This window comes from Anser anser (genome assembly GCF_964211835.1).
Source record: "Anser anser genome assembly, chromosome: 1".
NCBI lineage: Eukaryota > Metazoa > Chordata > Aves > Anseriformes > Anatidae > Anser > Anser anser.
In genome coordinates, this window is record NC_139720.1 from 130,302,947 (window position 1) to 130,374,038 (window position 71,092).

General features: G+C 42.1%; 3 protein-coding genes across 6 annotated transcripts; all 3 read left to right on the forward strand.

Moving 5' to 3' along the window:
- Positions 1-1,503: 1,503 nt before the first annotated feature.
- Positions 1,504-10,474, forward strand: PIGA (phosphatidylinositol glycan anchor biosynthesis class A). Its single transcript, XM_083822692.1, has 5 exons — positions 1,504-2,383; positions 2,968-3,100; positions 4,232-4,364; positions 5,878-6,084; positions 7,720-10,474. Exons 1-5 carry the CDS (start codon positions 1,684-1,686, stop codon positions 7,981-7,983), a joined length of 1,437 nt encoding a protein of 478 aa, XP_083678818.1. The 5' UTR covers positions 1,504-1,683; the 3' UTR covers positions 7,984-10,474.
- A 735-nt stretch (positions 10,475-11,209) lies between these two features.
- Positions 11,210-31,830, forward strand: ASB11 (ankyrin repeat and SOCS box containing 11). Of its 3 annotated transcripts, XM_083822705.1 has the most exons (8): positions 11,210-12,532; positions 14,564-14,669; positions 17,868-17,947; positions 21,285-21,392; positions 23,824-23,974; positions 24,212-24,346; positions 25,289-25,480; positions 26,547-31,830. In XM_083822705.1, exons 1-8 carry the CDS (start codon positions 12,440-12,442, stop codon positions 26,669-26,671), a joined length of 990 nt encoding a protein of 329 aa, XP_083678831.1. In that variant the 5' UTR covers positions 11,210-12,439; the 3' UTR covers positions 26,672-31,830. The 3 variants fall into 3 exon arrangements, with proteins under 3 accessions (XP_083678831.1, XP_083678830.1, XP_083678832.1); XM_083822704.1 differs by having other exon boundaries at positions 11,210-14,669; XM_083822706.1 differs by lacking the exons at positions 11,210-12,532; positions 14,564-14,669 and adding an exon at positions 14,676-16,024.
- An 11,047-nt stretch (positions 31,831-42,877) lies between these two features.
- ASB9 (ankyrin repeat and SOCS box containing 9) lies at positions 42,878-61,267 on the forward strand. Of its 2 annotated transcripts, XM_083852205.1 has the most exons (9): positions 42,878-43,294; positions 43,388-43,563; positions 51,489-51,568; positions 52,338-52,445; positions 53,802-53,952; positions 54,514-54,648; positions 55,994-56,185; positions 58,451-58,615; positions 59,713-61,267. In XM_083852205.1, exons 2-8 carry the CDS (start codon positions 43,470-43,472, stop codon positions 58,573-58,575), a joined length of 885 nt encoding a protein of 294 aa, XP_083708331.1. In that variant the 5' UTR covers positions 42,878-43,294; positions 43,388-43,469; the 3' UTR covers positions 58,576-58,615; positions 59,713-61,267. The 2 variants fall into 2 exon arrangements, with proteins under 2 accessions (XP_083708331.1, XP_083708330.1); XM_083852204.1 differs by having other exon boundaries at positions 42,880-43,563.
- The last annotated feature ends 9,825 nt before the right edge of the window (positions 61,268-71,092 follow it).

A 71,092-nucleotide genomic window follows, 5' to 3' on the forward strand; every position in this document is an offset into this window, starting at 1 on the left:
GAAAAAAGGAAAAAAAAAAAAAAGTAATTTTCCAGATAGTTTAAAAAAAAAAAAAGTTTTTTCTTTAGACAGCTAGAGTTGCAGTGAGTACTACAGCTTGATTCTTTGGGGCAGCCTGACCCTGAAGCAGGTTACTACCATAATTTACCAGGGATCACCTCCCAGGGTGCCGCAGCTGAGTACCTCCAAGTACTTTTCTCCTTTTCCTGGCACTACTTTGTGTTTTCCTAGATTTAATTTAAGGCAACTGTTTTACATCCAGGCTCCAGGTTCTGCTGAGAACTAGGATCCCGATGGATCCCTGGTCCTCTGGCTCTCTTCTTTCACAGCATGGTATCACGAAATTCAGGTTCTCACCAGGCGTTCCACCCAGGAGGAGCACTTGATGACAGGGTCAGATGTACCAATACCCGTCTCACCTTTCTCAACGTGGCAGAACACGGCAATGGGCAACAATTTTCTTATTCAGCACAATAACATCTTTCAGCTCTTTCAGTCCCAGAATAAAGTGCCTGATTCCTTCCCCATTCTTTCTTGGGATCGGCACCTCCGATCTTTGTCCAGGCTTTAACCCAACCTGGAATCCAACCAGCACTGATGCCTTGGTCAGCTCATACCACCACTCATGCGTAGGATATTTGCACAGGAGTGATGATAGAACAGAATCCGACAAAACTCACATCAGAAATGTTGGCGAGGAGAAGCAGCTGCCAAACGTAATTGTAGGAGCATACAGGAAAGACATGAACAACCGAAGCTTGGTGTGATAACTTCAGTTCTTGGCAGCTAGCGGTGGACAAGCCAGTGCTGGAGGTGGGAACTGCCGATTTCAAAGCTCGTTGAGAAGACCAGAAAGGCACAGCCAAGCGATGCCAGCTCCCGGTGACAGAGCACATCTCACACTACTCTGCTGCTTTTCTCAAACTCCCGGGCTGTTTGTAAAAATGGTGGGTTTTATTTTCAGTTACAGAGAAACAAAACTTGCAAGAGGCTTGAGAATGGTTTGTAAGCTCCCACTGTGACTGACAAGACCCAAAAGAAAATCAGGAGAGTTATTATTATTTATTAACTTTACTACTATTATTTTTTATTTCACGAGACCCCACTGTGACTGAAAAAATAGTAAATCAGTTTTATTATTATTATTATTTATTGTCATATTTTTTATTTATTGTTATTATTTATTTTATAATAAATAATTTTACTTTATTATTTATTTTATAATAAATAAATTCCTGTTTCGTGTACAACCTCTCCCAACAACAACTAAGGCCACTGGCCGACGAGACGGAAAGAGGAGGGGAAACCCCGACAACTCCGCCCAACGGCCGCCGAGCGACCGTTGCGCCCGCCCCGCCTCCCTCCCTTTCTCCCTCCCGCCGCCCCGCGGCCGCTCCGATTGGCCGCTCCTTTTCCCGCGTGACCCGGCTCCGGGCGGCGATTGGCCGCGGCGGGCCGGAGGGGCGGGCCGGCCGCGCGGTTACCGTGGCGACAGCGGCCGTACCCGGAAACGTGGAGGGCGGCGGGGAGCGCCCGGGGAGCCCCGGTGGGCGGCCGGTGCGGGCGCGCGCGCACGCTCCCCCTCCCCTCCCTTGTTCAAGGGTGCCGCCCTCTTAAAGGGCCCGCGCCAGGCATGGCCGGGCCCGGCGGGCCCGATGGGGCGGCGGCGGTCGTCGGTCCGTGATGGCGCCTCGGCGCTCCCCGGGCAGCAGCGGGCCCGAAATGGCGGGCGGGGGGCGGGCGGCGGGGGGGGTCCCAGCGCAGAGCGTGTGCATGGTGTCGGACTTCTTCTACCCCAACATGGGGGGCGTGGAGAGCCACATCTACCAGCTGTCGCAGTGCCTGATCGAGCGGGGCCACAAGGTGCTGGTGGTCACCCACGCGTACGGCGGCCGGCGGGGCGTGCGGTACCTGACCAACGGGCTGAAGGTGTACTACCTGCCGCTCCGGGTGATGTACAACCAGTCGACGGCGACCACCCTCTTCCACAGCCTGCCCCTGCTCCGGTGCATCTTCGTGCGGGAGAGGGTGACCGTCGTCCACGCGCACAGCTCCTTCTCGGCCATGGCGCACGACGCGCTCTTCCACGCCAAGACCATGGGGCTGCGGACGGTGTTCACCGACCACTCGCTCTTCGGCTTCGCCGACGTCAGCTCGGTGCTCACCAACAAGCTGCTGACCGTGTCCCTCTGCGATACCAACCACATCATCTGCGTCTCCTACACCAGCAAGGAGAACACGGTGCTGCGAGCGGCCCTGGACCCGCGGATCGTCTCCGTCATCCCCAACGCTGTGGATCCCACCGACTTCACCCCAGACCCCTCCAGAAGGGATGACAGGACCATAACGATCGTCGTGGTCAGCAGGCTTGTTTACAGAAAAGGTAATGGGGGCTAAAACACAAGCCTGTCCTCGTTATCGCGTTCTATAGACTATGGTAAGAAAGGTCTTGGAGAGTTACCAGGAACATGGGATTTATGGCGTGGATTGAAGTGGGAGTTTCACTACTTCGTGAGCTGACAATGTTGGGCTTTTGTGTCTCTGCATGCAAGAAGAAGGAATCCACACTTTAATTTGCACGTGTTGGATTTAGAGGTCTGTTTTTCTTCCAGCATTGCAGGTGCTGGAGTTTATGAAGTGAAAGGTTTGGCTTAAATGGAAGGTATGGTCTAGGCCCTGATCTATGTATTCTATTAAAAATGATTCAACTGTTTTTTTTTTTAATCAAGCAACATCAATTTAAGTCATTGTTCATCATATTTGTCTCCTAATAGATCACATATTGTTGTGGTTTTTTGTTTGTTTGTTTTGTTTGCTTTCTTTTTTCTTTTTAAGAGTTTTGTGTTCAGCAGTACAACTGCGCAAGAGGCTTTTCCCATCCTGAGTAGCGCTAACACAGTAGGCTACATCATGATAACTTCTAACATCAAATACAATAACAGCTTGTCCTAAATTCTGTTCTCTTAGGTATAGATTTGCTTAGTGGTATAATTCCTGAGCTCTGTCAGAAGTATCCAGAGTTACATTTCTTAGTTGGAGGAGAAGGACCAAAACGAATTGTATTGGAAGAAGTCCGGGAAAGATACCAGCTACATGACAGGTTTGTTCTATGCATGTTTATGATCTTTCACTGAACTTTAATGGTGGGAAAGACAACAACAACAACCTTGCTTGCTGCCTTCCTTCTCCTCCCCAAAAAAACAAGCCCCAAAAACCTGAGGCTGGAGAAGATGAGAACTATTGAAGGAAGGCACAACAGATAGACCAAACACTGACTGAGCCCTTGCAGAGTTGGACTATGATCCTGCAAGTTGACCCTATATGAACTTTCATGTGAGTCAGAGAAAATCTGAATTAGACATCGATTTATTGTTTCTCTGAAATGGCAATGTTCAAATCACATCTCCTGGATTACCATATGGTATGAGGTGTTAGCTAGTTTGTGTCACTGCTGCTTTTAAGGATAACTGCTAATAATTTTGGAAGTTTCATTCTTGTTGACAACTCTCTACTTTGCTTCATTTAACTTTTTTATTTCAATGTGGTACTTTTCAGGGCAGGACTTATCCAGTACCTGCCCTTGTAGTGCTACAGAGGTGTTCCTTGGTGTTATTGTGTCACCAAAATGTTTCCATAATGCATATGCATCTGTATATTTCTTTGAGTTTTTGTCGTTCCTCGAAGATAGTTCTATACAGGAAGCAAAAGGTTCTTAATTTTCCATTTCCTGTTGCCTGTTCTGTACTTCAGTCAGTAATTCCTCCTTCTGCGCCTCCCTGTTATGAAATATCAGGGGTTTTTTTGTTTTGTTTAGTGTGCTTCCTTCATCCTCTTCTGGTTTCCCAGCATCTCTTCAAAAGAATAGGTCCTGATCACTGATATCTTAAACATTTTTTTGCCCTTGGACTTTGAGATTGATCACACCTCACACTGAAAATTCAGATAGTATCTAAGCAGAGAAAGAGTGATAAATCTTAATAATTAGCTGCATGAAGCTGTGTTCTCTTCCAGAAACAGCAAGCTCAGTAGCAGTGTTTTGAAGATGGTTACCACATTAAAACAATTGCTGGTCAAAATTTAGAGAAAACAGAACAAAGGTGTCTGTGCTGCTTCTCTCTATATAAATAAGCGTGTACTACTGGAACTCATTTTTTTTTTATATGTGCTTAACATTATATGGCGTTATTACAGTACAAATCTAGTGTTTATCTTATATTTTTCTTATATGCAGGGTGCGTCTCCTAGGAGCCTTGGAACACCAGGATGTAAGAAATGTTCTAGTCCAGGGGCACATTTTCCTCAACACTTCCCTCACCGAAGCCTTTTGTATGGCAATCGTGGAAGCAGCAAGCTGTGGCTTACAGGTAAAAAATAAAGAAGAGACGATCTTAACTACCTAGAATGCAGGTATCAATTTTAAACAAACTTCATGATTAAATAATATGTGCTTGTAACATTTTATTTCATTTCATCTGAAGCTCCGTCTTTACAAAGGTGAGCAAGTATTACCCACACTTACAGATAACCTGGAAGCTGAGACAGAATGGTTTATGGAAACTGCTTACGCTCCCAGGAGAAACTTGTACAGAGTTGGGAATACATGTAGATCTGTTAATTCTCAGATCTCTGAACAAACCAGACTGCCTCTCCAAAGTGCTATTTTGTATGTACTCCTCTGCAGAGTAAAGAGTGCTTGGTGTTCATGAATGCTTACTTTGATGCTGCTTAATGAGGAGTTGCATGGGTTACTTTGGTCAGTCAGACATATTGAATTACCAGACTAAACCATTGTTTGACACCTGTTTTCTTCTTGAACCAAGATCTGACATACATTTTATTTATTTTTAACTGAATGCAGGGATTCAAGGTAGGAGAAGAGGGTTAGAGAGAGAAAGAAGACACTACAGTAATCACGTTAAGAGCTCTTTCTGGCTAATATTCAGCTCAATTTACAAAGTGACAGCTAAAAGCAAAAAGAAATGAACAACCATAAAGAACTGAGATTCTCACATTTAAATCTAAAGAAACTTTTTTATTTTTGAAAGACAGTATTGATACTGTCTTTCAACAATGAAGTACTGATCTGATTGATATTGTTATCACTATCTAATTTATATGGTCAGCGATGGGAATAGGGGAGAGAATTTGGGGTGAAACCAGGACACTTACAAACAAGAAGTATAGAAAACGTGAGGGACTTTTTTCCACTCCAACATTTTTTCAGATTAGTTACTACGTATTTGTGGCATTTGTTCTCCAGTCATTTGTTTCCTTCTGTAGGGGTAGGAAAATTCTGTGGTTTTCCTACTGTTGCCTGCTGTTTAGGGATGATTAAAGAATACGAATCTTAGTAGTTTCTATTTTCCCTTTAAAAACAGTAATTACTGAACTTCTGAAGAAATTTTTGTAAACGTTCAGTATCCTACAAATCATAAACTGAAGGCGATGTCATAAAATTGTCCTCTCCAAGTATAGGTAACAGTTTTCGTGAGGAACTACGGAGAGAAGATCCAAAATGTAGTTACACGGATCTAGTTGTGTATTGTGACAAACACCTTTAGGAAAGATGTCTCATTAAACACACACTAGGCTAATCCTTCTGTCTTATGCTACCAAAGAATCACTCCGAACATCGCTAAAGGTAATCTGCTGTGCTAGGCCCTTTCTAGGGCTTAGACCTTCAGTTCACATATGTAGGTAAAACTCCCAAAGCTTGATACCAGTCTTTGCCTTCATGGCAACCAGTCACTGGATTTTTTTTTTCCCCTCTTCATCCTCAGTGCTGAATCTAAACAATCTAAGCAGTGTAATAGCAATATCATCTCTGGACTTTATTGCTATGCAACATATGTAGTGTTTATTCTGTTTCTTTCAAAGGTTGTGAGTACAAAGGTTGGCGGGATTCCTGAGGTGCTTCCAGAGAGTCTCATTATTTTATGTGAACCTTCTGTGAAATCATTGTGTGATGGTCTAGAAAAGGCAATCGCCCAGCTCAGATCGGGAACACTACCGTCTCCAGAGGCTGTTCATAATAAAGTAAAGACATTTTATACATGGAGGGAAGTAGCCGAGAGAACTGAAAAAGTATGTATAATCCCTTTTTTTTTTTTTTAATTCTCTTAAAGTACGTTTCTGAAAAGTGGTTTCTTTGAAACATTACTGTGTGTTCTTTTTGTAATTCTTCAGTTTAACTTCTGATTGTTTTCCATCAAACACATGGTTTAAAAAGGTTCACAAAATACTTCCCTTTTGCCAAATACTTCCCATTGTTTTTCCTCTATTTGTATTTTTTTCTATTACATAACTACTGGTAAGTATTCTGAAGAAAGCCTAGACCTTTAGTTACATTTCTAGTCATATTTTTTTCTCCCCAGAGTCTTCACAATAAGTAGCTCTTCTGGCATAGCTGGAAAACATGCTGTGTAAGATGTATGAAGAGATAGAGTTCATGACACAGTTTTGTCTGTGGCATGCTAATGAGTGGTTTAAAATGATGCGAGGTAGCGTAATGCCAGCAGACATAGCTGAATAAACATGAGCTATGGATGTAATGAAAATAAATTATCATGCTTTTGAAATCATATTTCAGAATTAGATTTGTGCTTTGGTGTGAAAACTCCGTCATTAGCAAAGAATATTAACTGCAATAATTTATTAACTCCTGTGGAGATATGTCTCTTTTGACTTTAGCCCCTATGTTTTAGGCAAGAGAGTAGTTGAAACAGATACATCTTAATAACGTTGTACTGTGACTCAGATACATATCTCTCTTACTAGTCTACTTGAAGAAGCGTCATATGCAACCAGTTTATCTGATTTTTTTCAAGTACTGTCAGTACAATTCATCTTATGATTTTTTTAAGCTTCAAACAATATTTCAGGTGCAAAGTTTTTATAGAAGTTAGCCTAGGTTTCCATTTCTTTTAGAGCCCTTCCCTAAGAAATGAAACCAAACTTGGTGAAGGGAAATATTAGCATAACTGGAAGAAGGATGCATAGAACTTAGGTTGTACAAAGGAGAGTTGTTTGTTGGCTCATTGCTGATGTATTTGTAGGATGAAGTCTGTAATGTTCTCAAGGACAAAACTCTTTTGAATGATTTAAGTCTTGAGTCATGTATAGTAGTTTTCTGTTCTATGAAACACTGGACCGGTGGTTGTAGTTAATATGTATATTGTCACTAATACCATGTATTTGCTTTCTGCATTCATTGAATTTTATCATACTAGTGTGTCTTTAAATAAAAATCAGAATCCTATTCTGATTTGCTAGACTGCTCAAATACAGATATTGGAAGATTGCCCACCCAGCTATGTATTCATCCATCTTCGTGTTGAAAATCTCGTAACTGCGTGTTCAGACTCAGTGCTTGACTGGTGTGTCTAAGAGATTAGAATCCATTCCATTAATTCAAAAAACTCTCTGTAAGATTAGATTAGAGGCAAATTATGCTGTCTTTCTATCTAGTGAAATACTCTCGAGGGCTGTCATAAAATAGAAGATTTCTTTTAATTTTTCTCCTTAACCATTGCATAAATTCTTTAAATTTCTGGAATACTCATAAATCATTTTAAACTTGCAAAGCTTTTTGTTGTAATATTTGTCACATCTAGTTGTTAGGAATAGATACTGTATTTTGCACACTGACAACAAAGCTTGATTTTTGAGGTAGAAGCAACATCACTCTTAAGATTTCACTCTCTCTTTTCTCCTTTTTAGGTATATGAGAGGGTTGCAGGTGAAAAGGTTTTACCAATGAATGAGCGACTTGACAGACTAATATCTCACTGTGGCCCAGTGACTGGGTATATTTTTGCTCTTTTTGCTGTTCTGAACTTCCTCTTCTTGGTGTTTCTGAGGTGGATGACTCCAGATTCCATTATTGATGTTGCAATAGATGCCACAGGTCCTAAAGGTGCATGGACTAAACAGTATTTTTCTGGGAAAAAAGGAAGAGTTAAAGAAGAACCTCCAATCTCCTAAAATGCTCCAATGGAGAGAAAAAATGCGTTGGTTCCTAAAGGTTTTAAAGCTTGCTGTTAGAGACAGTACTTTTCAAATTCTACGGTTTCTTTCTGAAGTTCTTTGAAAGAAACTTGGTTAAATGTGCTACCTCAATTTAGGATTATGTTTTAATTTAGTTTTGGATTCTTACAAGTATATGGACATCTCTTTTGCACTTAAAGCTTGGGGGGGGGGAACGTGGATTTTTACATGTGTCAAGAGCCTTTGAGACAAAAAGATTAGATTTTTCTCTATAACTTGAATAGTACAGACAGTGAGTGTAAACTTTTGTGATATTTGGAAAAGCAAAACACAAAAATTACATCAGTTTACAGTAGTCCCTGTCAATTCCTGATATTTACTGTGATTTTTGAGACCTATTTAAAAAAATTAAATATTGAACAAAACATACCTTTTTTTTCCTAAGATGAAAATGACACTTGAAGGTAGTCATACTAAGAAATTCCACAGTAATAATTAATTTACTGTAAATTCATTATTACCATGGAAATTTCAGAGACTTAGTTCCAGCAGTTGTGTCCCAGTGACAATGTTTTGCATGCACAGCAATATTATATTGAAGTTTGTCCCTAATGAAAATTAGGTCATTCTGTTGCCAAATCAAAACTCCATAAAGAACGTCTGATATTTTCATCACAAGTATCCTGTTAACTAACACATATGAAAGTGAGGTAAAGCTTATGTCTTTTTTTTTAAAGTACATAGGTGGCTTTTGTAAAAATACATAGGTGAAGGAATGATGTTACTTAGATTAAGATGATAATAATTAGCCTTCAGAATCAGCTCAGGCCTGAAAACACCTCCAGCAGACTATGCCAAAGTATGAAGTAACGTGTGTTTGTGTGTGTGTGTGTGTGTGTATCTCAATGAGGGAGAGAAAGAAATTTGTGAAGGGCTTAACAAGCCTCAACAAGCACCATCATATTTTCTCTGGTGGTTTTTTTTTCTCCCTTCTCCTTTTGTTCCCCTGCTTTTGACGTAAATGGCATTTCAGTCTGTCTCTGGGAGGGACAGTGTTTAGTGTGCATGATTTCACCTAGACCACACCAGAGACACTGTCAGACAGGTCCTGCAAGTTAAATCTGGGGAAGGCATCCCTTAAATGGAAGTAACCAACAGATAGGCTTTTCTTGAGGGGAAAAAAAAGTTCCTTGCATCTGGTAAGTATATCAGTAAGTAATTTATAGTTGGAACAACAGGCAGCAGAATGTACAAATGTGAGAGGAGGCAAATTTCTCTTGTTTACATCAGACAACCCTCAAACTACCCCCTGCCTAATGCCCTGGGTTAATTTCCCTTTCAAGCATCACTGAAGACTGAAAGTCTTATGATTCTGTGACCCTGAGTATTATGTATCGTTGGCCAATGTATTAATATTTAATCTGTGCAATATGAAAATACTGTTTTCAAACTCTTGAAGGGTAGTATTTGAATCACAGCTTCTGTCAATATCATCTTGTTTCTGTAGAGATACATTTAATTTATGACATTTGATAATTTCATTGAACATATTTTCATGAAACTTGGAAAGGTAATGCGAAATACATGCCATATACAAAGTATTTTCTTTTGACAGAATTTTTAGCCTTTGTTACACAAAGTACAATATGCATTGTCTTACAACTTGAATCATTCAAACTACATTAAAGATCGAGTTTAGCTAAAATGGTGCCCCACATTATTGATAAATGGGTGGAATAAAGGTAATATTTTACTTTTTTAAAAGTTACGTTTTTATAACAACATTCTAGTTTATAACAAATTTTTAAAAATGCTAATTACCATTCCAGGAAATGATGTATTATTTTTTTAATCTTATTTTGTTGTTTCTGGTTTATTTCTTCTTTTTTTTTTTCCCCACATCTGCAAACACAGATTTAACCATGACGATCTATTCAAAATGCTTCTGTTTTTTTTTTCTTTTGTGGAATATTGTGTACTTATGAATAACATAGTAAAACCTTGTTTTAGTCTTGTATAATTTATAGTTCATCGAAATGTTTATTTCCTTTTCAAAATAAAATGGGTGTTTTTCATTAATATGTGGGAACATACAATTAAAAAGTACAGAAGTATACTCCATACTGCTGCTTTCCATCACTGGTGGTTGGACTTATTCTGATAAAGGTGATGATTAAAAAAATGTTTTACACAAAGAGAAAAATTTAATCCCTAACTGGTTTAACTATGAATATACTGTTTCTCAAGTAATACAACTTACATTGTGCATAACTCTTGCAGGACTGATTCACTTGCCTACTTCATGCAGTAGAGTAAGGGATGATGTCACTGTCACTCAATCATTTACAGCTTTAAAAAGCAGCAGTGGGGAAAATGGAAAAGTTTTAAAAAAATAAAGTAATCACAATAATAAGAAACTGAGCAGAGATGATGAGTCTATTTTAGGAATACTTGTTGAGAAGTGAATAAAAATTTAATAAATCTAAAATGTTTTGGTAGTGCTTGTAGGAATGTTTGATGATTGGGAAATACTAAGAAAATGTTACCAAATAGATGATGATACTGAGTAACATCTTTCATAGAGCAAAGCCTCCTGTGTGGAGGAGGAGGGAACACCCAAATCCTGTCTATACAGAAGCTTCATTGCTGCCATTCATAGAAGGGACCGGGTAGTGCACTCAGAAGTGTTTTGAACAGATTTATTTTAGTGATGAAAATCTTGCATTGGTTGGTAATGAAATTGTATCCCACAAGTACAAGGAGAAATTGTGTTTCCAATGCGTTATACACGGACACTGTGAATTAAGGTGTAGACAGCATGTTGATAATGGAAAATTGTATGTAAAATCAGAACAAGTACCCAATGAACTATGAATGTAAGATTCACTTTATAAACTGTGTTTTAGATGATCTGGATAGATCTGTAAGAAGGTAACTGCACTGTAATGAACATATCTTTTGTGATCAACATTTTATGCATCTTTAAAAAACAAGCAAAAAAACACAACTTATTTTACCCCTTTTGATATTTACTTTGCTTTGCTAGTCCTTTTATTCATATCTACTTCAGCTTATAAAAAAATAAGTGTAAAATTGCATCTTTTTGATGCTCCAGCTAAATACAGACTTACTTTTATTACTTATTGTAAACAGATATAAGAACAATTGATCTCAAAAGAAAATGGTTTTACAAACATTTTTAAAAATAAAATACTTCTTTTAAATATTTTTAATATATTGCTTGATTTGCTATCATTAAACTGCTTTTGGCATATTTGCTGCGTATCTTTCACGACACTCAGTAATACACTGACTTGTGTAGGTTTCTAATTACTCTAGCACTGCCATAGTCACTTGGGTGAAAGGCATATATTTGTTGTTAAAGGAATACAACTAAAGGCAAGATGCAGTTATCCACCTGAATCTACCATTTTACTGGAATTATGGATTTTTCCTGTAAACTTAACAGGTAGGTTGGGTTTTCAGGTTCTGACTTGTTTCAACACTGGCATGACTCTGGAGATGATGTTTGTGTGGGATTCATTGAACTTTGCTGTGTATCAGCTGGTTGTCTAGTACGTGCTAGCTATTTAAGCTTGTTGTTTAACCAGAAGTGACGGATGGAATGCATCTAGAGGGTGAGTCATCCTGTGCTAGCATAGGTGTTGGAGACAGACAGAAGGAAATTAATTACCTGCTGGAATTCCTTGTTTTCCTGCCTAGAAAGTAGAAGGAGTTTAGATAACCAGAATTTGTGGTGCGATGGGCTATGGTTAGGTGAGATGAATCCTACACCTACCTGCTTGTTTGAGAGCAACCAGTGAGTCACTATGTACATGCCTTTGAAAAAGCAGGAGTGTTGTAACTGTGCTGATCTAAGGATGCAATCAGGCAAGGCTTGCATGGGAGGCAATATCATTTATTAGATCAAACTGATAGAAAAAATAGCTAGGCTCTCTAGAACATATTCTTGTTCAGATCTCTTCTGTTAAAGTGATAATCTTTTTTTTTATTTATTTTCAATTATCTCTAGTTGAAAATATTTGATAGTCAAGCTTTCAACTGAATACGTTAGAGATACACTGCAGTAATTCAAAGACTGCCAAGCATAAGAGTAGACTAACTCCTCTTTAATTCTTCATTGAGAGGAGGTTCCCTCTAATCTTTATTCTCTTGCCAAATTCTTCAGGTCACATCTGACATATTTCTTACTCTTGGCTAAAGTTAAGGTGGTCCATAATAAAAATGAAACTTGGACTGTCTTTTCTTTTGTGCTTATTCCTTACAGACTTGTAAAGTAAGGCTATATAAAAAATAACTTTCCAGTTCTTCAGAGGATCTAGCTAACCTACTATTCATTCACCATGTCATGAGAGTTCTATTGAAGGATTAACACGTATTCTGGATATTTTGATATGACGGTTTGGTAATTTCTTGTGGCTAAAAGCTATTCATGGAGTGGTTTAGGCAGGCTGCCGAAGTTCTCAATAAGACATATTTTTTCTACCATGTGCTGACTTGCTCAGTCCAGCCCTGTAGCCTATTGGTAAGTTGCACAATCCATCCAGTTCAAAACACAACTGTGCCAAAGCAGTGAGGGAGGTGATGTTCCTGTTTCTGCGTTGTGCTCTTCCATTGTGTTACACCTCCTTTGCCTATGTTCTGTTGCTCGCCCTCCTTTAGTTTTAGAAATGCCGTGTTTCTCAGCAATCACACCAGACCTTGCTATTGCTTACCTGACTGCCATCTTCACCAGAATTAATGCTTCCCACCATGCTTTTTAGCTGTCTTCTAAACAATGACTCTAAATTCAATGCAGTCATTTTCCTGGTGTTCTTATGCACTGTAAACAGGTTAAGAGATTACATGAGTTTTTCTCCGATGACTCCATCATTCAACTAAAATCTTTAGCAAGATTCCAACTTAGGATATTCTATGATTATCTAATATTTTTCTAGGGTTAACTGATAATTCTTTCCCTCCTTCTTTTGGGGGCCACCTCTGCTATCTTCTCCTTTTTGTTTCTCAGTTGAGCAAACTTAATTGTATTGGGAACTGTAAGGAACTTGGTTCCTTAGCTGACCTTGTCTTGCTGTGTAATCAGTATATTCAGCTCTCTTGTCATGTTGCAAGCACTATTAAAGTGACCAAAACTTGGTGATTTTCCTATCTTGGATCCATATGTATTATGGTTTCTACCAGTATATTATATTACCGTGGAAGGAAATGTTCACTTAATTTGTATGTATTAGTAAAAACGTGTTATTTTTGTTTAATTCAGAATTTTAGAAAAATGGTTTCACTTGAGAAAAAAAAAAAAAAAACTTGTAGGATTTTTTTTTTCTTTCCAGTCTGTCCACAGATTTTTCACAGAATTCTGGTGCACCTCAGAGGGCGGAGTGCTGTAGACAGCAAAGTACTAAGTCGGTTATTTTTTGCTACAAAACAATTTGGATCTTAAGTGTCCAGGGTAATAATTTGCTGTAAAATTTACTTTTGCATATTCACCAACTCCTTGGGATTTCCCACTCTTTCCTTTGACAGTTATGTAAGCCGAAGGGTAGGAGAACCTGGGTGCAAGGAGGAGATATGAAGAAAAAAAAAATCTCTCTCCTGCTGTACTTATGGAAAAATAGCGATGAAATGTTCAAATGGAAAGGAAATGGGGTGTTCTACAGACATTCACATAAGTACGAGCAGAAAAAAACTCTGTTCTCTGTGGAAGCCATGTGTTCTCAGCAAGAAAAAAGGGAAGTTAAAAAAAGGTGCATCTTTTTTAGTTTCAAATATTACACCTCGGATTCAGTGATGGATAATATAAAAATATTTCTGTGCTTTCAAAACAGTCAGATGCTGGTTGTAAGGGATATTAATGGACACCGTTCTTTATCCCTGAGTGACAGAAAATATCAGTATGTTATCATGTGTTTCTGATTACACACTTTCAATATATTTTTCCCCTCATAGAGTAACTTTGTCTTCTTGGCCCTTTGTTTGAAAATACACTGGTTTATTTCAGATTCTTTCATGATAATGCTTTTCTTTGATATGCTTGCCTTTGTTCTGTATCTGAGTACTAGCAAGGCCTGTTATCAAGATGGGAAAGGCAGAAAAGTATTCTTCTTGCAGTATCTCTGAACCATTTCTGCAACTTTGCATACATAGCTTTTGTAAATTCAACCGTGGTATCAAAGAATAAATGTAATGTGGATAGGCTTTCAGGTGGTACGGCGAACTTCTGTCTGAAAATGTCTTAGAAATCCATACTCAGGTGGGTTTGCAAAAGAATTTTTTGTTTGTATGCTATATGGCACGAGATTTTCAGATTATTTTATACTTGGTATTGTTATTTGGTATCAAATAGCCATACTGAATAAAAACAAATGTATTTTTGGTAACTGAGGAACAGCAAGTTCTGGAGGGTTTAAAATAGATGACATACGATACCAATAATAGCCCGGTGCAGCTTAGCAGACCTGAGAAACTATTCAAAGGACAAACCAAAATGGAGGGCAGTTCTATACTCCATGCTTTCACTAACATTTATTTTGCCATTTTTGCTTTGTTTTGCTTCAAGCTTTTAATTAAGATTTCCTTGGCTCTGCTGACCCATTTCTATATTGTTAAAGGCAACAGAAAAGAGGCTGCCAGGATAGCAGAAGAGATCTATGGAATAGTCCCAGGTAAAGTAAAAATACTGGCACTCTAACATTTAGATATCTATTTGCTACAAATTTGTTGCTTCGGATTTTAAATATTGAATTGCCATAAAATGAGGAGTCTGTTGCTAAATGCATAGGGTGAATGTTTTAAGCTGAAGTGCCTTCCAGTTCTGAGGTCTTTGCATTGTCAGTATGTGTTGGCATGCTTTAGGTGTGCAAAATATGAGACTCCAACAGTTACCCTGCTAGAATGAGGACGACATTTGCTCAAGGCACTACAGTCGATAAAAAGATTGTTCTAGGAAGCAAGGCATTCGTTAGTGGGGGTTACAGACAGATCTACTAGCTTTACTGTCAGAGACTATAGGGATGAAATTTAGCATGTTGATATTCTGAAAGGAGATACTAGGAGGATATAATTAATGACTTTATGAATCCAAGCCCCAAATCCCCGTTTTGTTAAATCAGACCATAAAAATGAATACAGCTAAAATTATTCTTAAAAAAATATATGGCACAAGAATAGATTTTATTTGCTAGGCTATCTCATAGGTCAATTCACTTTTTTGTGGGGTTAATTTTCTTCCAAGTAATTTTGAAATTATTCCATCGCATCACTGCCATAGTAATGTATAGACAGCCATTTGCATGTCCGGAACTCCAGTAATTAAAATGACAGAATATTTTAATTTTACTACTAATGAGAACATATTTTCCTACTTGAAGATTTGTATTAGCGTTGTGACATCACAGATCTTTACATGACTCAGTTGTTGGACACTTGCTTCATGATGAACTGTGCCACCACGAACAGGCACATGAAAATGAGTGGGTGTGAGATGGCCACCCGAAGCAAAGATATTAAGATCTGCCCATAAGAAATGTAGCAGAAAAGCATTCCTTACAGAGCATTTATATACAGGATTTTCTGTCTCAAGGTTATTGACTTATTTGCTATTCTCTGGAATATGATTCCAATTATTTATTGCTGTCACTTTTTCTGAAGTGCCTTCGTGCAGTTGTAGACTAAGGCGTGACAAACAGCAGTTTTTCCTTCATACAGGTTTTTATCGAAGTACCTTGAAGTTTAGCAGACTACAACATATTTTTATCCGCAAGTTGCCATTTGCAAAAAGCCATTAAGGATAATCTTTCAAAATATAAGATCATGTGATGCTGTTGCTGGGGCACTGGATTGGATTACAGGCAGAGTTTCACAGCCTCTTCTCTTTGCAGTGAAGTAGTGCAGAAGCAGGGCTTCTTAACTTATCTGTAGAAGTCTAGAAAAGACACGGTGTCTTCCGACATGTCACTCACTGCTGTGAAGGGAAGATGTGCCCCATATGGGAACTATATTTGCCACACATTTCAGGGAGGTAGGTTGCTGTGGCTAGCATGGAAGTATGCAGCAGCATGTATTTTCTTGGTGAGGCATGTGTGTGCATACACATGTATTTACAATGCATGTGAAATGCGTTTCCACATACTATACAATATGAATAGGAATTTAATTAAGGCACTGTAGCTCTATTATCGGAGTTACCTCTGAACCCTGCTGCTGGATACAACCCATAATTTTTGTCCCTTGCAGTGTTACCAGTCTTCTAACTTTCTGAACTGAGCTTGCCTGTTTCACTTGTCAGCATGAGGTTAGGTTTTTTGGATGTTTTCAGGCAAACCTCTCTCCATCCCTGCCTGGTTCCTGTTTTCAATATTTTACCCGGCAAATCCTACTTGGTCCTTAAGAAACTGGTTGCATAGCATGCTGACTGGTTCTTCCATGCCAGCTTCCTGCCCTAGGAGCCTAGGAACAGCTCCTTTCATAAACAGAGACAAAAATAAAAACACTATTTAAAATCATAACACCATGAGGTGAATTGCATCCCACCTCTAGAGTGGTGAAAGCACACTGCAAGAAGGCCAAGGGCTGCTGAAAACCTGGTAAAGCCAGAGAGTAATGCTGGCTTTAAGCCAGAGAGTGGAACAGATCCTTTAGGTCCATCTCGTCTTCTCCTGCAGCTGCGTGGCAGTCAGTGGCATACAGGCACGACAGCCCCTGCATATCTCTGGGCTCTGTCACTTCTGCCTTGGCCAGTGAATTTGCCATGTGCACCAGGGTGCCCTTTGTTGGTTGGGCTTCTTGGGCATGGCAGTGAATGCTTGAAATAAGGTCTCCTGTGGCCAAGGCTGAAATCATTGCTGAGTCCTTGGCCTGAAGTCCCCAGGGATGTTTCTGAGCTTCTCATTGAGATCTCTCTGCTTCAGGTTACACCTGAAATGGAGATGAATCACCTTTTCCTTTCTCTGGTGTGCCGCATAGCTGAAAATATTAAACAGGATATGGGTTTCAAGTACTATGCTTGTAGGGTTACTGTACACCAGGGCATGAATGCAAACATTGGTATTGCTTCCATCCTCTGGCACTATAAATGCACTCACTCCACTTGAGTTACATTTAATATGGGATAGCTGGCTATAAGTGTAGGTAGTAACTAGGCTAAGGGTTTTTTGTTTTGTGGCACTTGAATAGATTAAGAAAAAGAGCAAGCTAGCTTGCATGAAGGAGTCTGCACAATTCAACAACTCAAAATGATTAAGGAAGAGAAGTGAAACCTCAGGCAGGATTTATTTTTTTCATGTCTGTTCTGAAACCTTCTAGTGAGGAGGAGGATGAAATGTGATACCTGCTAGTCTGAGCTGGAGGAAGTTATTTATGAAATTGTTGGTTTGGGAAATAAAACTGCCAGGGTCATGCTAGAATTGGTTTGAGGGACAAGGTGTCTGAGCGTCTCCCTCCTATGAGACTCTTAGTAAAGTGAAGGGGAGCCAGAATATGGGTCATTTGTGACAAAAGCTCCCTAGAAGAGACAGAGGCTTGTATTTTTTTTTGTACAATATGAGAACTGCAGGGCTCTGAAGTCCCTGGGTGAGTCCCAGCAGCACTAAAGTCATAGTCTTTGCTGAAGGGTGTGTTTAGCTGTTTTTAAAAGTTCTGCCAACAAGCTTGTGTTTAGGTCCCTTAATGAGTGGCCTGCTTTACTCGTGAGTGCTGAGCCCTCAGCTGCTCCGCTGAAATCAATTTATCAACAGTTTCACTGCTGACACTGCATTGATTTTTCAAGCCTGGTCTGCATTTATATGCAGATGCATTTCCCTTGTCCTCCCAGGATCTCCTTTTGTTGCGTACCTGAATTAACTCTTATGATTTTGCTGTTTTAGGCAGCTGGGCAGACAGATCCCCTCTGCATGATGCTGCCTTCCAAGGACGCCTCCTGTCTTTGAAAACCTTGATTGCACAGGTAAAAGCCTACAGGTAAAGACAAGGTTGGGAAGCAGCGTGGTTTCTCTTGAATGGTATCTGCAAGTCAGTGAGCAGGTAGTAAACTGCAGCAGTGCCTAAGAAATACAGTCATATAAGTGATATATCCATGTGCACATCTTTAGGCATGTATTGGTTTGCTTAGACAAGATGCTGAGTACAAGCCCAGGACAAAGACTGCTACTGCTTGTAGCTTGCTGTATAATAAACAATGATCCTCGGGCTCTTCTTCAGTGATAAACAGTGCAGACTGGGCTTGAAGAGAATAGGAACAATATATATGTTATATATTTGGAGTTAAAAAAAAAAAAAAAGTTGTAAGAGTATGTCTTTATAAAACAGCAAGCATGGTGTTCCTAAAGAGAGAGCTGTCAGCCTGAAACCCTTTACTCCAACTGTAACCAAGAGTTTAGGCAAGAGGGGAGGAAAAGATATATATTAGAAATGAAAACAGGTATGAAAACGGACAGCTGTGAAGGGTGAGCTATCCTCCTTATCATCTTTCTTTAAACCCAGCTCCTCAATCTGGCACAAATGAGTAATCTCTTCCCCACAAATCATGGTCAATAATTTTCACCAGTGATGGCTGTATGGAGAACAAGGTGAGCCTGCATCTCAAATGGGCAATGTCCTCAAGGAGTGGAGCTGCTGTGGCAAAAGCCTCTTCTCCAGACATTTATCAAGGCACAGCTGCAGTCAAATGAGGTTGGTGCCTAACCAGCAGTTAGGGCACATCACTGAGGGCATTGCCCAAACGCCCCTTGAGCACTGACGGGCACGGGGCAGCACCCAGCTCCCCAGGAAGCCTGTTGCGGTGTGTGACCACCCTCACGGCAAAGAAACGTTTCCTGATGCCCAGCCTGAACTCCCCGGCGCAGCTCTGTGCCGTGCCCGTGCCCTGCCAGCGGGTCCCAGGAGCGGAGGCCGGCGCCTGCCCCTGCGCTTCCCCTCCTCGGGAGGCTGCGGAGAGCGGCGAGGTCGCCTCTGGGCCTCCTCTCCTCCAGGCTGGGCAGCCCAAGTGTCCCCAGCCTCCCCTCACAGCACATGCCTTCCAGCCCTGCCGCCAGCTGTGCTGGCCTCCTCTGGGCGCTTTCAGGGACCTCAGCAGCCTTTCTGTGCTGCGGAGCCCAGAACTGCACACAGTACTCGGGGTGAGGCCTCACCAACACTGAATACAGCAGGAGAATCGCCTCTTTTGACCGGCTGGCTGTGCTGTGTGTAATGCACCCCAAAATGGGGTTTGCCCTCTGTCTGGCAGGGCACACTGCTGGCTGGTGCTGAGCCTGCTGCCGACCAGCACCCCCAGGGCCCTTTCTGCGTAGCTGCTCCCCAGCCACCCGGCTCCCAGCCTGTGCCTGTGTCCGGCATTGCTCTGTCCCAGGGGCAGAATGTGGCATTTCCCTCTGTTAAAGAGGTCCCTTCTGGCCCCTTCTATCTCCATCTGCATTGACTTTACACCTTCTTATTAGTGGGAGGCGCCCAGTGTTGTAGTTAAACAGTGGATGCCCCAGTTGTTCACTGGTTGTGGTTACACATGGGAGAAGCACCTGGTGTGGATATACGCTATTTAGTTAATCTACCCTTTCTCCTTCTCCTGAGAACATTAATTTCAGGAGTGAATGATGAGGGTCCTTGCTGATGAAAATAGATTGAGGTAGCAATGTCTGTGGAGAGTGAAATGGAGCTGATTCAGAGCAGTTTGATAAATGTAAGGGCAAAGCTCTTCATGGAACAGTATAACCATTGCTCATCGCTTCCCAGGTGGTTATGCCATTAGCCTGAAATGAAATATGGAGCTATACTTTAGGGTATGGGACACTCAGAAGTCTCTGCCTTGGGACCAAGCTCTTAAAAAAATCCAGGACAGTTTTTGCTTCCCAGAGGATGCCCTGATATAAGGGGCTGTTTGTGCCTGTGTGGAAATGGGGCACTGGGGTTTTAAAGGAGCTCAAGGACTCACCAATGCCTGTTCCAGCACCCAAAGGAGTATCTTATTTTTCAGATACACTGGGAAGAATGTAAAATCATACGAACACGAGGCTTAATATCAGTGGTATTTGGGAAACAGCTGTTGTAAGATGTGTAATTTGATTGCCATTTACTAATCGAGGGGACTACTGTTTTGTCCAAGATATCAGTTCTTATTTTTTCATTTGCAATTAATGAATTTCATTTGTTAAATTTATATATGAATAATGAAAAAGAATAACTCTCTTCTTATCAGGCACCTCTAGAAGACATTATTCTCGAAGGAGCATACTGATCAGTAAATATGAAACATCTATACAATGTGAAAATTGAATAATCTCAACATTTTTTAAAGATTTTATCTGTTCCCTTGGAATCGTTGTAACGTGTAGGAACTTTGTGCCATTTTTTAGCCACAGCCAGCCTTTGCATTAATAACATTTTCACATTGCTGAAAAAGATTGGTTTTATATCATAGAATTTCTATCCTAAAGTAATTACAGTGGCTGTTTTTAATGCTCATTGCAGCAGGTTTGGTGACTTTCACAGTGTAACGTTGCTCGCTTGTATTTATCTCTACCGAAAGCATTGCTACTGGATACCAGGCGGTGCATTGCTGCCATCTTGTGAGCTGCCTCGCTTACAGCACGTTGAGCAGAAGGGGAACAGCGCTACATGATACAGGATGCCAAGTGTGAAATGAAGCTGCTCCCTGGCCTGTTCTCACACGTGGCTGTGAAATCTTACTTACGAGGAGATTAGGCTGTATTTTGGGGACAGCACATATGGCAATTTCTGTCTCCCTGGTGAATATATCTGCTGTCTGTTTTTGTGAGAATAGATGTAAGAACTGTCACTTAGGGAAATGCCTATAATGAGGCGTGTGTAATTCACAGTTCTTTTCTTCCAGCGTAAAACAACTTCTGGGTGGTCAGATAAGAGGAACAGATCTGTGGGTGAGATTTGTCTCACCTCCATTATGGGTCTACTTTACTATACCTGAATGAACCACACTGGGCACCCCATATAATCAGTGGATGCATTTTCAGGATACAATTCATTTGATCTACAGCTATTTCAGGATGAGATGAATCACATCATAAGAGTGTCTGCTTTCCCTACTGATGGAGCCGAGCCAAAGGGTCCAATCAAGCTGCTGGACCACCACCGTTAGCAGCTACCCTTTCTGGTGACAACCACGAACAGCAATAATGTGACCCGTGTGCATCCCTACCCCTGTGCCTCGCGGTGTGGTGCTCTCCATCCAGCATCCAACCACTGCTGGTGCCCTGGGGTTGCTGCTTGGCTGGGCAGGTCCTTCCCCTCACGCCCTGTGCTCTGCCTTGCAGGGTTTCAATGTGAACCTGGTGACGACAGATCGGGTCTCGGCTCTGCACGAAGCCTGCCTGGGTGGCCACGTGGCCTGTGCGAAGCTGCTGCTGGAGAACGGTGCTCAGGTGAGTCTTGGGGCTGCTGGAGGTCTGGGTGAAATGGCTTATCCCTTGGTTTTCTCTGTAACGATCATTGGAATTGCCTCCAGTCTTCCATGGCGTAGTTTGTGAGTCTCATATAAGTAAAAACAGACGTGCTTAAATCAATGTCACAATTTGTCTGCTAATAAAATACCATTTTGTCCAGCTGGAACTGAGGTAGAATACACGTTAAAAATGGAGATACAGGAATAGGATGAGATATATGAGAACATATTTCATTTGACTGAGTTACAAGCTTTTCAAGCACAATTTACATGGCAAGAAGCTGTGAAACACCAAAACAGGCAATCAAGCTATCCCTTGCAGAAGAAAATCCATTTAGCTTCCCATACTGTGCCATATTTCAGTCCTTTTGAAAAATGGGAGAAAAATAAAATTCTGCGCAGTTTTGGTATACAAACGATGTTATCTTTTTTATAATTTAGGGGATCACATCTGAACTACCTGTTGCTTACTTAAGAAAACAGCCTGTTCCTGATATAATATATATAGTCCCAGAGTTTTGTTTTGTTTTGTTTTTCCTTTCCCCTCCCTCTCTGTTCATAAATAAAACCAGCAAGCTGTTGTGTGACTTCCGGGAGAAAACGTTCTGTTTTTCTGCTCACCTTTATTGCTGTGCCTTTTTTTTTTTTTTTAATTAACAAAACCATTTACTCCACAACAGCTGTTTTATCTGTCTTTCCTCTTTTACCAGTTAAACCAAAGCCCAGAGGAGAGGGAAACCAAAGAAGTATTTTCTCTTCAGTTATCTCCTTGCTTACCCTTGCTATAAGCTTGCTTGAATCTCTGGCGCTGCCGTAAAATGATGCCAACGGACCTCCAGTGCCCCAGCAGCTCTAGCCAGACCTGCCCCATGAGAGTTTGGGGGGCGCAGTGTTGTAGCAAGAGATCTGTCTGAAATATGGATACCCCAAAATACATCCATTCCTTTCCTTCTGCTGTTTTTGAAGCTGTGTAGGATGGGGGATTACTTAGCTTGACAATGAGCAAGAGGGAAGGAAGATCGAGCAAGGGGATGGGATTTGCAGTGACAGTGCTGTTGAAACAGTCTTGGCCAGAGCCCTGCCATTTCACAAAGAGCAAGCTGCATTTTGGGGCTCCAGAATCTGAGCAGACAGACAGACATCCTCATGCTGCAGTGCCTGGCCTCTTCCCATGCTCTGGAGGAGGCACTGAAGGGTAGGGGCTGCCTTCTGTGCTGCTGCAGCTGCCCCAGGAGGAGCGTGACCTCCCGCCGGCTGCTGTGCTCTTGGGGTTTGCAGGAAATGGCCAGGGCTGAAGCACTGAAAGGGGCAAGGAGGGGTCTGTGACTGTGGGAAGCACACCTTGTAAGAAAAAGGGTTAACTTGTAAGGTGTCGTATACAATTCAGTAGGGCAAATGAGCAAGGACGAATAACATTTAGAAAGCTATCAACTGCCTATGGTCCACTGCTGAATTACCCAAATAACTCAATAGTTTTTTAAACATCTCTGCCTTTCTCCACTTTACAGGCAAAATATTTTGCAAACTGAGTATTTCTCCCCTGGTTCTTCCACCGTCTTGTGATGCTGCTCCTGTTCTTTGGCTGGTAGCAAACTTTGGCTTCTTTAGTGGCCCAGGACTTCTCCAGCTCTCTCTCTCCTATCTTTTTCCTCTTCTCACTGATTTGGAAACCACACAAACTGCCATGAGCTTGCATGATTCATTGTACTTTCTCACTTTGCCACAAAATTAAAGGCATGCAGATTTGCTGCGTAAATTGCCTCTGAGGGCCTGCCAGGCAGCCAAATCTGGCAGCTACAGTGCTGTGCACGGCACAGCCTGGGCACTGTGCTCTCCCGGTGGAGAATGACTGATGGTGGCTCTTGCCAGGTACCTATGTCAGAGGTCAAGGACAGAAATTCTTTCTGTCTTACACACAAACACACACACTCACATGAACACAAACCCGTCTGGACTCCTTTTCTGTTTGGGATTAAGACTATGTTTTTGTGAATGTGTTATCTGCTGGAAATGTGTTTTCAGGTGAAAGTATTAAACATGAACTATATTTTCATTTAAAAAGCAAAGTCATTTGAGTGTATAATGGATATGTGTTAATGCAAAATAGACAGTCATAACAACACTCAAGTTCTCAATGTAAAAAAGAAATAATCTGCGTTTTCTGAGCAACTCCCAGCAGGCAGTGTTGCTGCCTTACGACACTAGCTGTCTGTGAGAGAGGGCAGAGCTCAAAGTAGAATGTTATATGTGCTGTCCCATAATGAATGACTCTGAAAATTGCAAACAAAATCAATTCTGAGATTAAACATGGCAAGCATCTTGTTCTGGTGCATTTTCGTTGAGCATATGACGCACACCGCAAGGGCGTTCCTCCTATATTGGATTATTCTGAGCGTGTCCTGCTGTTTCAGGTCAACGCAGCCACTATTGATGGGATCACTCCTCTGTTTAATGCCTGCTGCAGTGGCAGCGTGGCTTGTGTCAACATGCTGCTTGAATTTGGAGCCAAGCCACAGCTCGGGAACCACCTTGCTTCACCCATTCACGAGGCAGTCAAGCGAGGTAATGTTCAGGGTGGGAGTGAAGCTAACAGCAACGCAATGAGGAATGCATCTCTTATTGACTTTAAAACATTCTCTCCTCCATCCCCTCCCCCCCCCAAAAAAAACAAAGAAAAAAATCTACAGCATGGATAAATATGCTTGGCTTATTCCCATCTCTTCTTCCTCACTGATTGTATCTGGTTGTATTCTGCTCTGCAGCGCTGAAATTAAGTGGTGGCTCTTTTTCACCACACAGGTCACCGAGAGTGTATGGAGGTCCTTCTGGCCCACAAGGTTGACATTGACCAAGAAGACTTGCAGCACGGGACCCCGCTCTACGTGGCTTGCACGTACCAGAGGACAGACTGTGTCAAGAAGCTGCTGGAGCTCGGTATGCTTGCAGATAGGGGCTGGGAGAGACCTGGGGTGGTGTGAGCCAACACAGCTTATCACCCTGGGTTGCCTCTCCAACACAAACATTACAGAGATTTCTGCAAGAGATATTTGGACAGCCTGAATTTGTGAGACGATTGAAATTTCACCTGTATTCATGAAGAACTTAGGATTTCCTTACTGGAAAACTATAGTTACAGAGACCTACCTGAGACCATCTGAATATGAAAGTAAAGCAGAGTTTGTTTTCTAGAATGATGTCAGGAAACATAGAAAGTATCGGCCAATATTGATGACCAAAATCAAGTCTTCTGATTATGAAAAAATTAACTGCCTTGCTAAGCATTGGCTTCATCTGCTTCTCAGCTGATGATGAAGATAGTAGTAAAGATGCTTGAAAGTATAATCCCTGTAGGGTCAGGCACAATTTAAGAGCTAGAGTACATTTTTGCTGTCAGTGTACATTTGCTGATTGACACCTGCTGGAAGCATGACCCTGCTGTGAATGGCAAAACCTAGGGCATGCATTTTGTTTACTGTACTCCCAAAATTATTCCAATCAGATGCCTGAAGAGTTTTTCCTCCCTTGCCTCTCCCTCACCCATCTCCCTGTAACTAAATTAATATAACCTATGTCAGATTGTGTGATATTAACAAATTTACACAGCGTGTGATAGCTTTTGATCATCTACTGGGTTGAAAGTCTAAGAATTTCAGTGCTTGCTCAGCCCTACCTGCTGCAGACTCAGTAGACATTTATAAAGCAGGTATTTGTTCAGATGAGTTTTGAACTGATGGTCGTGAGAGAAATTAGGAAGGGCTGGGTGCCACTGATGCCCTTCAATTGTTGAGGCTACTGGCGGAAGCCAACCTGTGTGATGCAGGGTCAGAAGGCTCCTGCCTCCTCCCAGTGCCAACCACACACTCTTGTTTTCCCAAGGAGCCAACGTGAATGCAGGGAAGCGATTAGACTCCCCTCTCCATGCGGCGGCAATGAAATCCAGTGTGGAGATAGTTGTCTTGCTGGCAGACTATGGTGCTAACCTGAAAGGCAGAAATGCAGATTTCAAATGTGCCCTGGACCTTGCTGTACCCAACAGCAAAATAGAGCAGGCACTCCTACTTCGGGAAGGTAAAGGATTCCTTTCTTCTTCTTCTTCTCCCTCTCTCTCTTTTTTATTTTAATAGAGCAGTATTTATTTCTTTTACCTAAGTACTTTTAATAACCGTTTAAAAAAGTAATCCCCTATGTAAGTTCTCTACTGATTTCAAGCTTGTAGCACAGGCCTACTATGCAGAAATAAGCAATATCTGTTTTGTTGCTACATCTGCTGCACAATATTAGTTTTAGTAAGTAAATTGGTCTTCTGTGCTTTTCTTTCCAATATATGGAAGGAAAGTTATTTTTATTTACTAATCAGGAGTCTAAGGACTGAGGATTGAAAATTGCTGGGAGAGTTTATTTACTGATATCAACACAGCTATTTTAGTAGCACCATCTTGTGTTCAGTCACGCACTCTGACTCAACATCCAGATTCCTGAAGAAAAAGGTGCAATGAATGAACGTTTGTGGGGCTGCAGTCCAAGCGCAAACCTGCAAGCAAGTGCAGGAAGGCTACAAGTAAGCTGCAGTGCCCCTTGTAGCTTACTTACAGCCTCCCTACAATATTTGTATTTATCTTCCCAGTCTACGGAAAACAACTTCTGAGCAGAAATGAATCTAGCTCCTCTTGCGCCATTTTCACCTGTGCCACATATAGCCAAAACTTGGTGCATCCAATAGTAATATTTCTGCGATATGGACATGCTGGATTAATTCCTCTCCAACCATTTTTCCAGCTTGTTCATGCCCACGTAGCTGGCCTGTGCTCCTCGGGCTCTGCCTTTCCAGACACAGCTAGACATAGACACAGTGCGGACACCTATATGGCATTTTCAGTATTTGCTCAAGAAAAAGTCCAGAAAAAAACTATGCATGCAGAAAAAGGTTTTTAGTGCTCAAAAGTTTAAAGTTGCTGAAACAGTTTAGACTTAATAAGTCAATAATAGTTTGATTATAGTAGATCTCTTTAACATCAACGAGTTGTTGTGTAGTGCTTGATCTGATTTTCAAATCTTGCTGCTGTTTGTTGCCTTTTGACTTATACTGGGGGTGGGGGAGCTTGTTCTTGCTTTTATTTTATTTTATTTTTTCCAGGTCCTGCCAGCCTTGCCCAGCTGTGCCGGTTGTGTATCAGAAAACGTCTGGGTCGGTCGTGCTTATATGCAGTCCCTAAGCTGCACCTGCCTGAGCCACTTGAGAACTTTCTTCTATACCGATAAGTTTGTGACTATATTTACACTGGAAAAGAAAGAGGAACAAATGGTTGTTTACTCCAAAATATTATATCAAAGGAAAAAAAAAAATCAAAGACATCATTTACTGTATACTCTGGGTACCAAATATTGCTGCTGAATGTGTAAGTCGAAGCCAATGGAAAACACCTTTTCACAGACACTGAATGGTGTCATGGATTCAGTTCCCCCACAGTTTGTTACCAAACCCACTTATTGCAGGCTGAGAAATAGTACATGAACAGCTCACTTGAAATGTGTTTGTAGATGCAGACATCCATCCAGCCACAGACACATGCAGAGATTTCCCCTGCATTTAGTGTTATCTAATGATTATGTCTTGTTTTGTTTTTTGTTTGTTTTTCCTGTAATATCTGTGCAGCTTCTTCCTCTTTTCTCACCAGTCTCACCGTCAAAATCAAGGTAGTGGCTGTTATTCTTCCACTAGTGTGGGAATGAAAACCTTCAGCACTTAATGTCAAATGTATTTATATACTTGGCATCTTTTGTCCTCTCTGACTTTGCTTCCTGTCACCTCTTTCCCGTGTCCTAGTGGAGTAGTAGTGACTTACAGCAGGCTCCATCTGTCCAGCTGCCTCATATCTCATCACCCTGGGCCCAGCTGTCCTCAGTGCTAACACATCTTTTCCTTCAAGGTGAGAGTGACATTACCAAGTCAAGTGCCGGGGCTTGGAGTAAGCCCACAAAAATATTTGTAAGTCTGAAGAAGAACACTTGTCTCTTCTAAAAAATCCTTCTAAACTATCTCACCTGAGATTAGGCTCTGTTTGTTATACAAATAATTTTTCTTAGCTTAAAATGAGGGCAGAACTGCAGGTAGTTTCATAGGCACAGTAGGCCAGCTTTCAACGTCTGTCCTTTGCAAAGTTTAAGGAAAAGCAAAGGAATGAGTTGCTTCTCTCCTTTTTGCTTTGAATGCTCTGACATTCCTCAAGATAAGTCCTCAGACCGCAGATCAATAGAGAAGCAGGGTCCCTAAGGATGGTTGTTCATCACTCAAATGTTCTCTTTGTTGGTTATTGTCCACCAGGAGAAGAAGTTGGCAAGCTTGTCTGCTCCTTCATCACTTACTCTGGAGTCTTTCATCACCTCCCTGGCAGAAGGGAATTTTAAACAGCGATTCTGACCACTGTGTTTAAATGGTTTAAATGTTGTCAGGGTTTGTAGCTTGGACACAGCAGAGCTAAAACCACAGACTTCTCTGAGGTGAGATACGTGGGACCCAGTGACTGGTGCAATGCCTGAGTGGTTCTGTAAAGGTTTGTTTATTTTTCATGTGGAGGTTGTTCTGAGGGCAGAAATGTTTCTGCACACCTGAGTTTTGGTGAAATGAAATGGGCAATGGCGTTTCACCAGCTTTAGTAAAATAGGACATAGAGGTTAAAGGAGAGTCTGCCTACAAATATCTCAGCTATGTGTTGAGCCAAGAGGCCTGTAATTTTTCAGGTTATGAGGCACAGTGGTTTTATTATGAGCTATGCATGCTAGTACCAGTTTTCACTGCCCATACATGAAGTCAGAGGAAATGAGCCTGCAGCAGATGGTATAGGAGACTGGCTTCCAGCAGGTGCTGAGCTGCTGTCCCAGCTCCAGCAGCATCAGCCTCTGGTCCGGTGCTAATCCCTTAATTTCACCGTGACAGTTTCCCTCTTGAGACGGAGGACTGACCTTTCCTGTAATTTCTCACGAATCATTCAGCACAAGTAAGACAAATTGTGCTCCCAGCAGTTCATGAGACTATACCTGCAGTGTTATAACTGAAAATGAATGTAGTCTTCAGCCTGTGAAAGTAGCCTGTGTTTGCACATATTAAATGCTATCTGACAGCAAGAACTATTGCCCATAAAGTCTTCTGTGACATGAATGACCTTGTATAGTACAGCATATCATGAGTCTCAGAGATTTGAACTCTAAATTCTCAAGAGTCTCTGAAAATCAAATGCTATCAGGAAAGAAATGTCTATATTAATTTAATGTCAGCAAATCTCTCTCAGTCTTATCTTTACTGCCAGCTCACCTACTCTGTTTATAAGGCGGCAGTCAGAATACCATCTGCTATCCAAATAGAGAGACAGAGCCTCAGCTGTGTGGGTTGTCAGACTTGTATTGCAATCAAGGAGCGAAGACAATTTATGGGATCTATTTCAGAATGTGTAATACCGAATTGATTTCCTACTGCGATCATCAATGAAAACAGTATTTCACTTGCATAGGATTTTAAATTGAAAAAATGTATCTTCATTAAGGAAATGCAAAGCCCATTCAGCCTCTCGGAGAGGTTTATGTTATGAAGTAGCAGAAGCTGCCCTATTTTATTGCTGATATTAGCTTTCCATCAAAAAATCACCTCACCTTTGCATCCTCCCAGAGACATCATTCTTCCTGAAATTCCATATATCAGAGATTCCGGGGGAACAGAACTTTAATAAATCAGGAGTGAAGTTTAGAAGTCTTGATGTTAAGCAGTTGCATTGGAAACTTTACCTAGACTTTCTTGTTCTTATCACAAGAGTGGTTCAGACTAAAAACTACACATTTAATTTTCATTGGCTATACTTTGTGTTGTAACAATGCACAGAAATATTATCATGGAAGCAGCTGGAGGTTGTATTATTTTTTTTTTCAAATACGCCATCTCATGTGAAGATAGGGAAACACTGGTTTAATTTACTAGGAGATTACTGAACCTTGTTGGTGATTTTTCCAAATGAGTTGGGAAAACATCTGTTAGGCGTAGATACAGCTTCTCTTTCCTAGGCAGAAGATGGCTGACTATCCTCACAAGGTCTCTTTTCTTTAAAATGGGTGACATCTTTCATGCCATTTTATGATCATTGACAGAAACCAGTTATTTTGGAGAAATACGTCTTTCCTGGGAATGTAGACTTTTTTTCTGTCTTACAATGTCCATTGCTATACCACATGCATATGACTTTACCCTCAACGACTGCCAGTACTATCTGCTTCAGTGAAGCATATCTCAACAGGAATTATTACACAATATCCTGGCTAGAGGAAAAGTTTTTTGCAAACCACAAGCATTTGGTCATTCTAAGTACGGACTCTGACTTGCAGCTTTGCAGCATGAGCTTGGGGTATGAATGCTCAGCAGCCGTAAAGTCCTCAGTCCCGAGTGCATTTTGCAGAAATGTCTTGAAAAGGTTACTTATGAGCAGTATTAACCCCAAGGATTTCCTTTTATTCTTCTCAGTCTGTTGGACCACTTTCCAGTTTTATTATCCATATCTTATGAGCGAGCAAGTGTGGACTCAGAAATGCTGATGACGTGCACCTCACAGATCTCAGACTGATCAGATGTTGCCTGAAAGCTGTCACTCATTACCTAGTATGCCTGTCATTGGTTGTGATCCAAAGCAAAACAGAGTTAACTGGGCTTTGTATCAGCCCTGTATTTTTCTTTACTCTAAAATAAGCCTTCATATCTATGTTCTTTCTAGGAAAAGATGCATTTCCATGACTCTAAATTTTTTTCCTCACTGTATCTTTTCTCATACTACCAAGCTCTTGTTCGTAAGCATATCTTTCTTCATCAGCTTCCTTCTGGATTCATGTCTTTCTCCTCTGCCTGTAAGAAATTTTTTTTTTAATTTCCTCCTTGAGCAACACGCCTCTTCAACAGCAGATATTTTAGCGAGGGTCAGCCTGTTTCCTTGTCAGATGTGTTACTTCTCTCACTCACCAAGCTGCTGTCTTTGGGTTCCCCACTCCACTCCATCCCTGCACACCTCAGCCCTCCCTTGCTCTGGGGATGGCACTGATGTTTGGAGAGATGTCACCCCCTTGGCACATTGCTCTTCAGCTGCCATGTCCGTGTGGGACTGCATTAGCCACCCTCTTCAAGCAGAGCTGGAGCACGTCATTTTGCCATGCTGAGTGCTGTCTGGACTAACTCCAGGCATGGCACCACTATTTGCTTGCATGCTGGCTGCATGTAACTGGTTTTCACCATGTCTGGTCACAGCAGGAGAAAATCTGCAGATGTTAGCAGTTTGCACTGGCTTGTGAAGGTGGTTGTGGGGATGCTCTTCTTGTTCCCCACCTTGTTGCTATTTCAGCACCTTGGCCCAAGACCTGGTTCCAGGCTGCCTGGTAGATTGAGAGCACTTTTTTTCCAGAATCATCTGCAAGCAGTCTGGCTAATGAGCCACCCACCTCCCAAGGGACATATGGCAGTGAAAATAAATAGACCAACACATTCTGAAATGGTTTAATAAACGCTATTTATCATGGTAGGCAGGAAAATAAATATTACATTCTAATTTGGTCCATAAAAGATCCACATTCTGGTCTCCTGACCAAGCTGTGGAGTTCAAGCAACTCCCAGAAAATCCTCTCTAGGTCTCAACTTTTCATAACAACTGTGCCAGTCCCTGATTTTCTGTCTATCCAACTGAATCTCCCATTCTCAAAGTGAAATTAAAAAGTGAGGAAAATGTTAAGCTGCTGCAATCGGTGGCCACCCCATAGGAGCTGAAACTCCCCACATATGCCTTGAGGTGCAGACACCCCCCTGCCTGGGCACGTGCAAGACTCAGAGGTTGTCTGTCCTTCCCTCCTCTTGTGACGGGACAAGCTTGTGCCCCTTTGGATGGTGGTACCAGGGGCTCATCTCCCCCCAACCTTGTCTTCCACCAGGGAACTGCAGCCTGGTCAACAGCCACCTCATGGTATGTAGTCTTCTGTTTGCCTCTGATGTTAGACGTTTGTGTTGTGCCAACAACGTCCAAATCTTTGTGAAGGCTGTCCAACACATTTCCATCCCAAATCTCACCTGTCTCCTCCAGAACAACTCTGCTGTTGGCACTTAACAACCCTCCAGTCCTCACTGGGTGAAAAACATCAGCGGAGTGTCCCAGCAGGGCGTTAGGGCAAGGCTGACTATTTGGCCCCATTCTAATGAAAATGAAACACATTTGCTGACCCTTGGCTGAAAGATTTGGCTGACCTGTATGCTGTACTGACAGTTTATGATGCCTTTGTATATTTTTTTCTGGAAATTAACTTTTTTTTTGCACAAGCCAATTGCTCCTCATTGTGATTTTTTTTTTTTAATTTTCTGCAAGAGATGTATACTATCTTAATGTCAAATACAGATTATTCCAAACAGACCTTCTGTCTAATTTGCTTTGTATTTCTTGAAAATCTCTTTATCCTTGAAATTCATACCATTTGCAGATACTCGTGATATGCATTGCAAACAAAGGGAAAACTACACCCGTTTTGGAATTGAAAACTGTTCAATAAAAGGTATCAGGAATTGTGGAAGAAAACATAATTTACATATTCAGCTGAGAATAACATCTGGAAGGTGGGAGAGATGCATTGGCAGAGAGTATTATTCTAGCATTTTGGTTAACAAGTCAGTCAAATCAACACATTAGACAGCAAGCCATTGCAACTAATATATTTATGTATATATATATATATATATATTTACCAACAGTGGATGAAGTCTCATGTGTGGGAGATTCCCTTTTCTTCTTATTTTTCAGTTGATTAGACTTATGTGTGCAGAACTTTCTATCATGGTAATTTGAGCAACACTATTGTATTGTAAATATCAAAACTCAGCACATAGTCAATGTAAAAATTTTTGTCATTACACACCTAGTTGGTGACATTGTCTTCTGCAAGTATGGGTTTCCAAAATCACAGACACATACTTGGCTCACTCTCATTCAAGCACAAAACTGAGGTCTGAGAAATACAATTAAGTTCCAGCTATGCTAAAAAAAAAAAAGGAAAGAAACCAGATATTTGGTATAGAAACATGGAATATCCCAAGTTGGAAGTGACCCACAAGGATCATCAAGTTCAGCTCCTGGATTTAATGTTTTTAGCTGTAAGATGTACCAGGCTCTATGGTGACTCGGAATAGGGGAAAAATGAGACTCCTAAGCCAGTCTTTGAGGGCAAGAGAGGGCACGAATAGGGTTTAAACACATGCTTTCCTGAAATACTCCAATGGACTAATATACAGGGCTCTCTAGTTTCATCTTTTCTCCCAGATGTAGGGATTCAGCGGAAAATATCTGAAGACACAAAGAGAGAAGAAGAAGTATTCCATCCTGTATTGCCTTTTCAGGCCTGGAGGCCGTGGCTATTTCATCTGAACTCCTCCGCAATGCAAGCTGCAGAACCTCACCCACCAATTGTGATAACCCAGACCGTACCCTGGGCTACGGTGCGCTTTACAAAACCTGTAGGCATAGCAAGCTTCCTTGCCTCACCAGCCTCCCAGGGAGCCGTGCCACTGCTGATGCCTCCCCAGGCCAGGGGAGGATGAGGATGGGAGGCTGCCTCCTCCTTCACGTGCATTTGCCCTTGCCCAGAGCTGGAGATGCTGACACAGCTGTGTGCGGCAGTGCTGGAGGTGCTGCATGGACAAAGCCAGATGAGTTCGTGTCTCAGATTCTGATAACCCAAACCTTTAGAAAAGAAGAGGACACATCATTAGGTGAATAATGACAGGAACTGCCATACCGAGTGTTGGTTTGGGGCATTTGGTAGGTGAATTTTGCTGCATCCTGACTTTATTCAGCTGTATGTTACCTGGGACTTGCTGGCAGTACATTTTTTGTAGTGGATGGTTCATTTTTCTGCCAGGTCTAGCTGCTGGTTATAAAGGTTAATGTGCTGTAACAACACAGAAATTAGACAGGTTGGGAAGAAAGGGAGATTTAGAGATTTCCAGAGAAAACTTGTTCTAACATTTGTTTTATGGTCTAGGAGTCTTTGTGAGTAAAATATGTTTGTTTGTTTGTTTTCTCCTAGTAAGAGAAGAATTAAAGGCTCCCCAGGCCTTATGACTTACTCATTTTGTGATGCCTATGTCACGCTCCACCAACTTCACAAGCATTAATCCCATCTTTTTTTTTTTCCTTTTTTTTTTTTTTTCCCTATGATGGTGAGGAATATTCATTTTGCTTTGTATTTGGAAAGTGGTAATGTATGAACTAAGTCCCAGAGAAAGTTAGTTTAGAGCTAGGATGCTGAACATTGTTGTTTGTTGCATTTTTCTTGCACCAGATGCTGACTAAACATTTGTTTTACCCCAGTCACAAGGAACAAATGGGTATAGGTGGCGACAATGGCCCGATTTACTTGAAGGAAGGTGTAGCAATGCCCATGACGGTGTTAGCTCTCCATAGCAGGGTTTTCAACAGTGGAAACACAACATACTTCTTCATATTTAATGAATTCATCAAAAAAGTAATGACTATTTATGTCAACTGGGAGCAAAGTACTAAATGAAGAGTACTAATAGCAGGGTAACACTGAGGACAGGGCACATGATGTGGGCATGTCCAGCATTTTACAGCATTTTCAAATATTAAATCAGGGTACAACTCTTCCAAAATCTGTTTATATTTATATGTCCATGTGGACCTTTGGGAATTGCTGTTGTTTAAAGATCGTGTAAACAGAGCTGCTACTGTTCCCTGTTCATGCTGTCTCCACCATAATGTAAGCTGAAATACTTTAAGGATACTGCCCAGAGGCACATTCTTTGCTTACTGTTTGTATCTCCTTATCTTTTAGGGAGACGCTTGCTTTTAACTGTTTCAAAAGGTTAGCTCCTGCTGCCTGTAGCCTGAGGTGTGTGTAAAGAAACTTTGACTTTGTCCCAGGAGCTTTGTGCCTTCCATCACTGAGCACTTGTCAAGGCCCAATCAACCCCGAATATCCGAGCTGGCTCCTAATTAATGAGAAAGATAATTTAGATTTGCTATTTGTGCTTTAAGTGTCACTACAGATCTACAGCAAGGCATATGTATGTGACATGGGGTCCTGAATAACTACAGTTACTGAGGAATATGTTTTTGGTTCAGGGTTTGCCAAGGTTTCAGTGAAAAGTTTCCACTGAAGCACATCAACTAGTAATGCCAGCTTGTTTCCAAAAGCAGGTTCCCATGGGCTGTTGGCTTAGATAGGACAAGAAATTCCACTCCCCGAATATCCGAGCTGGCTCCTAATTAATGAGAAAGATAATTTAGATTTGCTATTTGTGCTTTAAGTGTCACTACAGATCTACAGCAAGGCATATGTATGTGACATGGGGTCCTGAATAACTACAGTTACTGAGGAATATGTTTTTGGTTCAGGGTTTGCCAAGGTTTCAGTGAAAAGTTTCCACTGAAGCACATCAACTAGTAATGCCAGCTTGTTTCCAAAAGCAGGTTCCCATGGGCTGTTGGCTTAGATAGGACAAGAAATTCCACTCTGAGCCTAGTGGTGTATTTTTTTTTTTATCTGTATTTTTTTTTATTTTTTCCTGTAAATTAATGTTTTCCAGTTCTGCCCCTGAAGCTCTCCCCTTCCACCCACCATGGGGGCAGGCATGGCAGCAAGGCACCACAGCTGCTCTGTGGGGTGTCCATGGGGACAGCAGTTTGTTTGACATTTATTAAAGCATTTGTGCTGAAATAACTCGTTCTGTGCAGATTTTTTCCCTGTCTGCTACTCTACCATTGTACATGGGTGAGAAATACCTAGGCTTTTCTTGCCTGCAGCAACTTGGGAACAAGTATATTTTGCTACTGACCATGAAGTCACATGAGGGTTTTTTATTTATTTATTTGGGGCGGGGGGGGGGGGGTGGGGTGGGGTGGAGGAGAAGGGTGTCTCAGGTATTGCAGCTAAAAAGGCTCATCCCTGAGCTATTTTAACAAGTTAATTCTCTTCACCAGTGTAGAACTCAAGCAAACTCAAGTTTGTTATCAGAAGAAACAGCAAGGTGAGGAATGAGGAGGTACTCTAGATCTTCAGATGTCTGCCCCAGTGCTGTTACAAGGAGAGAGGATGAGAAAACAAAATTTGGGTGTAACGTGCCCTAACATGCCCGCCTTTTCAAAATGGAGAATGATCCGGACAACTCTTCTTTTGTGGTCTGCAGCTGAAGACAACCTCCAGGTCTGCTCTGAAGATGCTGCACACATGGAGATCTGTCCCATGTAAGTGGCCTGAGGGAACGCAGAAGCACATGGGTCTGGCCTCTGCCACCCCCCTGCCTCATGTCCTCTCACCAGGATGGGAGCTGGGTGCGTGCCTTTTCTGTCCTGCCACCAGCCAAAGGGCAGGCAGGGTCCCGGGGAGGCTCTGCCATTCCTGGTCATGGACACGGGACAATTCCTGGTCTTTATGCTTCAGCTTTGGGTAAGCCTTGCAACCGGTATGTCAGTTTCCAGAGGTGATTTCCCTTCTGTCACAGTATCAGACCTTCAGATAAGTGGCCAAGCTGGATGGGCAGTAACTAGGAAATGCCTGCGCACTTGTCACTGTACTCAGGTCATAGTCTGTTAGGAAGGGATACTCTTATTTCTACAATATCAGCTTTGTGAATCTGCATTCACTAGCTCCTTCAGAGGATCTGCAGCCTCATGCAAAACAAAAGCGAAGATGTGTTTGGGGACAGCAAAGGAAACATCTACCAAGGCACACTACTGTTGTGGATATTTGCTTATTATAGTCCCAGATTTACATTTTTATCTTTCAAAGCAGAGAATATGGATAGCTCCTGATCTGATCACCTAACCTGTCAGTGCCAAGGCATATGGATTTCTTTGGACTGAAGACAATGTTGGGAACAGTTCAGATACGAAGGGTTTGACAGGCTATTCCACAAGGCCTCCTTTTCCACGGCACCACATGCTGTCTTCCAGGAGAGGTGCAGGGAGACAAGCGTGGTATTTGGGAGAGTTTAGTAATTTCACACACCTTAGTAATTTGCTAGTAACCTTTGCCAAAAGAAAACGGCAGCACCTGCTAGGTGAGTGGGATGCTGAAGGGAACAGAACCCCATGAAATGTCCAGGGACATTTTTCCTCTCTGCTGTCATTGTCCAAGCATTTGAGCTGACAGCACAGCTTTCTGCAGGCCATTTTTGGAGGCCAACAGAAGTCACAGTTCAGGACATGCATTGAGGGATCACAGGATTTTTTTTTTTTTTTTTTTTTTTTTGTGCAAGATCTTGAATTATGTTTTTCAGTAGTGACAAGATGTTGGTAACTTTGGGATGCCATGGAGAAGTCCTGGGAGGCCATGTGTGTGAGAACAGCTGGGGCATGCTGGCTATTCCCATCACAGGCAGAAGTGTGGGGACATATGTCACGTAAGGGAAATTTCTAGAGGTAACCTCTAACAAGGTCCAGAAAACTGCCTGTGACTGTGGGTGGAAGAGCTTATTGCAATGTAATGTGCAAGATGGGCAGTGAACATCTAACCCCAAGGAGGCTGGGGAGGAGAAGCACTAGAGCAGAGGTGCTCTGAATTAGAATCTGAATGCCCTGAATCAGATTCCTCCAACCCATAAGCTCTTGTCACCTTCTTATCAGCCTTTTTGTTAGTCCTCAGCTGTTACTGCTATTGCATCCTGGTACGGCATAGGTAGTGGGAAGAGAGAGCAACTGGGTGGAGATATAGAACGTCACTTGATCTGGTAAGACCAACCGTGGGCCTTTGGGCCTGGAAAGACAAGATGTTGGCTGGCAGTCAGTGCACTGAGGAATATGCCCACGCAGGTCTGAATGGGGCCTGGCACCATGAGGACTGCTATACAGGACCAAATCAGCTGGCTCCTCTGGCATTGAGTTTGCTTGTAATTCATTTGGGTTTTCTCCAGTATCGTCATCTGCTAGTCTAATCAGTGGGAGTGGTGGAAAACTTTTTTTTTTTTTTAATGGAAATTGTTCAACAGTTGTTGGGACAAAGCTAATGTCTTTGTGGGAATTGCTCAGCTTTCTTCAGGAATGGTTATGTCTCACTGGAAAGTCTGGGAACCAAAAAGATTTACCAGGAAAACAATGAATTCCCACTTTTTTTTTTTTTCAAAATTAAAAAAGAGAATTTAGAAAAGAGGAGAGAGAAATTGAAACCTGCTTTATGCCTGGATTTGGATTTCACTTAAATTTGGTATTGCACAAAACCACCTTACAGTTCATCACATTCTAGGAGACTGTGGTAAAAACAAACAAACACACACACACAAAAAAACCACCACCACCACAGCTCTCAAATACTAGGTTGAGGTTTTTGCTGCAATTGCACCTACCATCTGCTTACTGGTGTGTACTTGCCACATGAGATCATTTCATCTTATTAGAAATATAGTGGTGTTGATAAACTCTGGTTACAACCCAGAAGACAAGCCAAAAAGTCCTAAAAAAGGCTTGATTGTGGTGATTTGAAAAAAAAAAGAAAAAGTTTCAGGGTTTGAATTCTTTTTGCATGGTCTGTAGTGCAGAAGTTTTAAAGCCAGTTCAGAAAACAGTGCCAAGATTTATTTCTCAGCATACAAAAAAGAAAAAAAAAAAAAAAGCAGGTGTTCACTGAGAAATGTTTGGCACCAGATAATGAAAAATGGAGTGTTACTGCTCACCTCTCCATGGGGAAGATGCTTGAATCCCCTCTTTGCCACAAAGAAAATACAAGAAACTCATGTGCAAACTCATGCTAAGTTTGTCCTGCTCCCCAGGAAATCACGGTACTTCTGTACCTCCGCAATAAGTTAACACACAAACCCAGGTGCTACTGACACAAAGACGTGTTTGCTACTTCTCTCAGAGTTTGTTGGCTTTGATTTAGATGGTGGTTTGTGAGACTCTTGTTAAGTAAAACCGCCAACCTGCATAAGAGAAACAAAAATTCCTTGCAAAAGTCTATTCGGTCCTCAATCAAGCTGACGACATGTTTGCAAATGGAAGTTTCTGCGAGAGTGAGAGGAAGGGAACATGAAAGCTTTGCATACTCAGAACAATAGTAAGAAAAGGAAAGCCTCTGGAAGAGAGACTACATTTGAGGAAAGGAAAGTAGGGATACAAGAACTGGACAATATTACGAATTTCTTCAAGGAAGGATCTCTTCACTCTTTGTCCACTAGGAAATTTCGCAGCAGCTTTGCAGAGAACACTCAGGTACTGCTGGAGATGGCACTGGTGATTTAGTACTCTTGAGAAGAAGCTCTGACAGATTTAACTGCCGTGGTTTAAAACATGACTGTCCCAAATGTTTGCCTTGCTCATCAGCTGGAAATTACTTCCTTGGAGGAGAGGCAGCAGAATATGATATCTATTAGTGTCTCTGGGCTCAAGTTTACATGCTGGAATAGAAAACTGCTTTAATTGGGTGTTGAGCTACCATAACAGCTATATACAGGCAGCTGAGGTCTCAATTTTTGGACAGTGCTTCCATCCCTTTTAAAGTCACAGATAACCCCTGATGAAAATGGGAAACAGGGCAGGCAGAAACAGACTAGACTATTCCAGCTAAATCTGCATACCTGTTTGTCAAAATCCTCCTCCTTGAGGTGCAGGTACAATAAAGTCAAGGTCTGTGGGCTCAGGCATGGGACAACATGGACTTCTGCTGGAGGACTCAGTTTGGAGAGGATGTGCTTCCCACTGCACATTGCCATACTTACTCCTGGTGCTCACTTAGGACTGGGGGAATCCGTGGGGATATGTGTGTGAGGGGGTGCATTTCACTTCTTTAAATGATCCTTCCATTTTAAGAAGCAAAGACCTCATCCTGAGCTGTTGCAGCAGAGGTTGTATGGTACAGAGGGCACAGCGGTGCTGATGTGCAGTCAGAGTTGGGTCATTTGGCTGTGAATTTAGCCACGCTTATAAGGTGGGTTTCAGCTGATTACATGCACACACCTACACCTCAGCTTGTTGTTTAGACTCAGCGAAGGCAGGCTCTCTGGGCTCAGTTCATTCCCTCTCAAAGCAGAAATCTAACCTATGCCAGATGAATCACAATCTCAAAATGCATATTTCTCTTTATTAGCTCTAAAGCAAACCTAGCGATGTCTGGCTTAGATTCTGAAGTTAAACTGAAAAAAATCTCATGTTTTGTGTCCAATTTTCCAAATAATTTCTGTAATTCCGTGGTTTGTATCCTTAGAAACCAAAACTGAATTTGTATACCAATACAGATTTAGCAGCAGTCTATTTCACTGTTGTAGCAAATATTTCCTCTAACAATACAAAAAAAAAAAGCATTATATTTGCCCAGAATAGTAAATAATAATAAAGTCTTTTTTTCAATGAATAATTAATATGCATGGTTTAAAAACTGATTAACAAGTAGGAGAACAATCAAGATAGAAGAATATTTCATTGAACTGCTAACAACAATTTACATCTTTGAAAGAGAAAAAAACCACAAGATTCGGTTTATGAGACATTCTGTAAACAGAAAAAGTAATATTGAATGTCGTAGTCTCAACTTTACTGTGCACTTTTATCCATGCAGGATGGTTACATTTGAATAACGATGAAGTGATTTCTGTAGCTAGCTTTGTTTATGTAGAACTTAGAGTTTTAGGTGCTATTTAAATGGAAAATAGTATTGTAATGACTAAAAGCTCTGTGTTGTGTAAGCTGTTTCAGGTCTGTATTTGAAGTTGTGTTCTGTTTATCTTGAGATCCAGGCTGATGTTAAAACATGTTCCTTTGTTGTTGGAGAATTTTCTGCTTGCATCCAAAAAGATTTGCAGCTGAGGTAGCTAATTGAGTCAAAACTTTCTTTCATATTCTGGTGCCCAGCAAGGTTGTATAGGCCCTATAGAAATCCCCTGACTTTGGGATATTTTAGTTATTTTATACATTTAGCTTGATGATGCCATTTGGACCAAAGTGATAATAGAAAATAAGTGGCCCTAGATGGTAAAATATTTTTATTTGTTATACCAGGCCAAAGATAGGCAAATCTGAGCTATTAGCTGAAACAGAAGCCCAAGAGACAGTTAACATCTATCCAATTCTTGATTTATGTATTTTCTAGGTATTCTTTTCTGTAATCTGGCTGCACATCAGCATAAGGGCATCTACAGTGTAATCTGGAGGAGCACAATTCTTGGTCAGCAGAGAAGGTGGCTACACTCTGAGCATGCCTCACACATCCAAATGTAATGAAGGAGAGCTTGAGCTCCCAATACAGCAGAATTTCAGGGCTTGAACCCTCCCTCTGAAACTCTCCAGAGCTCCAGTGACCCATGCATGGTTGCCAACATAAGCATAATCAATATGGCTTCAATGTTGGGAGATAATGGTATGTCTAATTTGTCTTTTTAGGAACCTCACATGCTGATTTCCTGGTTGCCCATACAATGGTGGAGAACACCACAGCAAAGGGAAAGGAATGCAGTTTTGCAATTGGGAAGAAAAACAGTGTTTCTTTGTTTTTCACTCTGTTCTCGGTGTTGCTAATTCATTATGCCTCTATTACAAACTCGTTTAGCAGAATTCAAAACTAGACTCCTCACAAGTGTAAAAAGTACCAGCCTTAATGTATGTGACACAGAAAATCTGGCCAAACAGAAACTAATACTCTGGGGAGAAGGTGTGCATGTGCTGGAGAGAGACTGTGGTGAGACACCACACAGGACAGGGTGTGGAGAGTCAGGAATTTGCATTTTCACAGAGAGAAAAGTATTTATGGACCTGTGCTGGGCTACCCTTGAACTGCCCTAACTCCACTAAGATCCACTAACTGAATCCTGCTCACGTGGTTTTGCCCAGGTCTCTGCCTCTTTGGTGCTGTCAGAAGACAAGTGTGATCAAACCAGGAGCTCCTTTTGTGACGCCTGTGACTTTCTACTCCATGAGATACAAATACATATGGACCAGGACACCAACAGATTAGAGTAAAGTGTCTGTGGACTACCAGCCTGTTGTGGGGATCTCAGTGGCCTCCCTTTCAAAGAGGGTGATGGAGACAGGAATAGTTAGAGGCTTCCCACCCTCCTGGGGAAAGCTGTAGAGTGTTAGATGCTCTCTGCAACATTATCAGCTTCAAGGAAGAGCAGTCTGCAGCTCCTCTGTCGAGACATATATAACAAAACATGACCAAAATATGTGCAATTAATACCATATGATTCAAATGATTACCCTAACAGTCAGCAGGTCTCTTGATCAAAGGATCAAATGGCCAAAGTCTTCCTGTCCATGGATGACTAGCAACTAAGAGATTTCTGTCTTGTAGGCCCCTTCTTACTAGTGTTGAATTTAAAGATCTTAGATAATGCTTCTTCACTTACAAGCCACATCATTGCATATTTGGACAAAAATGCCGATCCATTTTAGCAGTAGCATTGCTGACATGTTTGCTAATACTGCTAAATAAATGATTAAACATAAGATATAGCAATCTAGCCACTACACTTAAGCAGTACTAAAGAGAAAAATTGTTTTTCCATTCCTCATTTAACATATTAATCATCAAACCCTATATATAAACATTTTTTCCACTTAGATATATGCATTTTTTTCCAACAACATTTTAATGCTGTAATTTCAATGGCTGACATAAATTTAATTTCCAGTCAACCCAAAGTGTAAGTTTGCATCCAGAATGTGTTGCCAAACTCAGATGCCAGGAGGGCATCCGGCAGGAACAGCCGTGGAAGGGGCAAACCTTTCCCCTATCCATGTTTTATCAGCAGTTCTGTACCAGCATGTGCCCAGGTTGCCTTCACAGCCTCCCTGCTGGCAGGGTTTGTGGGTGAACTTCAGCTGCTCTTTGTGTCTTTAAATATTTTTTTTTTTTTTTTAAGGTATGGGGAAAAAAAAGAATCCAAATCTCTTGCATGGGTTGAAAATGAAACCCTGCTGTTTGGGATCAGCCTAGTTAGGATTTGGATTAGCAGCTCTGTATCTTCAAATACACACATGCAAACTCTGCTCTAGTGGACAATTTTTATTTACATGGGTGAGATTTTTATGTGGAAATTCTGCCTACTTGCTTTTATGCATGAATGAACAGATATTCAGGGACAGCAAAAGGAGTTTGCACTTGTAACTTATACTCGCTGGGAAAGAAAAAAGTACGCAGAGATAATCTGCGAGGTCAGGATTTTTGCAGACAGACCTAGAGAAACGAGGTGGAGGTGCTCTGGAAAATCTGCTGCTATTTGTTCATGACTAGGTTTGCAATTTTGGTTTTAGACTGAGAAATTGCTTAAAAATAAAAGGACAGCGCTTGGATATGAAACTCCTGGTGTGACTGTGACCAGACTGAAACAGGGGGAAGGAAATCAGCCCGCTCAGTGCTGCACTCTCCATGCCATGGAGACAATAAAGGGCTTCCAGTGGAAAGCGCAGCCCCGCGAACATGTGGTTTCAATATCCGTACAGCATGCGTCGACCACCGCCGCGTGGAAGGAATTCAGTGCCTCGCTCCTTGCTCAAGCAGGGCGGTGGGCTGCTCCGACGGGAGGGTGGGCTCACACACCACGGGGCAGCCTGCAGAGCGGAGCGAGGCACGGCTGCCCGCAAGCCGCTCGCTTGGGAGTGGTGCGGATCTCACCAGTGTCTCTCTGGGTTTTCTTTGCAAATCCCCCGCAGGCAGAGTTTGCTCAACTAGTTGAACTGGCTCTTTCTCTCTTGTTTTTTTGGCAAACCAAGGATTTCCTTCCTGATAAAAACAGCCGGCCGGCGCCCCGATTGGGTGCAGGGTTGCGGAGGATATGACATCAGGCACATCTCTCGCTTCGTGCAGTGTGGTCTGCCTGATTGCTGGCTGCCTACCAGTGGAGCCGGGGAGGTGTTTCCCTAAACCCCATCCCAGGTACTTGAGTTTCTGCACCGAGTCCCAGCCCGCTGCGAGGTTTGTTGGAGTGGTGCACAGGCAGTCTGCTCAACAGATCACTCACGCGTGCAGGGGCTCGCCGAGGACGATGGAATTTGAACCCTCAAGAGCAACGCTGAAGTGAGAAAACAGAAACTGGGCAGACAAGGCTGAGATGGATGATGAGGGAACAAGTCAAAATGCCAGTAAATCACAAGCAGCCGGGGGCCAGGTGTCTGCAACGTCTCCATCGTTGCTGCTGATGAGGGGTAAGTAACGCTCCTGCCTCGCCACTTGCCCTTGCCTCTGCCAGCAGACGGAGAGGACAGGGTCAGGCTGTGGCTGTGTGCTCCTCCTGACGTCCCGCTTCCAGCGCAGGTCCACAGCCTGTCCCACATAATGCCCTTGTACTTCAGAAGAGATTTTCATAAGCTATTCATATTTGGCACTGATTTTTATTTTCCCCCCTGTGCATCATGTAAAAGAGTGTCTGATTCTGCAGTGCAGTTTGTGCAAGCGGAAACAAATGCAGTACTTGAACTACAGCAAACTGAAAAAGGAGTTGCAATGTGGCATGTTGAATTTAGATTGCTGCTGGCTGGAAGCTCAGCTTTGGCTCAGTTCCTCTTTTCTTTTTCTTTCCTTTCCTTTTTTTTTTTTTTTTTCTTTGCTTCATCCTACCTTCCCTCTGTCACTTCTGCCTCTTCTTTTCATTTTTCTTAATTTTTCTTTTACTTTCTTTTTCCTTTTTTTTTATTTTTTTATTTTTTATTTCTTCACCCCTTCCTCCTTCCCCCTTTATTCTTTCCAATGTGCAGACCCAAGTGCTCTTGCACAGGCCAGGCCACCAGCCCTAGTGGGTTCTTCCAGTACTGCCAGGGCATTGTGGTCAGCTGTGACCAATGTTGTTGTGGTCACTAGTGAGCAGTTATTCAGTTATTTATTACCAAATGGCCTCACTCTGGTCATTGCTCTGTTGTCTGGCCCAGGGCCATTGAAAATATGACATGGTGACAAAAGATAAGTAATTTAACCTCACATAACAGTTTAGCTGGATGTGTTCCCTGTAGCCCTGTTTTCTGAGACACTTCTCCTTCTGTTCACGGGCAAAGAAGAAGGAATAGGGAGATAAATTAATATAACACAACTTCGTACCATCCATCCTCTTTTCCTGGGCTATTCAAGACACTTCCATTCTTACCAAATAGAAAAACAGGACACTAAAAAATATACAGAGGCAAGCTATGATACAAAAATGATCAGTATGTTGGCTGTGTTGTCTGATGCTCCTCGTGTTTGTGTGTGTACACACTGAGGCTGGGTGGGACGGAAGGGATGGCGATGTTGTTAACGGTGTGAACCAAACCCGATCTGCACTGGAGGTGAGCTCTGCCAAAATGGAGGCTGGGTGGAGGCAGCCCACAGGCAGCACTGTTGCACATGGGTGGCTCAGTCCCTTGGATGCTGGAGCTCGGTGTGTTCCTCTTGTGTTTGCCTGGTCCTTAGCAGCATCAATAAGCTATGCTGGTGACTTACAGCAGGATTGTATTTGGCAACATGTATCACAAACATTAGGTGAAAGCTTTTTAATATGAAAAATACCATTTGTGGTACTGTTATACATAATGCCATAGGCTTATGTGTATGCAAGAGCATACCTCAGCTGAAAGGATTTCAGAGCCCCTTGTGAGCTGCACTGTGTGAGTGCACCATGAAAGGGAACCAGCCTTGGGAAGGGCACTGAGTGCATGACACCCTCCTCATGATCAGAGGCTGCAGAAAGATACTTTCAGCCACCATCAGAAATGAATGCTCTCCTAGAAGGCTGCTGTGAAGGCTCTGTTGTCCCCAGGCTGCTGTCAGGGCTTGGATGTTCGTGTGCTTACGTGTATAAGGCTCCCCCCATACATGCTCTGCCAGCTCGGGGGCCCAGGTGGAGGCAGAGCAATCAAGGAAGACCAGAGGTGTCATGTAACCTCTGGGTTGCCCTGGGTTTTTAGTGGTGAAAGGGGAACTGGATGGCCCAACGCCAAGGAAAACCAGTGGGTTTTGGATGTCTAGAGGCTGAAAGCCTTGAGGCCTGACTCAGCTTGCCTGTGGATTAAGGTGTGGGTACGTTTCAAATTTGGATAAACAGGCTCATTCCTCCATGAGAGAGCAGCTGTATGCATTTTTGGCAATCAGAAATCCACATTGCTGTGGTGGTACATGCAGCAAACACAACTTCACCACCTGCGTACAATGGCCTTGTTCCTCCATGGACAGCTCAGTGGGCAAAATATTTGGAGTACTTTCCTAAACAATGCTATTTGAGGATTTAAGAAATCCATGGTCAGTTCACTTTGGCAATTCCTAAGGCTTTAATCAGATGCCTATACGTGGTGAAAACAGCGATCATTTATATTACTGATGCTGTACTGATGCCAGGCACCCTACAGGCCCTTAGACCCCCTCTGCCCAATGTATCCAAGACTGGCTTAAAGCTACCTGAGGCCTTCATTTCCATTTAGGATAAAGGCCTCAGCCTCTCTCAGAGGTTTAGGACGTCTTTGCACATACCTCATTTTATTTTTCACTGACGCTTATCTTTGACATTCTTCTAGTCACTCTTCTAATCTGATGTTAAGAGTTTATAAAATGACAAGCTAATGGCCAGTTCATGGATGACTATGGTCTGGTCTAGCTCTGGTTTAGAGTCTCAGTGGAAACCTGCCTTTTCTCAAGAAAGCACTGAATGGATAAAGGCTGCATGTGGATATGGCGACATGACCATCCACCTCCTTTATTGTCATCAAAATAATGACATGTTGATATATCGTCTTGGTAGTTCATACAAAATTCTGCCTGTATTTTTTTTGGGCAGAAAGTGATCAAGCACAACTCAGAAAACTTGTTCTTCAGTCTAGATTTTTAGCATAACTTGTAAACACGGTTCCCTTGCAACACATGCAGATCTGGCAATGGTGTTGGTTACACAATGGCATTGGCTACACATCCAGTGGTAACAGTGGCAGGATCAATAAGAAAGACAGCATGACATAGGCAATACCACTGGAGTGGATGCCTGTTAGAACTGAGCTTGGTTCAACATACTGGGAGCGAGATGAAGGTTTGAGGGTGTACTACTACCCTCATTTCAAAAAGCTTCGCAGAATCAAGGGTCTTAGTGATGTTTCTGGGGGCTGGCTTTCACTTGCTCTTATCAATGCTGATTTGGGTCTTCTCACAGGACTGCTTAAAACAGCATGGTGAGGGTTGTTGACAAAGCACAGGGAAATGTGGGACAGTAATCTCAGTGCACCACAATGCACTGTGCCTGCCATTCCTGAGGTGGACAACGAAAACAGAGATTCTTTACAGCTTTGCACCCTAGAAAAATAAATATTTAACTTTACACAGTTGAATGTAATTTAACAAGTGTCATTTGATACTCACGACTTTTGAATAAAAGCTATTTTAGTCAATTAATAATACTGTGGTTTAATAATTGTACCATGGTTTGGCTATCCTTAGGAGATGACATATCCTTATGAGAACAGAATCATAGCTTCTGGAAATAGCTGTCCATTTGTTAAAGCCAAAAAATGTTTGTAAACTTACTGCAAACACATGGTTATTGTGGAACACAGCCCATGGGATGTAGAAGGAGGCAGGAAGTGCTCAAATGATGACATTGACAAAGAATATAATTCTCTTTGAAAGCTAATTAATATACAGTACCTGGACTTCCAGAGGTCATTCCTCTGTTCATTTCATGCTCTCAGTACCGCTTGTAAAGCTGTATTGGGGTTACATCTCTTCCTTTGGCTTCCTAATATTGAGGATCCTCACAGTATGGATCACAACTGAGTTGCTGAATCTGTGCCCATGAATTCTGGATTGTTTCTCAGTTTCTTATTTTTTTTTTCCTTTCAGCTCTCACAGTGATAGGAACATAAGGCTTGAAAAGACCTCTTGACTCATGGAGTCTAGTTGTCTGTTTCTATGCTGCTAAATAAAAGAGACTGGGGCCATTTCTGTTTTTGAGACCAAATGGTTCAGGCTGACCTGCCTTCACATTTTCATTTGCTTAAGGCTTGTCCCCTCAAGAGAAGACTGGCTACATCCACACTGCTGGGCTCTGATTTCTCTGAGACATTCATATTATTTTCTGTATATTTTTCCAGTTCAAAGTCTCTGATAAAATATCAGGGTCATGTTGCAGCCCAACGGAATGGTGTTTTCATAACATGACGCTGCGTCAATGTGTTGCATGATTTTGAGCATGGCAGGAAGGATGCTTGTGTATACAAAGCCTGTTGGGATAGTACGGTTGAGGAAGGCTTGTGTAGAGTGAAGAGCCAAAACTGGCTCAGCTTTTTCTACAGGTACCTTTGGGAATCTTCTCTGATACAAAGTTCTTCCCTGATCTGTGTCTGAGTATTGTTTTGGAGTTGGCTGGACTAATCTACAAAAAGGCTTGAAGCTCAGAATTGGACATGGGTTGAGGACTGGCTCAATGCTGAGTATTCCTGCTGGATCTCTTTATCTAGCGCTATAAAGTCTGCACACTCTCTGACAGTATCTCACAGTCATGGAATAGATAGTGATTTTCAGTGTCCACCGAACACCTAGTCTGTAGACATGGTCACCAAACACTTTCCCCGTTCTCTGGCAACAAACTTATGATTTGTAGGAAAAGACCCAAACCCCACAGCTGTAATAAATACATATCAAGAGCAGGAGAAAGAGTCAAAACAGTTTTTTCTTTTTTAAAAAGACCCCCTGGTGAGCACAGGAAGGAGACTCTGCCCCAGGCTTGGAAGAGGCACAGCTGCAGGGCTGATGGTCACTCCCAGCCTTCTTTCCAAGCATCTCTTCTACAGATTTCAAAGCTTATAGGTTTTAACTGCACCCATGAGCAGGACATACTGACAGAGTAATAGGAGATCCATCTGCTAGGTCTGTGTCCTGTCTCCAGCTGTGGTCAGTCTCCAGTAGACCCAAAATAAATCTCTTTTCTGACCCCAAGGAGCACCCAGTGTTGTCTTTGACAATTTAAATGTAAGCCTAGCATAAAACAATGAATTACCTACTGTTTTGTACAACCCCTCCCCCTTTCCCTTCTCTTAACTATGTGGCAGTCATAACTAGAGACAGGGGAATAAGGAGAAATGGTGAAAATCCTTAATCAATTTTTTTGTGTGACCATCCTTGAAGGGACCTATTTTCCTAAAGGCCCTTTTTTTTTTTTTTTAATTTGCTCACAACTCATCCACCTTTGGGCTTCATACCTGTCCTGAGGTTATTTCCAGGATGTCACTGAGATTGTCCTATCAGCCAGGAGTGTGCTGGAGCGCTGTTAGGGAAGGGTTATCTTGAGAGAAGATTAAGCCTTGACTGCCCCTGTAGATTTTTTCTTCATTCATTTAAGAACTGTCACAAGGGCTTCTCTCCCTCTCTGTCATATATGTGTGACTGCTGTAAATTTGAATTGTTACTTGTATTATTTTGAATGTTTGAATTGTTGCCTTTTATGATGAGTCACAGTTTTTGGGTGCCCAAGAATGGAAACACTAAAATTTACCCATGTTTAATCCATCAATGAGCCATAGTTCATAGACAGTCAAATGCAATATGCATGTATTTGCCAAACTGTGCTATGCAGATAAACATTAATATGAGCATCTAGTGGCTTAAAAATGGTGTGCAGCAGAAGTAGAAATAAGCTTTTGCTTATACGAATAACTCTAGGAAAATATGCTCTACAAGTATAAAGGATTCTTGCAATAATACCTAAATCTATAGCAGGCCTTTTTGTGGCCATTATAACAGCAGAAGGTCACACTCCTGCCTAACATAGCTATGTAGGTGAAGGTCTTTTGTGTGTAGTAGAGACAACACATTTCAGATACAAACACCTTCAGTCACAATTTATTTAGTGCAGAATATTTCAAACCCAAAGACAATAGAAGTCTTGTTATAGTAGATCTTATCTTGTTTAAATCTGTTGTCCCTTATTGAGCACTCTGGGAGGTGAGACAGCAATAGCCCGACAGGGTAGGTGACAGATCACCCCATCCTGGCACACTGTGGCCTAGCCAGATAGGGCAGGACATCAGCTGTGAGGGATTCAGAGCTCCCACATGTGCTTATACTTGAGACAAAGCAGGATATACAGACCTTGCATAAGCACTGACGTCATCAACTAATCTGTGAAAGTTATTTAAGAAATTACAGTATTTTGTTGGGTTTGTAGATGTAAGCAGACTTTTCACTGTTAAGTATCCTATTCCACTCACATAATAATTCACAGAGGTCTAGTCCCTGAAAACCTCAGCAACTTGCCTAAGATGGTCATTGGGATTCTCTCTGTAGTTAGTGGAAGGAGAGAGGGACATCGCCAGAGAGCAGCAAAATGCGTTTGTAAAAGAAAATGGGTGAAATACCATCTGGAAATGCTTTTCTTCCTTCTCAGGGGTACCTGGGCCATTAACATAGAACAGACACTGAGTTTTGAGATAATGAATACTGAAGGAAGTAAATCTCGCCCAGAGAGATTAGTGTGGCCCTGAGCCATATATATATATATATATATATAGCCATATCAGCTGGCTCTGAGCCATAAATATGTAATACTAAAGAGACCCTCTGTTAATATTTGAGTAGTCCTCAGTACTAAACTAGTTTGTTTCACTATATTGAAATAAACAACAGATACAGCAACTAGGGAAATGAAGTGTAAAGTTGTTGGCAGTATTTCCTCAGACCCCACAGGGTAATTGAGGAAAGGTAGGTATATCTTGTAAAATGCATCAAATAATGCTTTTGCCTGGACAATAAATCTTTCTAAAAAACACTCTACGTGACTTGACAGGTTTGATACCAAATTTAACCAAATGGGTGCCCTCCTACACCTCCCTCATCCAACTATAACTATGCTGACTCATTTGCAATAGTTATTTTTGGCATGTGGTATTTTTCTGAACATCATTTTCTAAATATCAAGTTACTTGGAAACAGGAATTAAAACTCTGTTTCTGATGCAGACCTTTTGTGCCTCTTAAGTCACCCAACAAAGTGACATTAAGTCAATCTTTTACATTAAGACCTAACGAGAACAAATATGAATCTGTTTGCTTTATACAGGCACTTTAAATATCAATGTGTTTATCACAGTAGTAGAGTTTCTTTATGACCTCCTTGGGTAAAATTTCTCCCTTCTTGGCCTAGGATTGTGTCCTTACTGCCATGCAGCAGGCATCCTGTCCCATCCCCTGGGAGCTACTTGTGTCTCAGTATGTGCTCCCTCCGTGCCTTGGGGGTTTCCACACATTCGAGGAGTCTCATTTGCTTCAACATCTGTGAGCAGGTCCCCTTGCAAGTCCACATGCTTTTGCTCTTTTTTCTTGCACTAGGGAGGCAAAGCAGCAAATTACTCTCTCCACATGTTCTTAAGATGAAATCCGATCTCTTTCTTAAAATAAAAATAAAATAAAAAATTAAATATAAAATAAACAACTTTCTGGAAATAGTGTTTTCCACCAAGTCTACTTTGGCTAATCCTGTGTGCTTTCCTTCCTCCACTAAATGTTAAAACTAAAAGCTAAGGCAGACCCTTTCTTTGAGCTTCCCTCCATACCTGCCTTTTTATGGTTTCCATTATGCAGAGTACAGACGTTACTTAAAATGCACCACTGCACAGGCTAACAGCAGACACAAAACAGAGACAAAATCAACAGGTAACACAACTTATCTCCTCGTACTTTGGTACCTTCTCTAGTTACCTATTATTGACTCTAGCCCATCTCTGACCAGGGGTGAATGACTAAGCAGCTGTACCCTTTTCAAAACATACTCCTTTAGAGCTAATTGGTAAAATGTAATGAGCTTGTGAAAACAAAGTCACTGGAAATCATTCAAAGCCAGGCACAAGCTCAGTCAGAACAAGGTGGTGTTCTGTAAATCACTCTCTTATCCTCTGGATGGGAACGCAGCTGCTCAGCGCTAACACGGGATGAATTAAAAACACACCCAGAGCGAACCCATCCTGTTTTTTCACTCCCTCCCTGTGGCTGCTCCAAGAAAAGCTTGGCAGTTCAAGTAATAAATTAGAAGAAGAGAGGTTTACTGGGGTCATGCAGTTGAAGTAAAGTACACAAAAGAAACAGTCCATGGAGCTGTTAACCTTTTTCCTGTCTTTCTCTTTACACAGACTTTGTTTCAGACTGGTCTCCTTTACATGATGCCTCTATCCGTGGGCGCCTGCTTACTCTAAAGAAACTCATCAGCCAGGTATCCCTCTGCTAGGTTGATATGATCTCTGATGGGTTTGTATGGTTGCTGAATGCAGTTTGAGTTTCACGGTGAAACATCCAGGGTGAGAAAACTGTTTTGACCAGAATGCAGTGAGGTCTGCCTGTAATGCATTTTTTTTTTTAAACAAACGGTTCCTTGCCTTGCACAAGCTCTGTGCACTGAGCCAAAGACGTGTAGAAACATCCTGTTTCTGATGCCATTCTGATCTGCCATCAGATGCCATCAATGCCTGAGGGTACTGGGGGCCCCAGTCCCCCCTGCAAAAGGCCACAGCTGGAGAGAAGCAATTTCTGAACCTCACTGCTCCATTCCCTCAAAACTCTTGGATTTAGCCTGTGGAGAGTTATTGGAAACTCTTCCAGCTTAAACTTCTGGAGCACCAAGGCTGCTAGAAAGAAAAGATCCTGTGGTAGAATCAAGCCAGTGGTTTCTGCTATAAGGGTATCTGTATTGTTCCATTGGACAGTCCCCTGCCTGCAGGTTTCTGCATTGATTAGCAGTGGGTGGAAGGCATAACCTTTAGTATGCTCTGACTGTACCTATTCCAGCTGAAGCTGCACAGCCTCTTTCCTTGCTTACCAATTGAGATGAGATGAGTAACTCCAGGCTGTTGAGGAAACTGTGATTAAATAAAAATTTCAGGATCATTGAAAAAGGGTGGTGTTTTTTGTTTTTGCTCTTGTTGGTGTTTTTTGTTTGTTTGTTTTGCAGTTGCTTGTAATGATATTTTCTATTATTTCTTCAGGGGAGTGATGTTAATCTTGTTACAACAGACCAGGTGTCTCCCCTCCATGAAGCCTGCCTAGGTGGTCATGCTGCTTGTGCCAGTGTCCTATTAAAACATGGTGCTAAGGTAAGTACACCATGGGCAGGTCACTGTCTCCAGTGTTAGTATGTTTTATAATGACAAAGTATTGCTAGATCACAGGATCACAGAATGGTTTGGGTTAGAAGGGACCTTAAAGACCATCCAGTTCCAGCCCCCTGCCATGGGCAGGGACACCTCCCACCAGACCAGGCTGCCCAAAGCCCCATCCAGCCTGGCCTTGAGCACCTCCAGGGATGGGGCATCCACAGCTTCTCTGGGCAACCTGTGCCAGTGCCTCACCACACTCTGAGGGAAGAATTTCCTCCTTATATCCAATCTAAATCTTCCCTCTTTTAGTTTAAAGCCACTACCCCTTGTCCTATCACTACAGGCTCTGGTAAAATGTCTCTCCATCTTTCTTATAAGTCCCTTTCAAGTACTGAAAGGCCGCAGTGAGATTTCCCTGGAGTCTTCTTTTCCCCAGGCTGAACAGCCCCAGCCATCTCAGCCTTTCTTCACTGAAGAGGTGCACCATCCTTCTGATCATTGTGGGCCTCCTCTGGACCCTTTCTAGATGGTGTACAGTTTCACTATTTACATTCTGTACTTATTTCATCCTAAAGTACCTATGTTATAAAAATAATTCTTAACAAAGCAATCCCAAAAGAGCAACTATAAACAGCAACTATTTTTGTTTTTTTTTTTAGATCAAGGTGCGATATTTTCACAATTTACTGAAAGAATAACTCGGAAGTTCCTCCTGCAAATGGTTTATAATCTTGTAAAAATCAAGCGCATGTTCTATATTTTGCACACAGTAATCCTGTTGGCATCAATATGTAGAGTCTTAAGTAGAGGTGTAATAGTCAAAAGATCAGATGATGATACTATGTGAGGAAATGGGGATATATGCAAAGTAAAGTGATTAAATGAATGTGTCTCATGGCCTCTACTTTTCAAGGTAATGGTGAAATTTATAGTGAATAAGAAAATTAACTCATTGTACATATATTACTCTTCAGTTAAAAAAAATATATTAAAACGGGCTGCACACTTTTAGCTAAAAATGGACGGTTTAGGACAGGGCAATAGGCAGGTGAATTTCAGCTGAGGTAACTGAGAAATGGGCATGCATGTCTCAATAACTCCCAAGAGATCTTGTAGCAGCACCAGCTAAACATTTTTTTTTTGCAGGAGGAAACACTTGGAGGTGAGATTTTTATAGATTTGTTTAATGTTTGTTTTAATACAAGGTTTTAATCCTCAGGAGCAGTAGGCAGTTTTTGCCAAGAATAAAATAAAAATTATTGAAAACCCTGTTTTCTGTTGAGGGCAAATCTCAGCTATTCTGAAACAAACAAAAAGCTTACTTGTGAGTTGTTTTGTCTTTTCTTTTCCCAGGTGAATGGAGTGACTGTTGACTGGCACACTCCGTTGTTCAGTGCCTGTGTCAGCGGCAGTGTGGCTTGCTTGAATTTACTGCTGCAACACGGAGCCAGCCTGCACCCGCCCTGTGACTTAGCATCCCCCATCCATGAAGCTGCTAAGAGAGGTAACCCCGTGGGTGTCAGCACTGTTTTACAAGTTGCTAGCAGCTAGATGAAGTGGAAAAGAGATATAGAAGATCCTTTTTGTGATTTAGGCCATGAGTTATTCCTCCCTACTTGCTCTCGTCATGGTGCAGTTCCTCCCAGTCGTGGTGCTCATCAAGAGCTGCTCAGCTCAGCTCTTGGGTCCTCTGGGTTCATGTGGTGACACCTGGCGGGGGATGCATTGTCCAAATCAGCTGTTTTAGATGTAGACATCTGTGAGAGTCGTCTGGCCATCTTCAAGAGCAGTGGAGAGAAATATGACATGATTCATCTCATCTTCAGTAGATATCTGAAATGAGTCAGATAAAATGCGGGGGCTTTAGCCTGTTTTCTAACTGTGGATTTGCAGTTCTTGTTTCATGGTTAAAAACACTGGATTAGGGGAGTGGATGAAAGTATTACCCTATCACCTCTTGACAAAAGAGTGAGTCTTTGCCAAATTACACTGCTGCAACAGAAAATTTGGACTGCTGCAAAATGCTCGGTCTCTGTGAGTTGACTCTGCCTTTATCCCTTTTAAGGTCATGTGCAATGTGTCGAGATCCTCGCGTCCCATGGGGTGAACATAGATTATAACATCAAACATCTGGGTACTCCGCTTTATGTAGCTTGTGAGAACCAGCAAGTCAACTGTGCCAGGAAGCTGCTTGAGTCAGGTAAAAAGGAAAATAAAGGGTGGTGTTCTTTCCTTTCCTGTAGCATCCATCATTGGATTCTCTTTGCATCAAAGATTGAGAGCGGTACCTGCTTTTGGACCTGGAGATGTTTTGCTCTCAGTGGCAGCCCTGGATAAACAGGGTAGCAGTGTAAGACAGGACATTCATGACACAGGAACTGAGCTTTACAGCTCCCAGCAAAATGATGGGTGATCCTGGATTTCACGCTGCCAGTGGTGCCTAGGACAACATCTTTTCTGATGTCCATGTATGTGCTGCTGTAGTGTTTGAAGAGGATAGGAAGAAACTTCCTTCTTTGTTCCTTTCTCTTTATCCAAAAGAAATGATTCAATGACTTTTACATACTATTTTTGCAAACATTTTAATTCTCACTAAGTTCATAAAAAGTCTGCAACATTTCCAACACAGAGTAAAAACATTCAGTATTGTATTCTTTGCCTCAAACAAACCTAGTTGCAAATCTAAGCTCTTGGGGTCAAGGTCATTTTTAGTTATCTACGGTAGTTCATCTCTTCTAACCAAAGGAACCATATAACCTAACGTAACCACATAGCTCATACAAAAAAGATGGACCAACAAAACTCCCTTGAAAAACAAACAAGCAAATAATGACACTTGAATGACCTTATGTTTTATATATCACAGTGATTTTTGTTTTAAGAAATCAAACACAATCTAAATATACATTTTTGTCTATTGTTTTTCTTTTCTTTTTTTTTCTGTTCTCTACGTACAGGAATGTGTACTTTAAAAATGTTATAAATAGTTTGGAATTAGTTCTGCAGCTCATCCTTGTGTTTTATGAACCATTAGCCCAGGATAACAGATTGGGAGCACTTGGGAATCAGAGAGTACTTACACTCTACTCTGTCAAGGGCCTCTAGAATTTTCCATCCTCGTGTTTTTTCCCCCAGCACATTGGGTAACTCAGAGCTTGGAAATCCCACCAGTTTAAGCCTCTGGTATAGAGCAGATTGAAATACTGCATGTATTTTAAGGGAATGGTTTGCTGGGGTGGGGAGCAAGGTGGGCCATAGGTGGAACTATATCTTTGCCCTGTTTCAGGAGGGTCTGTGGGCTGGGCTGTGGATGAAAGACTTCCTCGTGCACTGGTTTTCTGGGATAATTTTCTTGGTCACGACTCCACTAGCTTCCCAAACAGCACAAGTCGTGTACGTGCAAACTGTGGGACCAAGCCCTAAAGCACAGAAGTCCATATCTAGGTGGACACTACAGTCTTTAGAGATTATTCAGAGAAATAGCAGCAGGAAATGGAAAGAGGTTATGCTGTAGTCATTATTCATTGTCATCTCTTCATATTCAGGAGCAAATGTGAACAGCGGCCAGGGCCTGGAATCCCCACTGCACGCAGCCGCCAGGAGTTGCAGTGAGGAGCTGGTGATGCTGCTGATTGACTTTGGAGCAGACATTTGGGCAAAGAACGCCAAAAGCAAGAGGCCGATGGAGCTGGTTCCACCTGGAAGCCCTTTGGGTCGATTGTTCCTGCAGAAAGAAGGTGCCCTTTAGCGCTTGTTTTGTTCACTTAATGAATGTGATACTGGGGGGATATATATGTATATATATGTATATATATATATACATATAGCTACACAGATCTTCTAGTTTATTGGTCTTTATTTTCATTTTTGGGCCAAAACCTTGTGTAGATGCAAAAATATATTTAAAACAATAGACTCTGTGTTAGCTGTTGTTTTGTGGTGATTAAGGAAAACTAAAAAAGAATGATAAAATAAATATATATATACTAGTTTTTGTTTGTCTTTTTTGTTTGCCTTTAAAGGCCAAAATGATGTGCTTGAATAATCCAGTAGTATCAAGCTGTAGGCTTGCCCCTTAGGAAGTGATTATTTTGCAGCTGTAAGTGAAATAGTTTCCAGACCATTTTATTTTATTGGTTATGAATACTTCGGTGAATTATGGAGAGAAATTTTACTTACTATTCTTGAGGAAAACTAGAATAAAATCTCTAGTGTCTGCTTGTTGGAGTACTTATGTTCTACTTTAGCTGTTCTCATTCAGTCAGTAAGCTATACACATTGCTAAATAATCTGGATTTTGATTGTTTTAAACAAGTTACTGATGGTGTGGTCCACAATTCTATTATGCCAGTTAATATTGATGTGATTGTTGTCATAAACAGATTTACACCAAGGTAAAACTGGCAATAAAGCGATGAATCAGGCCCTGCATTGAACAGTAATATGAAAATAATAGCGTGAAAAAACCTGAGCTGTGTATGTTATGTTATGTGCAGCAGATATTTGGTTTCTCAGCCTAATCTATGATGCACAGAGTGGTGATCTTTTCAAGCTCAAGTCCCTGCTGCATTAGACTCATGACTCCCATGGTACCACATGTGTCCTGTTTATTTGAGATAAAAAAAATATATATATATATTTCAGGCACACCCTGTGGAGCTGGCATGAGAAACTCTTATGCAGCTGAGCTGGCAGCTTGGGCTGTAAGGATCTTTTCTAAGTGTAATTCAGCAACTGAAATCAGAAGCGATGAATGCCTGAGGGGCATTTTACGACTGACTGGTGTTTTCTGCTGTTCTCCAGCATTCCTTTTCCTGAATAGGGTCATGCCCGATCAGCAGCTTATGTCTGATTCCTTTGGCTGGCTGAATGGCTGCAACACGTGAGAGGGCTGCACACGTTGCACCCTCTGGCCTCACGTGCAGGTTTGGAAATGTGCTGTGGGTTCAGAGTCACCTTGCGAGGCTCACAGCCCCACAGCATCATCACCCACACTACCACGTACCCTGCTGGCATTGCAGCGAGGGTCCAATGTGCAAAGCTCAAGGCTAGCTAACAATGCAAATTTGCAATGTAGTTTTGAAGAGTTCACTTGCACTTGCTATTTCTGTTGCCGTACTCGTTCCCTCTGTACCACACTTCACTCCTCCACCAGTGCTGACACTTCAGCTCCTCTGCTCACTACCACCTTGTCCACCACGCAGACAGGCATCGCTGGTAGCACCTAAGCACCTACACCGTTCCCTCCCAGCTCCCTCTTGCTTTCTACACCATTTCCTCTTATCTCCTTCCCACTCCTGTCTGAGTCTCCCTTGTCTTTGCTCACTGCCTGCCTGTATCTGCCCTTCTTGTCTGCCTCCTGAAAGTTCCCTCACTGCCCTTGGTGCTGGTCACCCTGCATGTGGCACATGGCCATGCAAATGACAGGCTGGGGGGCTGGATGGTAGTGGGAGCTGCAGTAAAAGCGCTGCACAGGATCTACCTTTCATAGAAAGGGTACACCTCCCAAATAAGCCTTTAATGCCATTATACTTACATAAATTAAAAAAAAAAAAAAGGCACTACAGATTCTTCAGCAGGAATTGTATTTATCATCATGGGACTGGTTAATTGGAAGGTTTAAATTAAGGATTATATAGTTTTTCTTTTGCTATGTGTTTGCCACTGTTATGAAATAAGTCTCAAGGAAGCAGTGGACTGCAAACTTGGATCTCAGTAAAGGTCTGGGTGGAAGGACTTGGAAGGAAGCATCGATCATCTCTTCTTAGCACAAGCTGCTTCACACTTGTGTGACCGAGAAGGGAATGATGCTGTTAATACTAATTATGTCTGTGTAATGACAGAGAGTGATGAGGCTTGAACTGTATCACAGGCAGGCTGATGTTCTTTGGTAGACATCAGTCTGGCTTTCACTGCCAAGTGCGTTGGGGGGCTGAATATCGATGGTGGATCTTGGCATGATAACGTCATGTGTGTAACCTCTCTCCTGGCTCTCTCTGCAGGGCCGCTGTCCTTGATGCATTTATGCCGCCTGTCCATCAGGAGGTGCTTTGGACATAAGCAGCACCAGAAAATAACTGGTCTTCTCCTCCCAGATGAGCTGAAACGTTTCCTTCTCCATGTTTAAGCCTTTCGAGTTCAAAGTGGTGCCTTAATAACACAGCAAGGTTTGTTGAGGAAAGACTTCCCATCAGTAGTGTTGCCAATACCTGCAGTGTTAATTTATGATAGCTGTTGGTTTCTAGTAGAGCCCTCAGTCCAGGAAGGATGGGAACAACCAACTTGCTGAGTCCTCCCAGCCGCCACCCCCAGCAAACCAGTAACTTGAAAAGGAGATAACGGCTGACAACACCTTACCAAGAAAATTCATATCCCAGCCCAGCAGGAACAGCATTTTGTGTGCATTAAACTCTAAGGATAGCTGCACTTTTTCTGTGTAAGCAGGGCTTACAGATGTGAGGGCTGCATCCACACCACTGTAGGGTAAGGAAAGGGAACCCAGCTGAACCTACTTTCAAAGCAAGCAAGGCCCTCTGGCAGGTGTTATTTATTTTCTATGTATATCATGCTGCAGATAGATAAGCACCAACCACCAATCATCTGCATTTAGACCAGGATCTGAAATGCACATTTCTGCCATGACAGCAAGTAAGTCACTCCTGCTGGCAGCTCCCCACAGTGCGGTAATAATGGAGGAAATGTTTTTAATCATCCATTTATATCACTTATTCCTGTTGCTCTGAGACATAAGGGAGCCCCACCTCACTATTACACACATTTTCCTTGTAGCATATTATTTTTCAAGGGCACAGGCTAACAGGCTATCACTTGCAGGCATTAAACACTCCCCCTTTCTGCCCTGAGTATTCAGTGACATTTCCTAAGTATTTCTCAGCATGCATCTGATAAACAAGAGCTTCTATCTCCCTTCACACCCAAGAAAAAAGAACATCTTGAGAGTAAGATAATTTGTTTTCTTGAAAAGTTTCTACCTCATTCATAGCATTTTGTATGACAGTAATAATAAAAGGACCTCTAATGAGTGGTTATAAAATGAACAATATAAATAGTGAAATTAAAGTCCATTCCAAATTAAAAGTACAATAGATAATTTCTGCCCCTCTCTCCATTGCTGAGTTGCAGGTGCAGTGTATAAGACTCTCAAATGCACATTATGTATGCAGTTCTTATTCCACTGAGGTCATAAAAATGAATATTTCCTCCAGCTAAATTTCAATAGTGGCTGTTTTTCTTTCCCTCCCAGAAAGCTGTCCTGCTGCCACAAACCAAAGTGCAGTTACAATCACTCTGTGCTCTCCTGGATGCTCCCATGGGAATACTGGCTATCCAACAGGCATGAGACTGAGGATGATGAAGGTCTAGTTCTTCCGCCACCAGCCTCATCCTACCTCCATCTCTGGACCACTGTGCACCTGCAGGGTTAGTGCCAACCAGCACGTGTGCCAGAGGGGCAGGCCAAGCACTTGGGTGATTTTGGAGATCCTTTTCTTCTTCACTTAGCTATGAAGACTCTTGCAAGAGTGAGCTCGGTGTGCACAAACTGCGGTGAAATCATCAGCAATGAGATACAGACAGTCCTCATCTCGTGTTAGCGGAGACAGCAGCAGCCTTCAAATACACACACAGTTCTGGTGTTTGCTGGTGTGCGTGTGTGCACAGAGCCAGCCTTCCTTTTGCTTATGAGAAGTACGAGAGGAGGGACCAAAGGCTACACCTGGGTACTTGTATTTGTTGTAAAGAACAGTTCAGATACTCAGCTGGACAACACAACTACTGGCTGCAGGTGTCCTCCGGTATAAGAGTTTAATTGTTGTGCTGACCAAACACAGCAGGAGCAGTTCCTTTAGTTTGTGGGACACTAAATTGTACCCTATTGGGACAAAATGAGAAGTACAGTCAGGTCCTTACAATTCCTTTTTATGGGATATGGACGTCTAGACATCTTCACTGATTTAACCCAATTCATCACATGTTATCTGAGCCATATAAAAAATCACTGGCTGGTTTAAGATGGCCATCTATACTCTTTCTTTCCTGCTGGGGGAAAAAAATAGACATTTGTCTTCATATGCTGATTGAAAGGTGTCTTGTATGGGTAGATCCTTTTAAAATCACTATCTTGCATAATCTGAATCTCCGTTGAACAGGCAGGGAACAGACAGCTAACCCAGTGCTTAACTTTTTGAAGATGAAAGTGAAGTGTGAAGAATGCCTGTTTTGGTCACGCATCTGAAAGTTGAAAATCCAGCTTATTTTATTTTAGATGAAGATTTTCTTTTTTTACCTGCTATTTGCATTATTTACCTTTAAGCATCTTATTTTGTAGCATCACTCAATGGGTTTACCAGAGCAATACAAGGAGAATATTGCTCAGAGAAGGTGGTGAGATCATTGTTTCTAGATTGCTTTTCATTTGGAAATTTCAAAGCTTGACTTGAATCCCTCAGATCATGTAAAATTAGGATGAATTCTCTATGCTTCATTTGTATCATCTCAATATATTTGCTTATTTATTTTAATAAAAATTGTGATCAACACTGGTAAAGTATATCTTTATGCATCAACACATGTCCATTTATAAACTGCAAAAGTTGTACAAGATGCAAACCAAATAAGCTAAATATAGGTGAGATTTAGACATTTTTGTCTATTTGAAACCAAATGTAATTGCAGGATTTGAAAGATTGTTATGAATATATTTTATCAGATTCTTTGCTGTTATTTTGCTGGCAGTTTAGTGAATATCAATGAACAGTTGTATAGGATATCAGCTCAAAAAATAAATGGTTTATAATCTGTTTCCATTTTCTTCCTTTTTTTTTTTTTTTTAAATGATAGCACTGATTTTGTGCAATATTTGATAATTTAGTAAATTAGCAGATGACATGAAACTGGGGGGAGTGGCTGGTACAGCAGAGGGCTGTGCAGCCAGCCAGGGGGACCCTGACAGCCTGGAGAGGTGGGCTGACAAAAATCTCATGAAGTTCAGCAAGAAGAAGTGCAAAGTCCTGCACCTGGTTAGGAAAAACCCCAACCACCAGCGCATGCTGGGGGGCACCCTGCCTGAAAGCAGCTCTGCAGAAGAAGACCCAGGAGGACACCAAGTTGAATGTGACACAGCAATGTGCCCTTACCACTAAGAAGGCTAGCAGTATTCTTGGCTGCATTAGGCAACATGTCACCAGTAGGCCAAGACAGGTAATCATTCCCCTCTACTCAGCTCTGGTGAGGCTGCACCTGAAGTACTGTGTCCAGTTCCAGGCTCCCCAGCAGAAGAGAAACATGGGCGTGCTGGAAAGAATCTGATAGAGAGCCACCAAGATGATGAAGGGACTGGAGCACCTCTCCTGTGAGAAGAGGCGGAGAGAGCTGGGACTGCTCAGCCTGGAGAAGAGGAGGCTCGGGGGGATCTCACCCATGTCTATAAATACCTGAAGGGAGTGTGCAGTGAAGACAGAGCCAGGCTCTTTTCAGTGGTTCCCAGTGCCAGGACAAGAGGCACTGGGCACAAACCGGAGCCCAGGAGGCTCCCTCTGAGCACCAGGCAGCACTTCTGTGCTGTGCAGGTGAGGAGCCCTGGCACAGGCTGCCCAGAGAGCTGTGGGGTCTCCTCCTTGGAGATCTTCAAAAGCTGCTGGGACATGGCCCTGGGCAGCCTGCTCTGGGTGTCCCTGCTTGGGCAGGGCTTGGAGCAGGTGAGCCCAGAGGGCCCTGCCAGCCTCGGCCACACTGTGGTTCTGTCCTTTTTTGTATCTACTGAAGTTAAGTCTTTTAAAGATGACTAAGTAAATACGTTTTACTTTACTAGTTTAGCACAATGGGACTGACCAGCTACAAAACAGCAGACTAGTGGTGCTAAAAGAGAAACAACAGAGAAAGCTTGCATCCCTAAACATGGCATGTACTGAATTCCCTTCAGCACTCATGTATCTGAGTGCCCCAGGTCCAGGACCTGATGCTGCTAAAGGCAATTTTTCCTGATACTCGTGCAATATATATGCCAAAACAGAGACTGCCTTGCTCTGTGGCTTTGAAGAAATGTTCCTGGGAGTTATTTCTCTGCATATTGAGTGATTATTTGTCATTTTTTGATACATTGCTCAGCTCACTTCTCCAAGGGATGGAGCACTTTCATGCACATAGGCAACATTTGATGCAAAAGTGCTCCCTAGGATGTCTTGGAGTGTCCAGTTTTCTTTAAAATGATAGCAATGAGCTATTTCTGTGAAGACAAATGTTCCACATTCTTGTATCCCCACTAAACATGGTAACCCTTGCTCTGAGTGAGTGCTTGGATGGCACAACTGGACCACACCTGGGCCATGTCACCTTGTAACAGGATTTTTTTCCTTTTCTATGCCAGATGAAGCCTTTACTTTCTGATCTATCACCCTTTGTATTTTTAAAGGGCTTGAAACTCTTTACTCATCACCATTTTGAGAGAAACAAGCCTAGATTCCTGGCTTTCATGTCTGTGAAGTAAAATTGAGTTTGTATTCGGTCAGCTGTCTCACTTCACAAATTACACTGTGGAATCTCTGCTGGGTCTGGGGCTTTTGAAATCCCTAGAGATTTCTTTTCTAAAGCCTGAAAAACACAGCAATAACAGTCAGGGAAGCTCTTTGTCTCATGAAAGTGTGCTGACTCTGAACCCTGAACGTCCATGCAGGCCCTGTAAAGTGTTAAAAATGATAAATATAGGATTTTCTCCATTAATTTTAAATGTGTTTTTTATTAATTTTGGGGAATGGGAGTTGTGTTGTTTTGTCTTTGTCATTACAATCATCCCAAAACAAGAACTGTCTGTGCTGTGAGCTTGTGCTCAGAGAGAAGCCTGCAGCATCCAGTTTGCTGCCCCAGAGCTCCTGAGGATGAGCCGCCCCTGTACACAACCCCTTCTGTGCCGCTTCCATGAGCGCCAGGACTGGGGCTGACAAACCCTTTATTCCTTCTAGCCGTTTATATATAATGCTTCCTATAAGCTGGTAGGTGGCACCTCTGCCTTCCTGAGTCTCTCCAAGGAAACCGACAGGCTTCCCCTTCAGTAATAATTGTTTTTATACTCGTGGGTTCATAATAGGCAACAAATGTGCTTCTGCTCCTGAACTAATTAGGCTTAGTGAGTGCAAGCATATCACAGCTTCCCTGGAGTTAAGTTTATTAACTCATCCCGTAGAAAAGGCAAAGCACCTCTCAGGCCCTGGGAGCATCTTGTGCTCTTTGTTCACTGACCACAGGAGGGACAGCAAGAGGCAGCTTCTGGGCTTCCAGACATTTATTAGCCAGCCAGACACTGGACCATAAATCTCTTTCTCAGAAAGCAAAGGTTAAAAAATAGCTTTTTCACTTTTCCAAGCTATAATTAAATGTACTATTTATGAAAGTAGAAGGTAAATGGAAACAACCCCAAATAGTTCAATGCACATCAAGCAAATTGCTATTTTTTTTTTCTTGCAGAAACAGAAGAAAACATGAAAAATATTATCCACCAGTTGGGCTATTCTTGGGACACTTTCTGAGGAATTTATTAAAATGTGGCTATTCTTGGTTATTGGGACCTAAATTCTTTAGAGGTGATAGAAGCAAATTCAAATCCCCTCACAGGATCTAATACATTCAGTCTCTCTCTTCACTCTCCCTGGTGCTTTGGAGTTAGATCTTTCTCATTTTTGAGCCTCTCACTCAACCTATCCAGCAAGTCTGTCCTGAATTCACTAACAGTTTCTCACTGATAATGTCTTGGTATGTAAGAGCATAAGACCAGGTGTTCAGACGAGGGCCTCGCTGGGGCAGGGGGTGACAAGGAAGGGCTGAGGGGGTGCCCTCAGTGCCCAGACAACTTGTTAGCCCTGTAGAGCTTCAGCATCCATTGGACTTTATTAAGAGAACCATGGCTCTGCAACATATTTGGGATATAGCTAGTTGCTCTCATTTGTTCTGAAGGGGTTTCCAACTAATTTTATCCAATATTCACTAACTCCTGAACTGTAGGAGAAAACAAGCAACTGTCCCTGATTCTCTCCTTGGTACCCCCTTGATGGTTCTATGTCATCCCCCCTAGATTTCCTCTTTTTTTTTTTTTTTTTTTTTTTTTCCAGGCTAGAGACTCCCAGCCTCTTTAGCCAGTCCTTGGACAGGACTGACAAAAATATTGTGGTTGTCCTAATAAATTAAGTATTACTCCTACATTATCCCAGAAAATGGCCAGTGCTATCTAACGCCTGCTGGCTGCTTTCCTTGCATGCCTTGTAGTGTTTCTCAGATACTGCCTGTTCCTGGCTTGTATAGCCAGACAGCTTAATCCAAAAGAAATACCGAGGGAAAATAGCCTCTGCTCAGTTTCTGAAGGGGTTTTGCACATGCTCTCTCCTTTCAGTTACCCTAGTCCATAAAAATGACCATGCACGTTTACCCTGGATTTAAGGGTGACTGCTACATGCAAGGCTCCAGCCAAGGGCGCAGCGCTGATATCTTCTTTCCCTGAGACATGAAAAAAGGGAATGTGCCTGGCCCTTGAGCACAGCCGGGCCTTCGTGTCTGCTCTTCCTCGTGCCCAAGCAGCCGAGCAGAGGGACAGGCAGCCAGAAATTTCTTTCTTCTGAGCGTGAGGCTCCCCGCAGCCACCCCCCGGCCATGCAAAAGCAGCCGGCTCCAGGTGCCGGCGGTAGATGGCACTGCCGGCACACGGCGATGCGGGAAGGTTTCACCCCAAAAACAGCCGGGGAAGCCGAGGGAGGAGAGCCGAGGAGAAAACACGAGCTCAAAAGGACCAGGGCATCGCCCGACATTGCCAATTCCAGCAAGAAGCTGTGCATTTTTCAACCTTTATTATTATTATTATTATTATCATCATCATCATCATCATCATCATCATCATCATCGTCATTGTCATCGTCGTCATCATCGATGTTGTTGTTGTTGTTACAATTATTTATTTTTTACAATCCTCTCATTTCCCAGCTTTTCTGCACCGATTTTCCAGAAGTGGGATTCAGCAGCATGCATACAACTCCCAGGTTGATGGGTCAACTGTGCTTTATATTTACTCTGTGGTGAAGGGTAACACTCTACCAATCGTATAGATGTCATGAGGAAAGAACCAGGGAGCTCTGGCAAAAAAGCAGATGGACACTCTCGCTTGGTTTGTCAAGGACTTGGCAATTCAAGGTAGCCCTCAACGTTCCCAGTCCTAGAAAGGTCTGCCCAATTATTTCATTTTTAAATTAGAATTTTGCTAAAGATATTTTTCCCCCAATATCCATTAACACTTGACAGAAAAGTGTAAGAGCTAGAGAAGCCTAAAATGGAGCACTCCTTCCTACTGAAATTACATATAATTAACCAATTAGACACTCAAATCTGCCTCGGTGCTCAGGATGAGTACTTACAGAAGTACAATACCCTTCAGAGCCCCTTCTTTGCTCCAAGGAAATAATTCTAAATGCCATCTTCCCAATTTCACAGACTGCCTGTTACTACTTTCTAGACAGCACCTCTAGGCAAGAGCTCTTCCTGTAATTTATTTTGGACAAGACTGCACCTTAGAGCCTACTCCTAAAACACATCCAGCACATGACCATTCGATGTCACAGGCAGGATTCACCAGGTTTGCTCCCTGTGCTGTGCAGTGACTGATTTCATGGGAATGTCTTTTTCTCATGTCCTCTCTACTTGCAGTGCTTTCCACAGTTTACCGCCCGGCAGGTGTATGCATTACATATGACAACCTAATTCAGTGTTGTGGTTTAACCTGGACGGCAGCTAAGCACCACACAGTCGTTCGCTCACCCTCCCAGCTCCTTCTCTGGAATGGGAGGAGAGAATTAGAAAGAAATGAAACCCTGTGGGTTGAGATAAAGACAGTTTATTAAGACAGAAAAGAAAGGAAAATAATAATAATAATGATAATAGTACTACTAATAATAATGTGTACGAAACAAGTGATGCACAATGCAATTGCTCACCACCCGCTGACCGATGCCCAGCCTATCCCCGAGCAGCCGGCCCCCCCACCCCGGCCAGCCACCCCTATATATTGTTTAGCATGACGTCAGATGGTATGGAATACCCCTTTGGCCAGTTTGGGTCAGCTGTCCTGGGTCTGTCCCCTCCCAGCTCCTGCTGCACCCGCAGCCTGCTCGCTGGCAGGACAGAGCGAGAAGCTGAAAAGTCCTTGGCTTAGTGTAAGCACTGCTCTGCAACAATTAAAACATCATCCTAAATCCCAAACACAGCACCATACAAGCTACTAGGAGGAAAATTAACTCTATCCTAGCCAAAACCAGGACTTTCAGCTTCATACCTTAGAAATAAATGCCTTCACATACTGATTACATGTAGGCTAGGCCTTTTAAGTGTAATATATGCTCTGAATTATTATGGCAGGTCTTCACACATCCTTCTGGGTAAGGCAGTTTAGTAGAATATACAAGTGACATCCTGAAGATATGCATTTGCCTTGTGCAAATGGAGGCATTTACCTTGAAAGTGAGCTCATTTCTCTGACCCTTACATAGGAGCTGCCTAGAATATTGCAAATATCAACAAGAAAAAATGTAAGGGGTAGGAATAGTATCTCCAACATGGTGTGTTTGTGCAACTCCAGTGCGGCAACTTGCAGCTGACTGGTGTATTTGTAAGATGCACAGCTCCTTCACCAGTTTCTTCTGTCTCCAAAAAAGCCATAAAAGAAAGGAGACAGGAGCTCTGTTCCACTGTTGACTGTGTGCCTCTGGGCTTGGTGTATTACAAACCACCCTTGCAGCCTGAGCCCACAAGAAGAGGAGTGTAGTAACCAGCTGTGTGGAAACCATGCACCACACAGATGTAAGTGCCAAACAGTTTCTGGTTCACTTAGAATGGGTTCCATTAGAAGTGATGCATCTTTTAACATTAAGCTCCAGCTATGGTCATCCTGAGGCTGCTTTTCCCTCAGCAGCACTGATTTTTGTGTGCTGGATGATAAAGCAATACAGGCAGATGAACAACCCCATTTCATAGCACGTCAACACTCACAGTTCCTTCATCTGACTGTAAGAGCATGTAGTGTTTTAACTACCATTTTTGGCCTCCTCAGACTTCTAATAAGTGCAGATATTCTAATACAGGCAGGAAGAAAAAGATTTCTTGGTGGGATTTTGTGAAAATGATTTCTGTTCTCTTTTCTGATCACTTTAACCGATTTTCTCTCCAAGACCCCATTCTTCCTTTCACTAATGCACTTATTGACTCATATCTATGGAAGCACCTTGCCTCCTTGCTCCTTTTGATGGTTCATTACTTGTATTTATTGCTGCATTTCTCTGAAGCAATTTCATTAAATTTTGTTTTATGGTTATCCCAGAAATCTGCCATTAGTATACAGTGCCCTTTCGTGTTTATAGCAAAAGCAAGATCATTCTGTCTCTTAAGTTTTATTAACGTCTTTCAATCAATTAAAAATGAAAAACAGTTAAATTACTGTAGGATCTTGCCTCTTTCTATTAGCAGCAAAATAAACCTAATTTCCTCTAACTTTCTGCCTTATAGCTCAAACCTTTGGTGTGGATTACTTTTCTGAGAGCTATTAAGATTGCCCATGGGCAGAACAAGTCCAGTAAAATATCAGCGGTTGGATTGGTTTCCTTGGAGGAAACAATCATTTTGGGGAAAGCTTTGTTTGCAGCATTTTATAGTTACTTAAGAGACGTTTTTGTTCCCTTAAACTCATGAAAGGTGACCATTATCATTAGTATTACTAAAGTGCCACAAGTATGAAGCATGAATGTGAACACTGTCGAGGGATTTGGAAAGCATTTTTGAGAGTTCAAAAGGCAGATTTAATAAAAAATAAAAATAAAAATAAAATAATAAAAACATTAGAATATTACATTATTACATCAATATTACATCAAAGCCACTTTTGCATCCAAATCCAATCAAGATTAAAAATACAACAACAAAAAAAAGATTTGGTAAATATTATGCTCCAAACAACATAGTCACACAACTTCACTTGACGTTTATCTCCTCAAAGCTATTTAGATGTTATGGTACACAATTTTTGCCTGGAACACCCTGATTTCTAATCCACCCATTGTCAACATCAGGAACCAGACTGGGAGTCCTTTTGACCTTTAGACCTTCCTTCAGACCACTGTGGCTGGATGTCTTTCCCCTGAGGAGGAAGGAGGGTGCAAAGCAGAGAGAGAGTTTACCTAAATCTCACCTATCATAGAGGCAGAATGAAGTTTCATGCATATCTAGGCCTGAAATAGAGCAGCCTGGTCAGATTATAGAGGTTATTCTCAGAATAGCTGAGATCCATAGGACAGTTGTTATCTATCTAAAGAGTCCGGAGTTTTTCTAGGTGGGCGAACAAGGAAAGGGTGACAACTTACTGTTAAAGAAATCAAAACAATTGGGCTGGTTTGTTTCATGAAGAGTTGCAGTGTAGAAGTACTAGGTGTTGTGCTTCTCCCAGAGAAAAGATGTGAAAACTTGACAAAATATTGTGGTGGAGAAATGGAAAAAACAAAACAAAATAATAATAATAAAAAAAACACACATACACACACAAAAATCCTACATCTTTGTTGAGAAGGAAAATGTCAACAGGATAATGAACATGATGTAACACAACCTCCCACCCATCCTCTGTGTTTCTAAAACGAACCCCTGGAGGCTTGGCTGGTCATTTGTGCTTTGTACAAAAGCTTTAGCTATTTCTCCAAAGCACATGCTTTTACTCAAGACATCACTGACTTCAAGACAGGGGTTTGAATTAATGCACTGTGTAATACAGCCCACTGTGTTTGGAGAGTGCTCAAGCTACAGCTGCTGCAAGATACAGTTCCCCAAATGTTCATCAAGAACTGGACACTGCCAAAACATAATGGTACTTCTTCTGAGACGGGGTTGCCTTCACCTGATCTCCGGCTGCAGTTCAGGGCTCTGACTTTGGTGTTGGAATCCTTAGGAGCTGAGGCCCCAGCTGCAAATTGTGCCTGGTGTGACTGTTCCTACTAGCACCAGTTGGTTTTGGCCACCAACAATGCTGTGAAGCAGGTCCTGCAGAGCTGACACCTGGAGGTATTGTCGCACAAGAACTTTTTTGGGAGTAAACCACAGTAGTTCAATAAAAGGAGGGTGATTTATGGCTGTTCTTCCATACTTATGGTGAACTACATATTTAATGGGGAATGTTATATGAATCTTGAGTGCAGGGTCTTTCATTTTTAGGTTCCACACCACAACAGTCTTTAACACAAGGATCTCAGAGGGCAGGGACCCCAGCTGGAGTTTCTAGTCACCCACCTAGACAACCCGTGCTGATCCCCCTGAGGTGGATTCTCTGCTGTCTGACAGCAGCTGGGCAGCAGCTTGCTTCACTGAGTGTTTAGGACCAGCCCCTCCTGGTCTGTGCTAGCTCTCAAACCTATCCCTCTGGAGCATGCTGCTTTTCTAACAGCTCATCAGTATGGGAGGAGATTTTGAGCCTGGATTTCTGGAAATTTCCCTCTATATTATACTGATATAGATGTAGTCATAGTTTCTCTACTCTGCCTAGCTATAGTTTCTTTAACATGCATAAAGCAAAAGAAAGCCTTTGAAATGGTTTATCCTCCTTTTTTTTTTTTTTTTTCCTCCTCTGACCAAAACAGCCACAGCTACTGGGAAACATCTAAGGTAAGACCTCTGCTTTGGAAAAGAGAGCAGCACAGAAGCTATTTCCATGTCCTGGCCTCTGAATGGGTAGCTCTTAAATCACCAGTGTCTTCTAACGCATTTTTACTTACCCATATGAACTTATTGTAATCACTACAACTAAAACTTTAGGATGAATCCCTGAAATGATAGGCAGTGCTAGGAGTAATACTGCCCTTCCAACCTCAGTTTACTTTCCTTGTACCTATGAATCCTTCTATGGTCTTTAGCAACATGATAGCTGTTCTTCCTCAAAACCCTGCATCCTCAAAATGCATGCAGTGATGTAGTTCCTTATTATTTCTCTGTGTGCTGCTTCCATGCCTCATTCATTGTAGGCTATTCAAAACATGCCCTGGTGTGAGTTACTAATTACCTTCAGCACTTTTCTCTGGGGCTGGTCACTGCCGTGACCTTCTTCTTCCCAAGCAGCAGTCAATGTATTGTTGCTTTTCCCCACCAAGGCAACCCTACTGTGCAATTAGGGAGCAGAGTCACAGCAAGTTCCCTTTTAAATCAACCCTCTAATTCTAGATGCCCATTCGAGGTTTCTGGCATCATTTTTTCCCCAGCTGTTTAGTATTAAACACTGCAAATACTTAATACACAGCTGTTGTGGGTTTCAGTTGCAACTGTGGGAAAGTTATTGATAATTAAGGTAAATGCAGAGAAACTGTATGCAGCTTGACTACTTCTGTTTCAGTGACATGTTCATGTATTTTGCCTGGCAACACGTATGGACCGGTAGATGAGGGAAAAGCAAAAGCCACATCTCCAGAACATGTCACATCCTGTGCCAGGACCTCATCCTTCCCTCAGGAAATGTAGCTTCCATCTCCTGTGAGAATTAGGTTTTACAGGACCAGCAGCTCCTATGAACTCCAGAGAACCAGAAGGACAGGGTCTGAATGCTGGAGAAGGAGCTGCTGCTTTCTGGT

Bases quoted from the DNA above. Each gene is read 5' to 3' on its own strand.
- ASB9 (XM_083852205.1), top strand. From the start codon at position 43,470: ATGGATGATGAGGGAACAAGTCAAAATGCCAGTAAATCACAAGCAGCC. The intron at 52,446-53,801 runs GTAAGTACACCA...TTCTTTTCCCAG, and splicing joins TATTAAAACATGGTGCTAAG to GTGAATGGAGTGACTGTTGA. The intron at 53,953-54,513 runs GTAACCCCGTGG...ATCCCTTTTAAG, and splicing joins CCATGAAGCTGCTAAGAGAG to GTCATGTGCAATGTGTCGAG.
- PIGA (XM_083822692.1), top strand. From the start codon at position 1,684: ATGGCGCCTCGGCGCTCCCCGGGCAGCAGCGGGCCCGAAATGGCGGGC. The intron at 3,101-4,231 runs GTTTGTTCTATG...TCTTATATGCAG, and splicing joins AGATACCAGCTACATGACAG to GGTGCGTCTCCTAGGAGCCT. The intron at 4,365-5,877 runs GTAAAAAATAAA...TTTCTTTCAAAG, and splicing joins CAGCAAGCTGTGGCTTACAG to GTTGTGAGTACAAAGGTTGG.
- ASB11 (XM_083822704.1), top strand. From the start codon at position 14,420: ATGACATACGATACCAATAATAGCCCGGTGCAGCTTAGCAGACCTGAG. The intron at 14,670-17,867 runs GTAAAGTAAAAA...TTGCTGTTTTAG, and splicing joins GATCTATGGAATAGTCCCAG to GCAGCTGGGCAGACAGATCC. The intron at 25,481-26,546 runs GTAAAGGATTCC...TATTTTTTCCAG, and splicing joins GGCACTCCTACTTCGGGAAG to GTCCTGCCAGCCTTGCCCAG.